General features: G+C 50.7%; 1 protein-coding gene and 4 long non-coding RNA genes across 5 annotated transcripts in view; 2 read left to right on the forward strand and 3 right to left on the reverse strand.

The window, feature by feature from the left end:
- The first annotated feature begins 5077 nt into the window (after positions 1 to 5077).
- LOC133270541 (26S proteasome non-ATPase regulatory subunit 6) lies at positions 5078 to 10814 on the forward strand. Its single transcript, XM_061455830.1, has 8 exons — positions 5078 to 5268; positions 5997 to 6202; positions 6704 to 6849; positions 7840 to 8059; positions 8145 to 8253; positions 9340 to 9508; positions 10296 to 10373; positions 10509 to 10814. Exons 1-8 carry the CDS (start codon positions 5124 to 5126, stop codon positions 10603 to 10605), a joined length of 1170 nt encoding a protein of 389 aa, XP_061311814.1. The 5' UTR covers positions 5078 to 5123; the 3' UTR covers positions 10606 to 10814.
- A 15314-nt stretch (positions 10815 to 26128) lies between these two features.
- On the reverse strand, positions 26129 to 26640 carry LOC133270726 (uncharacterized). Its single transcript, XR_009743889.1, has 3 exons — positions 26435 to 26640; positions 26269 to 26335; positions 26129 to 26173 (listed from the first exon to the last, which is right to left on the reverse strand). It is a non-coding gene; the product is annotated as an uncharacterized LOC133270726 (long non-coding RNA).
- Positions 26641 to 42141: 15501 nt separating this feature from the next.
- On the reverse strand, positions 42142 to 42635 carry LOC133270727 (uncharacterized). The gene is made up of 3 exons (XR_009743890.1): positions 42448 to 42635; positions 42282 to 42348; positions 42142 to 42186 (listed from the first exon to the last, which is right to left on the reverse strand). It is a non-coding gene; the product is annotated as an uncharacterized LOC133270727 (long non-coding RNA).
- An 11823-nt stretch (positions 42636 to 54458) lies between these two features.
- LOC133270729 (uncharacterized) overlaps positions 54459 to 69906 on the reverse strand; it is a 16828-nt gene continuing 1380 nt past the window's right edge. The window contains exon 2 of the long non-coding RNA XR_009743892.1: positions 54459 to 55240. This is a non-coding gene — a long non-coding RNA (uncharacterized LOC133270729). The remainder of the gene's footprint in view (positions 55241 to 69906) is intronic.
- On the forward strand, positions 61154 to 61647 carry LOC133270728 (uncharacterized). Its single transcript, XR_009743891.1, has 3 exons — positions 61154 to 61341; positions 61441 to 61507; positions 61603 to 61647. It is a non-coding gene; the product is annotated as an uncharacterized LOC133270728 (long non-coding RNA).

Raw genomic sequence — 69906 nt, forward strand, 5'->3', positions numbered from 1 at the left:
AGTGCATAAATCCAACTCTAAGGGCATTTTCTAACTGTCCTTACACTGGTGCTGGGGGTTGTCTAATGTTATGTTAGACATTAGTGGATCTGCACTGGCAGAGGGCTTGACCTTGTGCCTTTCACTCCTTGCTAACACAGACTGTAATTCCTGAGAGCCACACTTCCAGAGAAAAGAGCCATATCTTGCCAACAGTAATTACTTACAAACCCAGGTAACTTCTAGGACCTTATTCGGAAGAAATCAACGGCAAACACCTGTAGGTTTATACAGTGCAGCTGTGAGCATTGCTGTCAACACTTCCACTACTGAAGGATGAAGCCAGACTTGATTCAAGTGTCATCTTTTCCGAAGTTTAACAGCCCTGAAAATGAAACAAACCCATTGGCCTTGAAGATGTCTGAGGATCACAGTGAGGTAAGAAAGTGTAATTGGTGTTACTGAGGTGAAGCTGCAGCTCATGGTGTGGTGGCTGTGCAAAAAGAGCTCTTCAATTACATCATGGGCTGCTTCAGTCTGGAAATGTGAAAGCTCTGGGGAGACCTTTGAGCAGCTTCCAGTGCTTAAAGGGGCAACAAGAAACCTGGAGAGGGGCTTTGGACAAGGGCCTGTAGGGACAGGACAAGAGGAATAGCTTTAACCTGCCAGAGGGGAGACTGAGATGAGCTCTTAGGCAGAAGCTCTTCCCTGTGAGGGTGCTGAGGCGCTGGCACAGGTGCCCAGAGAAGCTGTGGCTGCCCCATCTCTGGCAGTGTCCAAGGCCAGGTTGGACAGGGCTAGGAGCAACCTGATCTAGTGGAAGGTGTCCCTGCCCACAGCAAGGGATTGGAACTGGATGAACTTTAAGGTCCCTTCCACCCCAGCCACTCTATGATTCATTGTATGATTCTATGGACATACCAACCAGCTCCCAGGACACTTCATTCCTACCATGATGAGAATTAAAGCCATTCAGCAATACCCAGGTCCAATCCCAGGCCTTGCTGTGAATCCTGATCTACCGGCAGAGGCTGCTCCCAGTGCTGGGGTCCTCCATGCCTTCGAAGCCCTAGAAAACCAGGTAGTGCCACCAGACCTCCTTGGAGAGTGAAGCAGAACACTTCTGTGACCTGCTGCTGGCAACCCTAACTATGATTCTATGTGTGCTTTTCCCTTTGAGGGCTGGGAGAGAAGAGCCCCCATACCCAGCGGCGCTCTATGAGTGGATGGAGCAGTGGCAGCAGGGTCCCTGGCTGGTGGCTCCCAAAGCTTTCGGGTAGCATTTAGCGATAGCGGGGCTTCGCTTTGCACGCTAGGGGAGAACAAATACAAGCCCATCAAAGCGAGCTCCCGGAATTGAGACTCGGCGCAGCTCTTGCTCTGAAACACTGCCACCTTGTGGCAGCTCTGCTGCGGGACACGCTGAGCCTCACCAGCCTCGCTGGAGGCACGGTCATCGGGCGGCTCGGGTACGGCCCTAAGGCAGAAGGGCTGGTCAGGAAACAAGGAGTAACCTCCCACAGGGGCACGGAAAGCCACCTAGCTCTGAGGAAAGAGGAGACATGGCAAAATGTGTTTTCCAGATATGAAGTTTCTGTGCCAAAACCACCATCAGGTAGGGGTCACTTCCCTGAATGCTATCAAAGCCACTGCTGGGGTTGGTGTGAGCAGGAATGCAGACAGGATTAGTGCTTTGTGGGTGCAGAGCCATAGAGAAGTCCTGAGTAGGTGCATAAGCAGCTGGCTCCTGCTTTCAGCTGGATAACCAGGATGCATTATGCCATTTAAACAACCTGCATCCATGCTGTTTCTCTTCCAGCAAGAGCATCATTTATCGTTACCAGGAGCCACCACCAGGGTCCTCGCAGCCCTGCTGCACCTTGCAGGGAAGGAAACAACCATTTGAAGTCCATTTTGTGGGGATATTCATAATCAATGAGTATGAATATTCATTTATTTGGACCATTTGAATGCTGTAAGGCCACGTGAGAATGATGTTCAGCACAAGGCCTTATTTCTTCATATAAATATTTGAGATATAAATGTTCTCTCTGAATCTTTCATGTTTAGCAGTGAACATCATGTCTGTGTAGGCAGCTCCCTTGCTCCCAGTTACTGCTTATATATACATAAATATGAAAATGTGGGCCAATATTTAGAGACAATAAGTGATGGATTGGGTTTATTAATGAGTGTTTCATTACAAAACAACCCCAACCTTTTAGCATGAACTGAACCCAGGAAAATGAAAACTCAGCTCCCTTTTCTTCCACAGAGCAACTTAGTTTGGGGTCAATTAAAAAGTGGCAAATTCAGAAACGGGAAAAAAACACTTCTTCTGCCAAAGTACATAATGAAACTGTGGCTTTTACTGCCACAATGAATTGCAATGAACACAGCAACGTTGACAAGATGTGGATATTTCTATATACAGTGAGAATGGCCAGAGCTGTAATAGTTATGAATGTAGAAGAATAAGCAGCACATCCCAGCTCTGGAGCACACTGCCCAAGAAATAGAGCTGGGAACAAGATTCAAGAGAAAAAGATGCAAGAGGCGTGAAAGTGTCTGTCATAAACCCCCTAATCAATAGGTCTCCGAGCAAATGTAAAGGCCAACAGGCAAGTAACATAAATGCTGCTGCAGAAGATCTCTGTGCAGTTTTCTGGAAAACATCAAAGCAATTCCTTATCATGCAATCAATGCAAAAGTGATTGCAACTCAAAAAATAAATTGAGACCAAAAAAACCCTGTTTTTAAAGAAATAAAGGAGCTGCTCAACTTAAAGCCCTGATTCTTCTGTATTTCATTCTAAAACATTAGAAGTACAAGTCAATGACTTAAGTGTATGAAGACAGACTGAGAAAATTGGGGCTGTTCAGCCTGGAGAAGAGAAGCTGTGTGGAAACCTCATAGCAGCCTTCCAGTATCTGAAGGGTGCTACAAGGATGCTGGAGAGGGACTCTTCATCAGGGTCTGTAGTGATAGGACAAGGGGTGATGGATTTAAACTTAAACAGGGGAGATTTAGATTAGATCTAAAGCAGAAGTTCTTTAATGTGAGGGTGGTGAGGCACTGGAATGGGCTGCCCAAAGAAGTGGTGAATGCCCCATCCCTGGCGGTGTTCAAGGCCAGGCTGGACAGAGCCTTGGGTGACATGGTCTAGTGTGAAATGGCCTTATCTATGGCAGGGGGCTGGAACTGGATGATCTTAAGATCCTTTCCAACCCAAACCATTCTATGATTCTACGAAGAAAAAATCAGAATCAACGTATCAGATATTGGCACTTATGAAAAATGCAGCAGACAACAGCTCCTTACAGCAGACTTTCAAATTATTCACACCCAACACAAAGAATCCAATCTTAGGAATACACTGTGCCAAAACAGTCAAGGGAATGGTTTATCCCATGACCCAGACCAAAAAAACAACCCCAAAACAGAGGCACTAACAAAAAGCCTTGTGTTTAAAACCCAGCTGCAGACATTATTTTAAACCAAAAAGTATCTGGAAGAGTCCAGTTGGGCAAGGAAATGTGGTCCAGCCATGCTGTGTGGGATGCTGCATCCCACAGGATAGCCCTGGGCACCCAAAATTCCCCTCTGCAGGAGCCTCACTCCCCCAGCACTGCCCAGGAAAACTCCTCACATGCAAATTCATGAAGACGTATCCATGCTGCATCCAGATATTCCACCTATAGCATCTGGCACAACCAGCGTGCAGGCAGCCCCTAGTGGGCAGGGCAGTGGGGCTGATGGGGTGGGGGGACACATGGGGCCACCAGACCTCACTGCCACTCACCCACCTTGGTTGGCCAGGGACATGCTCCATACCCTGGTAGCAGCAGTGTGTGATGTGTGAGGTCTGGAAACACAAACATAAAGGTATTTAATGAAAAGATGGAAAAACGTTAAGAAAAGCTGGATGAAAAGTACACAGGAATGTGGGCCAGAAGTCGGGTGTGATGGGGGGTGGGTGTGTGTCCCAACTGGATGAAATATAACCAAAACACAGGGGGTTTAAAGCCCCTTTTATTTGCTTCCTGCATTTTGAGCCACAGGCACGCTTTGGGGTGACACTCCCTGTGAGTTACATCAGATTGATTCATGGCAGCAACTCGGGGGTCCTAGGGATCGTTGTACTTTGTGTGGAGATGGAATCCCTTGTGATCATTGTGCTATGTGTCAGGGTATGATAAGTGTCCCTGTCAATACCACAGTGAGGAGGAAGAAGAAACAAGGGAATAATTCCCCTGGGTCAACCGCAATATTGTTTTCTTCATTGTTTAAATTGCATGAATGTTCTTAGAAAAGGGGGGGGCAGGTAACTTAGAGATATGTCCTGTTACAGAATGTTGTGAAATCTGTGTGCTGAACAAATAAACACATAAAGAGTGGAATTTATGGGGGCTAAGATGGCAGTCAGACTTGTGATAGACATAATACTTCTTCACCCGGAGACAAGACCCCAAAAACAGGTGGAGAAGCCTGGGAAAAGAAGACAACAGGATTGGCTGAAGCCCAAGAAGCCCGGGAAACCAAAAAGTATAAGAGACTATCCCCAGAAGTTCCCAGTGTGCGTCTCGGGCGGAGCGGAGACTCCCCGGCGCACCCAGCGCTTGCTTATTGTCTCTCGATATTAGTTATAATAAAAATCAATTAAAACAGATTTTTATAACACTCCCCACCTCTTTCTTACAACTTCGAGGACCTGTTTTTTTGTTGTTTTCCCCAGCAAAAGCCGAGGTCCCTCGTTAGGCTTCACCTGCCGACCCTGCGCGCAGAGCATCCACCAGCAAACCGGACCCAGCGTCTCCCGCACCGGGCGTTCGCAACCACTTCAACCGGTCACACTCAATCCCTGCAGCCGTCGCTGGGCATTCGCAGCCATTCCCCGTTCGCCTCTCCTGCGCGTCCTCACAGCGCGCACACTGCGCTACCTGCGCAGCCCGGCGCCCGCCACACCGCCCTGCGCCCTCCTCACCGCCCGGCCTCCGCGACACCAGGGGGCGCTGCGCGGCGGAAGCTCGCCGCCGGTTTCCGTCCGTCGCGGCTGAGTCACTGGGTACCGCCGCCGCTGCTGCCCGCCCGGGGTCCGCCTGGGCCTCAAATACCCCGGTTCCGTTCCGTCCCGCCCCGCAGCCATGCCGCTGGAGAACCTGGAGGAAGAAGGGCTGCCCAAGAACCCCGACCTGCGCATCGCCCAGCTCCGCTTCCTCCTCAGCCTCCGGCCGCGCGCGCCCGACCCCGCCGCCCGCGACGAGCTGATGGCGGCCGTGCGGCTCCATAGTGAGTGCTGGCCGGGGTGAGGGGAGCCCCATTAACCTCCTGTCTGCCCCTTCCATCCCCTGTGTGTCTGTCTGGAACAGGAGCCGGTCTGAGTGCCCGGGGTAGGCGGGGGAGAGGTGCCTGTCCCGTCTGTGACCGCTGTTGTATCGTGCTTGGGGGGTAAAAGGCACGGGTTGAGTACTGTGCGACACTGATCTCAGAGTAGAGTGCTTAAAAGGGGCCTATGAGAAAGATGGAGAAAGACCAAGGAGGGCCTATTGTGATAGGACGCGGGGTGATGGGTTTAAACTAAAAGAGGGGAGGATGTGGGGAAGGAATCCTTTACAATGAGGATGATAAAACACTGGCACAGGTTGCCCAGGGAGGTGGTGGGTGCAGCATGCCTCGTTCAGGGCCAGGTTGGATGTGGTTCTGAGCAACCTGATCTACTTGAAGGTGTCCTTGCACATTGCAGGGGGTTGGACTGGGTGAGCTTTGAGGGTCCCTTCCAACCCAAACCATTCTATGATGTTACGAAGTGCAAACGGTAGCAGTGATAGAAAAGAATCAGCAAAAAGAAGTGTGACAGTGCAGAAACACCAGCTGTTCCACATCTGGATTTAATAGGTACCTGATCATAAAGGAGTTAGCTGGCATTAAGGATCAGTCCTAACGTCCTCCAATGCTCTGCTCTAGAAACACACTTGTTGCAGCAATCAGCAGTAGAAGCCTTCCTGCTTTTCTTTCAGACATGGCTCCGTATTATGAAGCACTCTGCAAGTCTCTGGAGTGGCAGATGGACACGGAGCTGCTGAACAAAATGAAGAAAGCCAATGAGGAAGAGTTGAAACACCTGGACAACGAATTAGAAGATGCAGAAAAAATCCTGGGGGAGAGTGAGATCCGAGATGCAATGATGGCCAAAGCCGAGTACCTGTGCAGGATTGGGGACAAGGTTGGTGCATGCAGAGGCTTTATGGACTCTCATGAAAACCACTGCATTGTAATTCTTTTAGCTAGGCACGTTGAGCACTGAGTGACTTACAGTGCATTTCCTCTAGGGCACAACTCAAACATGGTGGGAACAGTGGAAATAGGGGAGGGTGTTACTGAAATTCAGGGAAAAAAAACTAAGTAGTCCTTGTAAGAAAACCATTTTCCATTTGCAGATGTTATTTTTTTCCTTGTGGTCTTACAGACTTTGCTAAGGTGTTTAAACAGTAAAACTTTAAATAAAGGCACAGAGTAGGTTTTCACAGAGATTCAAGTTATGTTAGAATCACCTCTTTTAACCCGACTTAAACTGATTCTTTAAGATTATTCAATGTTAGAGTTCTGTGGGTAACTAACAACATCAGGACTATCAGCAGAAGACAACACAGGAACTTAACAACAGACATTTTGTGAATATTCTAGGTGCTTTTAATATTCTTACAGTAGAATGCTGTCTTGTTAGGAGGGAGCTCTCACTGCCTTCCGCAAGACCTATGACAAAACTGTGGCACTGGGGCATCGTCTGGATATTGTGTTCTATCTCCTAAGGATTGGCTTGTTTTACATGGATAACGATCTCATCACACGGAACATTGAGAAGGCAAAAAGGTATCACTTCAGTCATTTTAGTGCACTAAAGCACTTTGAGATGACATGGAAAAAAATGGAAGATAAAAACCTTGCTGTCAATAAATGACTAAGGCTGGTTGCGAAACAATCACAGGGGGTGGGTGGGTGATACCTTGTAGCAGAACACTTCCTATACTTGGATTTTTTTTTATGAGAGGGAAGAGAAAAGAAAGATTAATATTTTGTGTCCTCTGTTTTCTAGCAACTGATTTGATTTGAATTTGTAGCTCACCACCTGCTCCCACTTCTCTGTTCTTAGAAGACAGTTTAGGGTGTGATGAGCCAGCTGAATGCAGCTGCTGCCAGTGCCCCCTAGCTGGCTCTGTGAAGTGCCAGCTTTACCTCTGGAAGCAGGAGCCCTGTGTCAACACTATGCAGTTGTTCCTCCTGCATTTTCGCTGCTAGCTTCTGTGTCCCTGTGTTTCCAGGTCTGGAATTTCAGCAGTTCCTTTAGCAAGCTGCTGTGGTCAGTCTCTGGCAGTTACCATGTTTCTTGGGCACCCCTTTTTGTGTTGTCTTCTCACAGCAACAAGAATTTGCCTCTGCCTGTGCCCCAGCTCGCAGCCACATCAATTTTGTGTTAGTATGGTTCTTAAAACCATATTAACTTTCAAATATTTTCTGTGCTGCTAGTTGGACAGCTGTGATTTGAGCAGCAAAGGCAGGGGAAATACATTGCCACAGCCAAGGCTGACGGCAGTATTTACCTGCACATCTCAAAAGACTGTTGGCACAACTTAGGGGGCTGTAAGCTTTTCCTTTCAGTTGAAGCTTACACCGTGCAAAAGCATCTGTCCTGTCCCAAGGGAGCCACTTCCCTACCGCTCTCACAAAGCCTCCTGGACTGTGTCAGCAAGCTGTAACAGAAAACAAGTTATTGCTTCTCTAATCACATGATGGCAGTTGGTTTACTGTACTTTACAAAATGCATTTACATAAGTAAATATTGCTTTTTTATTCTATTTTCAGTCTAATAGAAGAAGGAGGAGACTGGGACAGGAGAAACCGTCTCAAAGTGTACCAGGGCCTTTACTGTGTAGCTATTCGAGATTTCAAACAAGCAGCAGAGCTCTTCCTTGACACAGTTTCAACGTTTACATCCTATGAACTGATGGATTACAAAACGTTTGTGACATACACTGTGTATGTCAGCATGATTGCATTAGACAGGCCTGACCTCAGGGAGAAGGTAAGGGAAGCAGGTGACAACACAGTTTATCTGTTTGTCTCTGGGCTGAAAGTGATGGTATTTAAACACGTTTGTTTGCTTTCAGGTTATTAAAGGAGCAGAGATTCTGGAAGCATTACATAGTTTGCCAGCTGTACGGCAGTATCTCTTCTCTCTCTATGAATGCCGCTATTCAGCCTTTTTCCAGTCATTAGGTAAGGCTCTGTTTTGGCCTACAACACTAGTTCAGGTGCTTCAGTTCCTTGTTTCAGATTCAGACACAACTTTCATTTGTGTGTCTACAGTCTAGAACTAGAACTACTTTATGCAGGAAAGAAAAGAGATTATTTTACAGTGACCTAAAATCTGCTGCTGTTTGATTTCTCCAACAAGCAAAGAAGACTTTCATGTACAGTGAGCCTTCTGAAAGGTCACATCTGATTAGATGTAAAAGCATTTTGAAAATGACTGTGCAACACTGTCTGACCTGAAGAGCAGGATCAGATGGGAAAGCCTTGAATGTTTTTATCTTTGAAAGAAGTCTTGTAGACTTGTAGACTAAAGCCCCTGAAATCTCAACCTGTAAAAGAAATTACACAGAAGAAGGTTTTCATGGATCTTACCTTTGGCTTTTGGCTCTGGTTTGTGTGTAAAAGGGTGACACTGAAGGAGAGCTTTCCAAAAAGCTGTCATTCTTGCCAGTTCTCAGACTGTTTGTTTTCCTTTGTGACAAGATTTTGAATACAAAAGAATAAGATATTTAGGAAGAGCAAAACAGAACCCTTTTTTATGGAAGAGTGAGAGCCAAGGGCAACATTTTTCTGCTGTTGGCCTTACCACTAGCTGGGAACTAAAACTGGTAGGAGTAAAAGTTACATCAGTGCCTGGAAGTCCTTGTAATTAATTTAGGAGGTAGTACAAGAAAGTGAATCGTACTTCCTCACACAGCTTTGGGGAGCAACATTTCTTCAGTTAGTTACATACCAAGTACTGCTTGTTTCCCAGCACATAACAGCGGGGCCCAGCACTTGCCTTTAGTGAGGTGGTCTCCTCTATCCTGACAGAGGGTCTCATTAGCTTTGCCACAACATTGTCTGCATGTTATCCCTGCTTCTGCTTCTACAACTGATACAGATTATACAAACTTACTTCTCTTTGGTGTAGAGCACCTGAAGTATGTAAGAACACAATATAGTTACGTCCACACTGGTTACTTATTAACTGGTGTTCCGTGGTTTATCTAAGTAACTGATAATTTCCATTTCTTAGAGATTACTGACTCCTTTTCTTATTCTTTTCAGCTGTTGTAGAGCAAGAGATGAAAAAGGATTGGCTCTTTGCACCTCACTATCGATACTATGTACGGGAAATGAGAATTCATGCCTATAGCCAGCTCCTAGAGTCCTACCGATCACTGACATTAGGATACATGGCAGAAGCATTTGGAGTCAGTGTAGAATTCATAGATCAGTAAGTCATTTGTCTTTTTAAGTTCATAAATATCTCATTTTACACCTTTGAATTATTTATAATGATCCGATAATGAATAAAACCTTCGTTCTGCTTTGATTCTAACCCCGCCAAGTTAAGTTCCTGTGCGTGAGCTTGGCTAAAATTAAGCAAACCTTATGTTTCAGTAAAGAAAATGTTTTTAGTGCAATCTATGCCAAAACTTTACTCATAACTTTGGGGATCCACACATTTTACATACCCTACACGTCTCCTTATCTACTACTTGTTTTCAAGTACATAGACTGGATCTGATGTTTTTCATTTCAAACATACTCTGCAGTCTCAACTTGCAATTCTTTTCTAGTGTAAAACCAACAGATTTAGATCAGGATGAGAACTAAAGGGAAGTGCAAAATTGACTTTTTCTCGCTGATTGAATGGATTGAAGATACTTGCCACAGAATAAATTACAAGTAGGCACACTGCACTGCTGCTACCTTTGCACTCGAAGAGTAGCTGATGATAAACTAAGTGATAAATTTCACTCACTCAGCTATGACCCTTTGGCTTGAGAAGAAGGTACTACGATGTTTTGTGTTCAGATCACTAGAATTCTTGTATGTAATGTCCAAGCTTTAGTAAGATGAGGAGGAAGAAGATATCTTATGTAGGTATATAGGCTGTTGCCTCAGAAACACAGTGTGTTGACACGGCTGTTCTGTAACAGCAGGTTCAGCGCTGCTGGGTCTGCAAGTCCTTGCTGAAACATCTTTTAACCAACTTGCTTTTTCTTTTCTTTACCTAGGGAGCTTTCAAGATTCATTGCAGCAGGGCGATTACACTGCAAAATAGACAAAGTCAATGAGATTGTAGAAACCAACAGGTATGCTGACAGTTCCTGACAGCCCACTTGCATTCTAGACATTTGAGTCCTAGACATTTATTACAGAAATGCAAGCGGCTTTGTGTAAAATATGTTCTCACTTCTCTCTTTTTTTTTCTCCCTCACAATTCCTAGGCCTGATAGCAAGAATTGGCAGTACCAAGAAACCATCAAGAAAGGAGATTTGCTGCTAAACAGAGTTCAGAAACTTTCCAGAGTAATTAATATGTAATTTTTTTAATGCAAGGGAATGCAAACTTTAGGTGTTTAAAACATTTTGGAAGTAACCTATAAATACATTGTATAACTTGCTATACTGTAGGTTAAAAAAGACATTACTAGCCAGAGAGGTAGTGTTTTCACTTTCCATTTCATTCTGTAAAACAATATTCTGTTTTGGTGTATGGATCCTGGTTCAGTTATTAAATGTATGATACAGTTGGTGATCTCCTGTAATGATCTCCTGTTTCTTGACCTCACTGTGTATACAGTGGTCAAAGATCTGTGAGCAGGAAGAACTAGTGGTGGTTCTGTGCTTGCTTTCTGAAGACTTCTGTGTTTTAATCCAAGGTGAAAAGGATCAGCTATATAATAGTAAAGTAGCAAAAAAGTTCAGTTGAGATTGTGCACTCTTGGCAGGACAAACTCCTGTTAGGAGAGGATTGGAGAAGGAGTAAGAATACAAGTGGTTGTGGTGAAGCTGTAATATAACCACAAAACCTGTAAGGACTGTAACTTTGGGAACACCTTTACCTGAAGTAGTCTCTCCAGTAAGATTACACTTTTGCTAGCTGTTGAAAACAAAGTCAGCACATTAGCAAAGCATTACACATGTAATTCCTTCCTCTGTTAGATGTCAAATTGATGGTAGGAGCAGTAGAAGATCCCATTGCAGTTCAACACAACTGAGCCTACAGCAGCAACTGCTCCCCACCTGGCTTGGCTTGAGGTTTCTTTTCCCAAAGCAAGTCTGTGACTTAGTTCTGTTTGATGCCACTGTACTTTGGAACGCAAGACAACGAGGCTAACAGGCTTCACTGACTTAGGAGAAGTCTTGCTGCTCTTTTAGTGGTCAGGCCTTGGACTGATCAAAAGCACATTTTTCATATTCTTCCATTTTTAACCGCTACTTCAATTTCCATGTCAAATCAGAAGCAATGAGATTTCTGCTCCCTTTAAACCTTGAAATAGCTTCAATTTAGCTTTCACCAACCCATGGTCATGTTGGTTTTACCACTGGTTTATTTCCTCTCACGATTTCCATTTACTTCACTGTGATTGTGAGCAGCGCTCCAGACACAGCCGTTCATGCCTCGGTCCCGCCACCCTTCCATGGATTTGTAGTCCACGTGCCAGAGTTGTACATTCCCTCTCACAGTTTAAGCTCATGCGGTCCCGTGAACTAATGCCATTCTCCAGTTTCACTCTGCAAAGCTCACTTCAGATGAGGTGGCCTCAACGTTAACAGGCACCAGCTTCACACCCCTGCATCCAGAGCTGTATGTGCTGTGGGTACAGGACTGAGATTTAGGTTGCAACCTTTGAGCCCAACACAGCAGAAGGCAGCTGATGCCTTCAGGTTCGAAGGATACAGCCCCAACTTCCATTTTAAATGCAAAGGGCCCTGGAAATAGGGTGTGCACCCCAAGAACCTCTGACATTCGAGTCTGCGTTGCAGGCCCTGGTCTCAAACTCCTGCATCACCAAGTAACTCTTCCCGATACAAACTGGAGTATTTTCCTATGAGACAATCAGGGCCAAGACAGAAACTGTTTCTGTTCGTGTGAGTGAAACCCATGTTCAACAGGTTCTGCTCCAGCACAGCATCAGAAGGCACTTCTCATGACAAACCCCTTTTCTGTACCAGTTGAGTCACTGGGAGATGACCCCCTCCAAGCAGCTCCACTCTGAGGTTGGTGGTAGGACACCCCAAACCTGCCAAGCTCTGTGGAACCTCAAAGAGCTCAAGGTTCTATAGGATAAACACACCTTTTCCCCTCTCTTTCTCCACCATTCAAATTACACTTGTGACTGGTGCTATCCCAGCGTGGAAGCTCTGCCCCAGGGGCTTCATCGGACTGTGGATTTCACTCCAATTTCTCTTTGTGGCATTATCACTTTGGTTCCTTTCACATTATCCCAATTGCAGTTGTAACAATCCTTTCAACAGGGCATCCTATTAAATACAAATCCTTTTGTTCCTGAAAAGTTGTCTATATTTAAGTTTGCATAATAATTGTCTCTAAGTACATTGCTTTCTCAAATGTGATGTTTTGTATCAATTCAAAGCTAAAGTGTCTGCATAGAGGCTTCTTGTTGTTTTGCTATAACAATGATTTTGTAGCAAGTTCAGTTTAAACTGAGAGCATCCTTAGGTAAACAACTACAGAACTGCTGCTCAGAGTGGCTGTGGATTCCCTGATGTACTTCCTACTTGCCACCAGAACTAAATTTTAAAATGGGATCTTATATATTCAGGAGATCTGCTTCCTTTAGAGTAAATCTATTTCCTCTATTGACTAAAAAAGTTTCTATCTTATTTATAACATTTCATCTCATTATTAAAATGAAAATGAACATGAGCCGGCTTCAGTGTGTGCTCACAGCCCAGAAAGCCAACCATATCCTGGGCTGCATCAAAAGGAGCGTGACCAGCAGGTCGAAGGAAGTGATCCTGCCCCTTTACTCTGCTCTTGTGAGACCTCACTTGGAGTACTGTGTGCAGTTCTGGTGTCCTCAACATGAAAAGGACATGGAACTGTTGGAACAAGTCCAGAGAAGGGCCACGAGGATGATCAGGGGACTGGAGCACCTCCTGTATGAAGACAGGCTGAGGAAGTTGGGGCTGTTCAGCCTGGAGAAGAGAAGGCTGCGTGGAGACCTCATAGCAGCCTTCCAGTATCTGAAGGGGGGCTATAGGGATGCTGGGGAGGGACTCTTCATTAGGGACTGTAGTTATAGGACAAGGGGTAACGGGTTAAAACTTAAACAGGGGAAGTTTAGATTGGATATAAGGAAGAAGTTCTTTACTGTAAGGGTGGTGAGGCACTGGAATGGGTTGCCCAGGGAAGTTGTGAATGCTCCATCCCTGGTGGTGTTCAAAGCCAGGTTGGACAGAGCCTTGGGTGAGATGGTTTAGTGTGAGGAGTCCCTGCCCATGGCAGGGGGGTTGGAACTAGATGATCTTAAGGTCCTTTCTGACCCTAACTATTCTATGATTCTATTACAAAGAAGTTAGTCAATGACACCTTGGGATAATAGGCTTATTTTATCACATTATCACAGTTCTGTTATCAGCAACATTATGTTCCACTTTGTAGAATGTTTATAACTGACACAGAAACAACAAGTCAAATTGATCCTCAGTGTTTTGTGTTCTGATTTCTTTTGGACTGATTTCTTTTGGACTCTGAGGAAGTGTTCTGCAAGCATACTTCTTTAGCACATTTATTTTACAAGTACAGCTAAACCTTCACTGCCTACTAGGCAACACAATGATTTTCTTAAAATCCAGGGAAAACCCCCAAACATATCCACTACAAAACAACCCCTAAAACTCCCTCAAGTAATTCGTTTGCAAGTTCAGAGCCAGTGAGAAACCAAGGTTAAGTTTTACTGGGAACATACAGCAGCTGGTTGAGGATGATGACCTGAATATTGACAATCTAGTTTTTCAACAGGCTCTTCTTTTTCATCACATTCGCCCTCATCACTGGATAACCGAGATGCTGGCTCAGCTGCAGGCAAGGGACTTGTGGATGGAAGGAGACTCACTAGGGGCATTTCTACTGTTCTGGGCTAGGCAGCCTGGAGTCCTAGGCAAGGCAAGCAGGAAAGGTGTTATTGACCTAAATCTAGTTAAAAATTCCAAGCTTAAATGCTTACTACGACCAACAGAAGGAAATCTACATTAACAGATCTCTGGTATTTTCCAGAGTCTCGTACTACATCCACCGAGAGGAAGGACAGGAGGTCTGGTACCCCTGGAAAAGCAGCATTGCCCAACCATTGCTGAACTGTCAGCAGTCAGCTGACACTACTTTTACTATTTCAAACACCAAACCCTCCTTGCTAGGAGTTACAGCCCAGCATGTAATTGCTAATTGTACAGTCACCAGGCCTAGAGTAAGAATTCTGCCCTGTCCAACAGATCTGTATCACTCTTTCAAAATGCACCTGATGAAGCTACCAGGATTAATTTCACACCACGGGATCTACAGATTTTCCTTATCTTGGAAGACTGAGGTTTGGGTTTGTCAGGTAATAAAGGCTTTGATTCTGTAAGAGTAACTCCATGAGAATTTTGGTGCAGCTCCCGGGAAGTTTTAGTAGGTGAGGGATGTGGTTCCCTGAGAGGGGGCATCTGCTGACGGTGATCCGAATGTCAAAGAAGTTCCTTTTCCCTGGCTTTGCTTTCGTGCTCAGCTAATAACACTGGGATCCATCATTTCCTTTGACCCTGTACAGCCCTCTGCTGGGTTAAGGCATGTGTCTGCAAAACCATGAATAACTCATTAATTCCAGGCTATTAGATTTGTGGAAATCAGACACTCAAAGCATGTGTCTAGAGCTCTGAAACAGAGAAAATTGTCACACTCATGGTTTAGTAAATAAATGGAAGAATCACAGAAACCAAAGTAAGATTGCTGTGTGGACGATATCCCTGTTTGATAAAAGTAAAAGGCTTCTTTCAAATTTCTGTCTAAAGAGGAAGCTGCCAAAGTTCTTCTCAGGTTAAGACTAGAACCAAAAATGTTTTTCACATTGGTATTTTAACTGCCACCTACTGCACAACCAAACATACTGAGCATGTACTTTCACTTCCAAGATATTTAACACAACAATGTTTTAAATTAGACTTCTAATGAAAGACACGACAAGTATTTGTAAAAATACTTTGCTTCCTTCTGTATAATACTGTACCCCTTAAAAACTAATGCTATCAAATAGATACGAAGGAATGCGAAACAACAGAGCAGAATACAGAGTCGGACAGAATTCAAAGTCCTCTGAGTATCCTGAATGCCACATGTAGTATATGTGTTTATATGGCACGAATTCTGGGTAAAGAGAAAGACATGGACGTTATTTTTCTGAATTGTTAATTCACATACAATACTTTTTTTTTATGATATAAAAGTTTTTTATTGGCTCAATTTTCGTAGGTAAAAATTACCATCGTAACTCCGACACAAATAGCTATTCCAACAGGAGTAATGTCAGTAGGTGTAACGTATGAAATTGCTGAGAAGCATTTTTTCTTCATTTCTACTTCACTTTTTTGATTTGCCTAGTTCTCTTGTAAAATCTTGAATCTTTTCCCTCCTTTAGTAGCAAAACAATTGCCTCCCCCTGTAATTCCAAAAGGGCAATGTGTTCAAGTTCAGCTCCTCTGGGACATCAGGACCAGCTTTATTTACCTTTGTTCTGTAGATGGTTTATTTACTAGACAATTCCTCTACTGACAGTTCAGCTGCTTTGAACAGTAGCTGCTATTACACAGTTGTAGGGATCTGGATTTTTGATTCTCTGGGGCTGATACCTCTCCACATCTGACTCCCCAAGATTTTTGAGCCAGAGGACACATTTCATCTGACCAAAAGGATTTGATGGGTTGTTTAATTTAGAGTTACTAACTCTAAAACTCGTTTCTGGGTTGGCTGTAGTGGTACATCAGGCAGCACGAGCATTTACACAAATACCTCCTAAGTACCTGCTGCAGACGCTGCTGGAGGGAAAGCAGAGGAGCTTGATTTATTTAAATCCTGCATAAAAAAAATACTGATAATGCTCATGAGGAATTTTAAAATTCATCATTTATTACCCAAAAGATATCCCCAAAAAGATCAGGCTGGCCCACTGCTAGCTACACAAAAAGGAACGTAATCTGCCCCATGTCAATATCCGCGTTTAAAAGGATTATACAAAAATACAAAGCTCTGAGTTACTTGACGAAATAAGTCTTTGAATAAATCATTAACTGAACTTCAAAACCAATTCCGTCTTGGTTTTGGGGAACATGTTTTCAGAGGAGACATTTACAGTGGTAATTACAGACAGAAGAAATCTGGAGTTTTCCAATTTCTTTCATGTTCAGCAGCTTGCGGCCTCTCCACAGGACTGTCAGGAAGAGGCTATTGGCCAGAGTGGATTGCCCAGCCCAGATTTATCTGGGGACCAAAGGAGCAGGTGAAAGCAGGGGTGGCAGTGCCGGCCCAAGGTGGCATCACCTGACCTGGCAAAATGAGCCAATAGACTGCAGAAGCCACAAGCACACACCTAATGATGGCAGGGATGGGAGAAGAAGGGGGAACACAGCCATCGCCATGGGGAAAGCCCAGGTGCGCTATCAGGGGAACCATCCCCTGAACTATTTCAGGTGACTGAAAGGAAAAGGTCAGGCACAAGGGCAGGAGCTCTGGCACGTGCAGCCTGCGGCTGCCCCATCCTGCTTGTACCTTGCCCCCAGCCAGCTTCCCCACCTGCCCTTTCCCACCCATACAGAGGACGCCGCTGCCATCCCTTTGCTTGGCGAGCACCATAGGTGCTTTGTTCAGCCCATCCACCTCTGCTCAAGAGCTTAAGGGCTCCTCTGGTTGCCGTTGCCAAGGCACTTCTCTGTCCTTGACCTTCTGCAGACTGGGTACTGCAGCACCATGGGGAGCATCCTCAGGCAGAGTTAAAAGTGTTACTTTTAGCCCTCTCCCCCTCCGGCGAGGTGAGGCCGTGCAGACAGCCCTGCCCTCCTCAGCTGGGCTGCAGGGTCCGCACGGCAGGGCCGTGGCACGGGAGATGCTCCGGGGAACCGTGTTCTTGTGTGGTCCCTGGCATCGTCCGTGCCATGGTGCCTGCCCGGCCGGACACAGCAGGGCTCTGGAAGCTGCAGGCACAGAGGCGAGGGTGGGCTAAGGACAGGGGTGGCCCAGGGAGGCTGGCTGTCAGGGGCACGGGTGGCACAGGGCTGTCAGTAGAAGGCGGCTGGAACGGCGGGGCCGGTGGAACAGGGCCACGAGCTGTAGAACGCGGCGACTGCCGAGGTCCCTGGGCGCGGCTCCCGCAGCGCGTGCCGGGCCGGTGGCCGTTGCAGAAGAGACCGAGAGCGATGGCGCTGCCGGGCCGGTGGCGCTGCCCTCGGCGCTGGCCGTCGGCGCTGCCAGTGGCGCTGTTGGTGGCGGTCACCAGCCTGCTGCAGGGATCGCTGCTGGGAGCGGCGCTGGGCTTGGGGGGTGCCTGGTGGGCGCTGCGGTCCCGCCCGCCCGCCAGGCGCCTTCTGCCCCTGCGCTCTCCCCCACGGTGGCTGCCCCCCAGGCCCTGTCCCCCACTGCGGCTGCCCCCGTACAGGCCCAGAGCCAGCCTGATCGCCCGCTTCCCAACCGCCTGGGACGTGATGGCTTGGCGCCTGCGGAGGAAAATGGCCACTACCAGCGGGCCGGCCACTGTGATCGGCCGACGTGTGAGCACATCGACCCGCGGCAACTGCCTTGGGTGAGCGAGGGAGTAGGATGTGCGTGGGATAAGGACACGGGTGGCCCAGGGAAACGGGTGGGATGAGGACACGGGTGGCAGTAGGACACTCCTTGTCCGGGGCACAGGGACCCTGGGTGTCAGGGATGAAGGTGGCAGAGGGACACAGTGGGATAGAGAGACAGGTGGCACAGGGACATAGGTTGTGAGGGCCGCAGGTGGCACAAGGCACGGGTGAGATAAGGACACGGGTGGCCTAGCGATGGCCATGCTGCTGCCCTTGGCGCTGCCCTGCGTGGTGCTGCAGGGATCGCTGCTGGGAGCAGGGGTCCTGGTGTGCAGTGTGACCCTACCAGCCCGCATCGCTCCTGTCTTCGTGTGGCCCGCGCGGCAAAACGGCCTCTACAGTGGCCCAACCGCAGTCACCATCCGCGCTGAGAGAACCCGTCCCGCTGCTACTGCTTCTGGTGAGCTTGGGAGGAGGATGGGATCGGATCTTCCTGCCGCTAACAGTGCTGTGACCGTTGTGCCCCAGCAGAGATCCACCGCACCCGCTGCGCCACCGGCACCCGCTGCGCCACCGGCACCCGCTGCCACAGGACCGGAGCCCTGAGGCCATTTTCGCCCCGGTACGCCAGGACAGTCAGATGCCCAGGGGCTCCCCATGGGCCCAACGCCCAGCACCGCTCCGCAGCCCACGGCCCAGCGCAGAGCTCTTTTCCTGTCCCCACTTTGCCCTGGCCAGTCTGCAGGGGGGACACATCCAGGGGAAAGGAAAGGACAAAATCTCTTTGCTGTGCTGGCACCTTTTCAGCTGGAGGCAGCAGCACGTGTGGGAGCCCTGTGTTCCCACTTTGACACGGGTCTCCTCAGCACCTGCTGAGCTGTACTAAAACACTGCTCACATCCTGGGCTGGGTTTGCAGATGTGAGATGGGATGTAGTCGTGGCTAATGGAGCTCTGCAGCTGTGCAGGGAAAGGTTTTACCCAGGGTGGGTCAGTAGGGAAGGGTTTGCTCAGAGCCTGGAGGACGCTTGCTCCCAGAGTGAATTCAGTTTGGGGTGCTCAGACTTTGCCCTCCATGGACATTGTGGAGGGGTGTTGAGCAGCGTTGAAGCAAGAGAGGTTCCGGGCTCGGCAGCCAGCACCAGGGAGATGGGATTTACTCTGTCGTGAGCAGGAGAAAGGCAGGCTGTGCTCCCCTGAACCAAATTAGTTACTCCTGGTCTCTTTCCACATCCCAATAGGAGAGGATGTGTGTGAGGGAGACCCTGGAGTCCGGCGCTGGATCCTACCAGGAGGTGCCACATCGGACAGGAAGGTAACGTACCGCTCAGCCAGCCTGTGCCTGCTTGTCAGTGCCAGCCAGGAAGAAAGCAGTCACCTTCCCAGCTGAGCCGGTGCCCAAGGCCTGCTCTCCACCAGAGCTAGGCTATTCCAGGCCCGTGAGACATGGCTGCTGGGTCAGCCCCTTTGTTGTGTCCATCAGCATCCCCGCTGCCTCGTTCCACTGCCGTGCTGGCGGCAGCGCTGAGCGGCACCATCCCCGCCCTGCCCCAGGCCGGGTTGGAGTTTGAAGGGCTCAGACAGCTGCAGCGGTGACGTTGCCGTGTGGCACTGGCGTGTCCTGTCCCAGCCTGGCACTGACCCTAACTGGCTCTCTCCCACTCGCACAGGGAACAGGAATCGCGGCGACGGCAAGAGAGCACTCCGAGGACAGCGAACAAGGCCGTGCAGACCGAGGAAGGTGAGTGTAGGTGGGGCCCAGCTCTGTGCCGGATTGGATGGGCCACCGGTGCGGGCCTGCTCCGATGCCAGGCGGAGCTCATGCCAACACTTCCTCAGCTGAAAGAGAGAGGAAACCCCGCGTGCCCATTGCGGAGAGGGCCCCGTGGCACAGCGCGAGATGTGGCCACGTGCGGCACCTTGTGTGGTTTGTGGTTCGGGAGGGCAGCGTGCAAGGAGCATGCGTGGTGGTGGGAAGGGGCCGCTGGCCCGTGGAGCCCCAGCAGGCTCTTGTGAGAGCTTCCCCACGGATCTCTTGTGGCCAAGCTGCTGTCCCAGGGCATCGCAGCCCTGTCCTCAGCTTAAGGCCGTGTCCCTGGCTCTGCCCTCCGGGATGGGCATCCAGAGAGCAGTGAGAAGGGACAACCCCCTTGGTGCAGGCCGAACGCCTCTGCTGGGAGCTGCTCCTGACTTGTCTCCTCCTGTAGCTGTCGAGAGGCCTGAAGAAGAGCGGCAGCAGTCCCCGAGCCCACCACCTTCGCTGGGGAAAGGAAGGCCACGCAGGAGGAGCATCTGCCTGCTGGTGCCTGGCGAGATCCACCCACTGGTGCTGGTACGTCGCTGTCTCGCAGCCTCTTTTGCCCTCCTCTGGGCTAGAATGTGCTCAGTGCAGTTCCTGCAGGGCTGGGGGCAGGCTGACGTGCCTGCCTTGGGGCAGGAGGTCTCGGCCTTGGCTGGGTGGGAAGCGAGGCTCTCCCCTGCCCCAGTGCGTGGCGACCGTGCGTGACTGCTGCCGCTGATGGAGCAGGTACTGGCCTGGGCAAGGTTGCCGTGGCCTCAGCCCCAAGCCGATGCCAAACTGAATGGGGTCCAGAGCTCTGCGCTGGCTGTGGCAGAACCACGGCTTCATGGCTCTGGCGCAGGCCTGCTTCCACACCTCCTTCAGAGCGGCTCTGCCGGCTGCCCTGGGAAGGAACTAAGCTACTGCTCTCTCTTGGCAGTTCCCGGAGCTGAACCCACATTACTCCAGCACCGAGATGACCCTGGAGGAGGAGGGGGAGGCAGCGTGGCAGCTGTCTCGATGCCTCTTGGGAGCTATGGCTGGTAAGGGCAGAAGGGCACGGCAAGGGGGGGGAAAGCCACGGCCTGGGCTGGCAGGGCAGGGGGAAGCTGCTGGGCCAGTGCCGCCTGGTCCTCGGCTCTGATGCTCTTAGAGACTCGTGAAGAGCCCGGAGGGAGACCTCGTGTCCTGCAGTCCCCAGGGTGATGGGCGAGGTTGCCCAGGGCCTGAGCTGCCAGCTGTTCATGCTGGGAGGGTTTCATAAGGGGTAGTCCCATGCGGCAGAGCCCTGCCGTGCAAAGGGAAGGTGCTTCCGTCACTCGCTGCCCCAGTCCCCAGCCCTGGGGGGTGGAGGGGAATCTGAAATGCCGCTCCTTGCCCTCTCTGGATGCACTGGACGCATCGGCTCCTGCGGGTGCTGCCAGCTCCCTAAAGCCAGGCTCTTCCTGCTCTGCCGACCCCGGCTCACAGCGGGGTGTTGCTTTCCAGGGACTCCTGCGCCCTTCTCTGGCCAGCGCCCCTCAGGCCTTGGACGAGACGCCGCTTCCTCTGGTAAGGACGGAGTTGGTGCTTCAGGCTTGAGGAGCTGATGGGTCGTGTTGTTCCCTTGGACTGGGGGATGGCGGAAGGGTCAAGCTGTGCCCTAGGAGCCAGCCCGGGTGGTAGCTACTGGGCTCCAGGGATGCAAAACCTTCCATTCCCCCAGGGATAGGGATGGTGGTAGGCCCGGTGCCAGCCCAGAGTGCGGCTGCAGAGACCTGAGCAACGTTTGTGCTTCTCTAGGTTCGTCCACCCACGCAAGATGGAAGGACAGAGCCTGCAAGCAGCACAAGGCATGGATCCATCATTTCTGCAATAAGTAACGGCCAGTGCTGCTGGCCCCCAGCCGTGGGGGCTCTGGTCCAGAGCAGCCCTGAGGCGGCCCCGGAGTGACAGGGCCAGGCCCCGTTTCTGATGCTAGCAAGCAGCTGTGCTGGGTGGCAGTGCCTGGGGTGGGACAGGGGAGCTCTTCCTGCTGGAAGAGGCCCCCAGCCAGGGCTCATGAGCCTCTGGGCATCTGTGCAGCGTTTCCATCCTGGCTCTATTTTGCCACATTCCCTAAGGTGTAACCTTTTGCTCCAGCCCTGGCAGTCTCTCCCCTCCCTTCTTATGCCCTTTCCCATGTTGGGATGCTCTGGAGCCACTGAGGGAGTCCAGAGGGGATTGGGCTCCTCCCCCTCCCCAAATCCCAGTTGTTTTTTTCATTTGTGGCTCATCCCCACCCGTCTGGGATTTACCAGCTCCCAGGAGCTGCGGTGCTGTCTCCCCTGGTGCCCTTCAGTGGGAGCGGGGCAGAGGCTGCTGGAGCCAGGGGTCCCCTGAGAGCTGCTCTCCCCTGCCCGGGGGGTCCTCACCACCCCCAGGATGGCTTCGCTGCCGGGTCTTATACTCGCTGAGCCCTGTAATTGTTCGTGTTGGGGGCAGTCAAAATTACCCAAAACCCCACAAATACTGAAACGTTCTTTAACGAAACCACGCTTTGTTTTTATATGGGAGCTGTTACAGCACCTCCTGCCTTCTAAACTGCAATGTACATGGCTGTGACTAAACCTGTTCTCTTTGGGTTTTTTTCTTCCCGAAGGAGGAGGACCACAGAGATGCCAAGGGGCCTTTTGGGCCACCAGCAGCAAAACAGCGGCGTCACTGACCATTGTTGAAGACTGTTCTTGTTCTATGTTTGTTCTACAGTTGTTCTAATATTCTTGTTATACTCTTCTCGTTTTGTTCTTATACTCTACTTTTTTTATTGTAGCTTTGTGTTGTTATACTGTTTTTCCGTTGTTGTTGTAACAATAGTAAACTAGTATTTTTACCATCATTTTACTATCATTTTAGCATTTTTTTTACTCTCAATATATAATTTCCACCCCTCCTACTACATCCTCCACCCCCTCTTTTTATGTCCCCCACTTAAAATAAACAGACTATGTTCACATCTGCCTTCCCTGTGTTTGATTTCTGGGCCAGGGCACAGGTGCCGCTTTCCAGCACCCTCTGCTTGAGCCATCCCTAAGTGTCCCCTCTGCCTGAGGATGCTCCCCATGGTGCTGCAGTACCCAGTCTGCAGAAGGTCACGGACAGAGAAGTGCCTTGGCAACGGCAACCAGAGGAGCCCTCAAGCTCTTGAGCAGAGGTGGATGGGCTGAACAAAGCACCTATGGTGCTCGCCAAGCAAAGGGATGGCAGCGGCGTCCTCTGTATGGCTGGGAGAGGGCAGGTGGGGAAGCTGGCTGGGGGCAAGGTACAAGCAGGATGGGGCAGCTGCAGGCTGCATGTGCCAGAGCTCCTGCCCTTGCCTGACCTTTTCCTTTCAGTCACCTGAAATAGTTCAGGGGATGGTTCCCCTGATGGCGCACCTGGGCTGTCCCCATGGCGATGGCTGTGTCCCCCTTCTTCTCCCATCCCTGCCATCATTAGGTGTGTGCTTGTGGCTTCTGCAGTCTATTGGCTCATTTTGCCAAGTCAGGTGATGCCACCTTGGGCCGGCACTGCCACCCCTGCTTTCACCTGCTCCTTTGGTCCCCAGATAAATCTGGGCTGGGCAATCCACTCTGGCCAATAGCCTCTTCCTGACAGACCTGTGGAGAGGCCGCAAGCTGCTGAACGCTGAAGGCGAGGAGGGGAACAGTGCCAGGGATGGGGTATCCTGGCTGTCCGGGATTTGGCAGAGTCCGTGCTGCTCCTGAAGGGGCTGTAGCCCCTCTGCCTTCCCAGCGGGCTCCTCCAGGTCTCCGATGCTGCCTGCAGCATGCTGCCAGCTGCCCGTAGGTGCTGGGGATGGCTCCAGAGCAGCAGGGACCCCTGTTTTCTAAATGCTCCAACTCAGGAGCAGCCCACTGAAACAGACAAAGAAAACTGTGACCAAGGCAGACACCAACCACCCAAAAAAAGTAAAAAAATAAATGAGACAAATAGTAAAGAACTAAATAAGGCGGAGATCGCAGCTCACAGACCCACTGAAGAGTTCTGAGAGCACAAGTGAATGGCTCCTGATGTATCCACGTATGGCTCCCTGGGCCAGGGGTATGTAACAGTCTTCATCCTGTGTTACATGCTGGCTGCCCCCATCTTTGGGAACCTTGGTGACCGGTACATTAGGAAAATCTTCCTTGGAGCTGGTATTTTCTCTGGTCTGCTGTCACATGAAGCAGTTCATTCATCAGTGAATTGGTAAATTGCTTTTTTAGAGCCTTATGAAAATAATCTGCAGGAGTCAGTAGTCTTTATCTAGTCTTAATCTAATCTTAATGTCCCTTGGGTGACATGGTTTAGTGTGAGGTGTCCTTGCCCATGGCAGGGGGGTTGGAACTAGATCTTAAGGTCCTTTGCGGCCCTAACTATTCTATGATTCTATTCTAATCACATTTGGAAAAGCAATCAATGAGCACACTACTAAGGCTCAGTTTTCTCCTTGGCTTGCTCAAACACCATCCCTCACCATCAGCATCCCGAACTGCTTCCCTACTACTGCACCCGGGTAGGTCAACTCATCCTTCTATACCACTTCCAGCCCCTTCTTGTCTTTGCTGTTATGGTTTCATTTCAGCCCAAAGCCAACCAACATTTCAAGCTTGAAACACCCTTCTCAATGAGATAGCAAATCTTTCATAACCCTGTGCCCAACTTTAAAGGGGTTGATGGGTTTAAAGCCTAAGTGAAGAGAATTTACCTTCTAATACAAAGCTAAACAGCAAAATAAACAAATAAAATAGACAAATAGAAAAGTTGCTTTTGAGCCAAGCCCCATTTTGATTCTGCATCCTCGAATCCAGTAACTGCATAAGGGTCTTTTCAGATAAGGACAAATTAGACAGCTATTGAGGGGAAAAGCGAAGCACGGTTTGAATGGGCTGTCAAATGTACAAAGGAAACCAAGAGGAAACACCGTGCTTCTAGCTTTGATCAGGCTTCGGTACTTGCAATGCTGTTTGTAACGGCCATGTTCCTTCGCATGGGGAAATAACTCAGCAGGAAACTGCTGTCAAATGGAAACTGCTGAGTGACGGGGGCAGAATCACTTCCGATCTGCTCTGGGATGCACTCCGCTGTCAGAAAAAGCTACATTCCCCCTTGCCTTTATCATAAAGGGTTCAAATACTCACAGGCAGGGATGAGATTGAGGGAGACAGTCCATAATTACATTCTTCTTCTCATATGATTAAATAGGGTCAAAGGAACAACAGCAAAGCATATTCCCTGCACAGAGATCCTCCTGCAAATCTTCCTTTGCCAGGGCAGCCTGAATGTAAGTATAAGGTGAAACATGGCAGATGAATCCAACAGGATGGAGCACACTGGTACCACGCTGGTCTCTGTGTCCCAAGTCCCCTTTGCAGACGTTTATGGAAAGCACCTACTGACAGACTCGACCGAAGATGGGTTGTAAAGGATGTTGATGGAGAAGAAAAGAAATGTGTTTGCATCAGGGGAGGAGAAGGAAGAATGAGGACTCCATAGAAAAGTGAAGTGGTGGAAATGATGAGCCAGGAAAGCAGCAGCGTTTATTCTGGACAAGAGAGAAACAAGATTGCATCCACAGGAGCCAAGAAAACAGCTGGTTGTGGTTAAACCACAGAATAATGTAGGGACTGGATGTGATTCAGCTCAGAGGGAATAAAGAAAGGTTGGATCTTTCCTAGATGTGAAAGGAAAATGTGGCTCCCAAGGCTACTGCTGCAATTAGCACAGTCATTCAGAAAACCCAGCAAGAGGTTAGGGAAAGCAGCACCCTTTCAAGGCTAAACGATGCAAAACCTCACACTCTGAGAAACATTTCTCACAGTTCAGGCATCCATTGCAAGCACAATTAACTGTACCTTTGCTGTGCAAAGAAAGACAGCTAACATCCTGCAGAAAATGTGCCAAGAATGTCTCAGAGAGAGTAAGGCAAATCAGAAATACAGGGATAAATACAATTCTATGAAATCAAGTAGTAGCGCTGTAGCTGTAAGTACAGGTAATGTTTACTTAAAACCAGATATGTTAACATCGAGACACAGCACTGCAGCATACGGTAATGTCTCCAGAGCCAAAAAGTAACACTAGACTCCTGAAGCAGACTGTGCTCTTCTGCAACATTCAGTGTAAGCTTAAAAGAAAAGCAAAGCACTGCTAGCACACAGAAACTGAGGGTTGCGTTCAAGAGATGCTGTTTATTCAAGGGCTTCTTAATCCAACAGTGTAAAGGGAGAAAAGATTCCTACGACAGACAAATGAGAAGGATATTACCTATCGTCTTGCATAAATTCTTTTGTCCTTTACCATCTGCCTGCTTCTCACAGCTCTTCAAGTGCTGTGGATAACTGACATCCATGCAGTAAAGCTTGAAACCCCTCATTTTGCTAGCAGCTACACAGATGGCTCCAAGTAAAGTCCCAGAACATGTCTGGTACAGATCTCCTTAAACTCAGTTATGATTAAGGGTCTATGGGCTCCTGAGAACTCGTCAGTGTTTTTCCACAGGAAGGGGTCTGATTGTTGGACTGCCTGAAGGCACATCAAGCAGGAGGCTCTGTATGAACACAGTCATGTTGTAAATTGATGTTTAATCCACTGTGTACATGATGCTGTGTACTGGACTACTCTAAAATTAACACACAAGATTACCTCCATTCATAGATGCATTGTATAGCAAGAGACTATTATTTCTGATGTTGCAGTATGTTTGCAGGTCCTGATTATACAAAGCAAGAACAGTGGCCTCAACACTTGCTCCCTTCAGCTAAGCCCCTCCTGCCGATACAGTTTTTCCTGCCACCTTATTTTAACTCACCAAATGGTAAAGCTCCTTTTGGCAGTAACCTCATCTCACTGCCTGTGAAGAACCACTCTCTGGTGACTCTCTTCTAGTCTAGACCAGGCTGTGAGCGTATGGTTCTACACCCATCAGGTCATCTACCTCTGCACACTCACGTCACCAGGGCCAGGGCTGTCCTGTTTTTTAGGGGGCAGCTGCTTTGACAGAGTTTGACCTACCACAGGTGTCACCAAGCCAAGGAGGTCCCTAGGGAACTGGAATGTGTTGCCACAGCAACACAATGCTCTTGGATGCAGCTTTCCATTGACACCACAGAGGGAGAATTTGGGGGTGCTGGAAGCACTGAATCCTATTGGGGATGAAAAGTCTGTCTGAAGCATTGTGGCAAAGACAGATACAAATATACAGTCATAACCCTCTGTCGTGGTTTAAGCCCAGCCACACAGCCTCTCTCTCACTCCCCCCTTTCCTCCCCCAGCTCCTGGAGGGATGGGGAGGAGCATCGAAAGAACATAACTCCCACAGGTTGAGATAAGAACAGTTCAGTAACTAAGGTATAACACAAATCACTACTGCTACCACCAATAATAATAATGATAAGGGAAATAACAAGGGAAGAGAATACAACTGCTCACCACCCTCCGACCGATACCCAGCCTGACCTGAGCAGTGATCTAGCCCTTCTGGGTAACTGACCCCAGTTTATATAGTGGGCATGATGTGCTGTGGTATGGAATACCTCTTTGGTTAGTTTAGGTCAGGTGTCCTGTCTCAGCTTCCTCCTGGCTTCCCCTCCTCCCTGACAGAGCATGAGACACAGAAAGCCCTTGGTCAGCGTAAACATTACTGAGCAGCAGCTAAAAACCATAGGTGTTATCAGCGCTGTTCCCAGGCCGAAAGTCAAAACCACAGAACTGCACCAGCTGCTAAGAAGGAGAAAAATGACTGCTACTGCTGAACCCAGGACACCATCATTATAAAGCCATTGCATATTAAACTGCTGCAGCAGTTTTGCCAGCGCTCACACTAATGCACTGCTCTGAATGAAATTATTTAAGTCACATACCGTTATTGCTCATGATCATGTTTTGCTTTATAGTTAAATTATGAATAATCCAAGAAGGATATATTTTAGTGATGCTTTCACTCCCATTCTGGATGCATTGATTCAGCAGGTTCTTTCTGTACAGACTCTCTGACAGTTGGGCTAATATAACACGCTTTTAAATAACAGGACACTGAAAAGAGAAGGAGGGAAAATATTTATCTGTCCATAGAAACTGATGACAGCTCCTTTTCCAGAAACTGGGGGAAATATATCGCCCTCCTCTGACCTTCACAGAATAAGTTTAAGGCTGTTTTAGGTCTTTTTCAGCAGAAGTTTCCTATTCTTCAAGGCAAAGATCTATTATTTGCATATTAGTAGCTTCCACCAGCCAGCAAGGACATGACCTCACTATGTCATGTATCACCAAATTAAGAGAGAGCTCTTCTAGAGCTTATGAGATATTGAGGAAAGGCTGGAAAGGGCTGGATCATAAAACACTGCCAAGAAACATCCATGAACCCCTTAGAGTCACAGTCACTCATGGCTAGGTGCCATGCCCGGTGTTCAGTGGACCTGTCCTCTTCTGAAGCTGCAATACTTAGAGAAATAGTAAGGCAGCAAATTTTGTTAAGCTTTCCTAACATAACTCATTTTGAATAACAGCCTTTCAAAACCAGGTAACAATGGAAACAATCAAAATATGAACCTACAGGTAGCTTCCAGAGTAGGGAAGGACTTTTCCACATCAGCCTAGGATCAAGCACAGTGGGGCTTCTGTTAGCACTACCCAGCTTCAGGTTGACTGAGGAGCTGGAGGAAGTACTGGAAAGGTGGAGTTGCTTATGGAGCAAACTGTACAGTAACAACGTGGTTAATTCCTAACTGCCATGGTTTGAGATTTTGCAAAAGCAGAACAGCAAATCCTTGGGAAAACTTGGAATTTCTACAATATAAATAAATATGAAAACACCTTATGCTGTCATTGTAAAAATAAAACCACTTATTTAATAAATAGTTTTTAGTGATACAATGGAGTGTAATAAAGAGGTTTCTATATCATTGAAAAGACTCTTGTTTAATTAAAGAAAATTGGAACAATGCCTGACTACAAAGTACAATCTTTATAAAACCTGTACTGAATATTTATTCATTCACAACTGCTTGTATGCCCTGAGGAAAGGGATAGAGGTTGAAAGCATTTTGCAGCTATTTACAGGATTACTTGAAAAATAATAGTATTTCTGAACTGCAAAGCATTGGAAGGCTTTCTGGAGTCATTCAGAACTCAGACATCTACAGATGTCACTGACACCACAGAACGTCAGGTTATGTGCAAGGTTCCCGTGTTTTCACCACCAGTCTCACCCACTGGCTGACCTGGTATTATCAATAAGAGCTCTTAACTACGTAAGTTTAAATGTTTAGACATAAATATTGCCAGCATGGCTGTGAGGAATCTAAAGATCTTTCTGCACAGACACTGCATGTCAGAGGAGACACTTGAAACCAGCTGCAACAAAAGGTTGTGCTACTGCATTTTCTAGAACCAGATTCCTGGTTTTCTCTTTTTCTAATATAACTCTTCTGGGCCGATAGCATTGGGAACTGAAGTCACAAAAATAAACCTCAGGAGAGGCACTGTACATGAACACCCACCCAACTAGTTTCTGATACAGACATGATCTAAGTGATACTTGAAGGCAGCATTTTTCTGCCCTACAAATTAATCAGTTCTTCACTGAGACTGACAACAAGGGATCTAAACATGGCGAGGTGGCTTTATAACCCTCTGCCTTGGATGAAGATATCTACACTGCAGTCAAACATCTAATACTTTTATAAAGTTTAAGAACCTGAACTGAGTTGGAAAGAAAAGTCTCGAAGTAAGACTTGAACAAAACCAAAACAATCCAGGGACATGGAACAAAAACAAAAAATGACAGCCTCAGTAATATTGATAATCTGGGAGAGAAGAGTTGGGAAAAATTCCTTGTTCCGCTATGAATTTCCTTTGCTCAAGCAATGGGGCTTCAGGTCCCTAGCTCTAAAGCAAATGGCATCATCAAATCCTTAGAGAAAGGAAACAATAAACATTAAAACTTCAAAGCAGTGCTTCTGTAACTCCTGTGTAATTCTGTAATTACACAGTGTTTCTGTAATACTTAACATCTGTTTTTTGTTAATGTACAAGACGTTTTCGGGCTTCAGCCCTTGGTTCTTCAGGCTCTGGTTTGCATACAATATTCTTTGCAAAATCTGCCACCACAGGAATAAAACCAGGATACGAATCATTTACGTTTATTAATTACTTAGCAATACTACACTAAAAAGTAGACACATCTTACACTTCTATCTAGTCATTCCCTTCAGAAGCTGCTTCCACTCACTCTTTATACTACCAGTAATTTCTCCTGATTTGAAGACAGCCTCAGAAGACCTTCCAAATAAAATCAAAAGGCATATGAACAAAATCTGGCCTTTCTTGCTGGCATTTGCACACTTTACACACTTTCAAGACAAGAAAACAATACAGAATCTCAGCCTGCTAATAAGAAAATGTTATTCTGATGATGTCTGCAGCTACTTCTGCTTAAGACAAGTTCAGCATCAGTGAAAGAACTTTCCTGTCTTTGTCCTTATGAGCCAACAAGTAGAAAAGTCTCTACTCCACAGTTCAAAGTAGCTTTTCAGATGCCTTTCATTAATTGACAATACTTGCTTTTAATCATGTTCCCTTGTTATGTATGATTGCGTGAAGATAAAAATATACACAGCAGAAAGTAATACTCAGATAATGTTATGCCTCTTACCAACAGGAGCATTAATATCAATTTAGCTGGTATATTTACTTGAAAGAAAATGTTAGGAGAAACTATTATTTGTAAAACCCTATGAAGCTCAGAACTTCTTTCCAACATCTAAAGCAGTTGAAGAAGCTTCAAGAACTGCAGTCACCCAGGTTTCCAGACTGTAAAAAGCCAATATTCTCTGCCTCACAATGAGGTTTGTGTCAATAGAAAGTTTTCTAAGTTCATTAAGATGCTTCCTTAAGAAAGAATCACAAAGTACAGAATAAGGATGGTGTAAGTCAAAGCAATTAATCTGATCACGGAAAGCTAAATAGAAGTCAAGCTGCCTGTGTTTTCACTGACTCCATTCTGCCTCCCCCCTTGTCTCCTTCTCCGAGTTCACAGTGGACTCCTAAGAAAGAAACAACCCAGGCACACCCAGCAAGACACGAAGAACAGAACAACCCCGCACTGTAACGGGATTGCAGCAAGAACTTACCAGACTCCACAACCACAAACACCCCTATCTGACGACACTCACCTCTTCCCAGCCACAAGCAAGAACCGTGGCCCCACCCTGAAATGCCCTGGGGCGGGGGTGGGGCGAACCAGCAGCTGGGAGAAAAGAGGCAGGATGAAGACCAGCTTAGGTACCTTTCTGTGGGGATGTCTGCAGCCCTCCCGGCTGCTCAGGGCTGACTCCATAGGGGTTGCATTTACTGAGCCTGACTTCGGAGGAGAGGTTTCTGTTCGTCTGGTACCAGGAGCGCTTTCTTCCTGGAGCAAAGTGCCTGGACTACAGCAGCATGACTGCAGCCTCCGAGGGGAGGAGAGGTCACAGCTGCTTCATGTGCTCTTTGTCACACAGGAGGTGGGGTGACGGAGCACTGCTGCTTTTGCTTTTACCCCAGGAAACTTTAAATAAACCAGCCCTCAGCATGTAAAGTTTAATTGTGCTGTGGCTCTGGCAGTCCCGTTCTGCCTGTGCATCGCTCCAGGTAGTGCGCTGCAAGCAGCTGTTTGGGGTTCTCCTTCATTGCCTGTGCAGGAATAATGTCTGTGCGCTCAGGAACGCTTTCACCCCACGCAGAGCATCCTGCTGCGCTGTCACTACCATCTTCCCTGTCGGTGCACTCCCCAACTTGGTGGGACGCTAGCAGATTGGTGATGAGGGCAGAAGGTTTCCTGAAGAAGGCTTTTCCTTGAAACAGCTGCAGCCGCTCTCATGTTGTGTTTTGGGTAACACCAACAGAGGATATACAGCTGGGAGCTTGGAAGATGCTGGTTTGTGAAAGCTGTGTGGAAGAGAAGGCAGTGGGACAAGTGGTCTCCAAGGCCTCAGAAACCCAGAGCCTCTTCCCTGCTAAACTTTGCAGCTTCTTGGGAAAGTTTGCCCTGCCAGGTCAGAAATGGTCCCTGTCCAGGCACCTAAACCCAGTGAGATGAGATCCTAGAGAGAAGGCTGCTGCTGGAACTGACCTGCCATTTGTATCTTGTGAAGAGGAAACTGAGCCCAGGGCCAGGATGCCTTCTGATTTCTAAAAGCTCTTTCCAAAAGGGGCAGCGTCTAGCTTGTTATTTGGGACTGCGGAGTCCGGTTAACATTCCCAAATGCTCAGGTGACTCGGCAACACATGTCGTTTGCTGCATGCCACTTGGTCCAAGACTTCTCCATATCCTGCTCCATCATGAACTCTCTTATTTGGGCCACTGCAGAGCATCAGACTTTGCTCTCTGCCTCTCCTGCAACGAGAGCTGATGGATGCCCTGCAAGATGCTGAAGGGAGGAGCAGGGAGGAGCGATGCCCTGAAGGGGTCCATACCTCTGCCTGTGGAGTGAGCGGGCTGCTGGAAGCTGCTCCTGTTTTTCACCTTGACTGCACACTGGCTGGGGACTCTGCCTTATTTAGTTCTTTATTATTTGTCTCATTTATTTATTTTTTTTGGCGTGGTTGGTGTCTGCCTTGGTCACAGTTTTCTTTGTCTGTTTCAATGGGCTGCTCCTGAGTTGGAGCATTTAGAAAACAGGGGTCCCTGCTGCTCTGGAGCCATCCCCAGCACCTACGGGCAGCTGGCAGCATGCTGCAGGCAGCATCGGAGACCTGGAGGAGCCCGCTGGGAAGGCAGAGGGGCTACAGCCCCTTCAGGAGCAGCACGGACTCTGCCAAATCCCGGACAGCCAGGATACCCCATCCCTGGCACTGTTCCCCTCCTCACCCAGCGTTCAGCAGCTTGCGGCCTCTCCACAGGTCTGTCAGGAAGAGGCTATTGGCCAGAGTGGATTGCCCAGCCCAGATTTATCTGGGGACCAAAGGAGCAGGTGAAAGCAGGGGTGGCAGTGCCGGCCCAAGGTGACATCACCTGACTTGGCAAAATGAGCCAACAGGCTGCAGAAGCCACAAGCACACACCTAATGATGGCAGGGATGGGAGAAGAAGGGGGACACAGCCATCGCCATGGGGAAAGCCCAGGTGCACCATCAGGGGAACCATCCCCTGAACTATTTCAGGTGACTGAAAGGAAAAGGTCAGGCACAAGGGCAGGAGCTCTGGCACGTGCAGCCTGCGGCTGCCTCATCCTGCTTGTACCTTGCCCCCAGCCAGCTTCCCCACCTGCCCTCTCCCACCCATACAGAGGACGCCGCTGCCATCCCTTTGCTTGGCGAGCACCATAGGTGCTTTGTTCAGCCCATCCACCTCTGCTCAAGAGCTTAAGGGCTCCTCTGGTTGCCGTTGCCAAGGCACTTCTCTGTCCTTGACCTTCTGCAGACTGGGTACTGCAGCACCATGGGGAGCATCCTCAGGCAGAGTTAAAAGTGTTACTTTTAGCCCTCTCCCCCTCCGGCGAGGTGAGGCCATGCAGACAGCCCTGCCCTCCTCAGCTGGGCTGCAGGGTCCGCACGGCAGGGCCGTGGCACGGGAGATGCTCCGGGGAACCGTGTTCTTGTGTGGTCCCTGGCATCGTCCGTGCCATGGTGCCTGCCCGGCCGGACACAGCAGGGCTCTGGAAGCTGCAGGCACAGAGGCGAGGGTGGGCTAAGGACAGGGGTGGCCCAGGGAGGCTGGCTGTCAGGGGCACGGGTGGCACAGGGCTGTCAGTAGAAGGCGGCTGGAACGGCGGGGCCGGTGGAACAGGGCCACGAGCTGTAGAACGCGGCGACTGCCGAGGTCCCTGGGCGCGGCTCCCGCAGCGCGTGCCGGGCCGGTGGCCGTTGCAGAAGAGACCGAGAGCGATGGCGCTGCCGGGCCGGTGGCGCTGCCCTCGGCGCTGGCCGTCGGCGCTGCCAGTGGCGCTGTTGGTGGCGGTCACCAGCCTGCTGCAGGGATCGCTGCTGGGAGCGGCGCTGGGCTTGGGGGGTGCCTGGTGGGCGCTGCGGTCCCGCCCGCCCGCCAGGCGCCTTCTGCCCCTGCGCTCTCCCCCACGGTGGCTGCCCCCCAGGCCCTGTCCCCCACTGCGGCTGCCCCCGTACAGGCCCAGAGCCAGCCTGATCGCCCGCTTCCCAACCGCCTGGGACGTGATGGCTTGGCGCCTGCGGAGGAAAATGGCCACTACCAGCGGGCCGGCCACTGTGATCGGCCGACGTGTGAGCACATCGACCCGCGGCAACTGCCTTGGGTGAGCGAGGGAGTAGGATGTGCGTGGGATAAGGACACGGGTGGCCCAGGGAAACGGGTGGGATGAGGACACGGGTGGCAGTAGGACACTCCTTGTCCGGGGCACAGGGACCCTGGGTGTCAGGGATGAAGGTGGCAGAGGGACACAGTGGGATAGAGAGACAGGTGGCACAGGGACATAGGTTGTGAGGGCCGCAGGTGGCACAAGGCACGGGTGAGATAAGGACACGGGTGGCCTAGCGATGGCCATGCTGCTGCCCTTGGCGCTGCCCTGCGTGGTGCTGCAGGGATCGCTGCTGGGAGCAGGGGTCCTGGTGTGCAGTGTGACCCTACCAGCCCGCATCGCTCCTGTCTTCGTGTGGCCCGCGCGGCAAAACGGCCTCTACAGTGGCCCAACCGCAGTCACCATCCGCGCTGAGAGAACCCGTCCCGCTGCTACTGCTTCTGGTGAGCTTGGGAGGAGGATGGGATCGGATCTTCCTGCCGCTAACAGTGCTGTGACCGTTGTGCCCCAGCAGAGATCCACCGCACCCGCTGCGCCACCGGCACCCGCTGCGCCACCGGCACCCGCTGCCACAGGACCGGAGCCCTGAGGCCATTTTCGCCCCGGTACGCCAGGACAGTCAGATGCCCAGGGGCTCCCCATGGGCCCAACGCCCAGCACCGCTCCGCAGCCCACGGCCCAGCGCAGAGCTCTTTTCCTGTCCCCACTTTGCCCTGGCCAGTCTGCAGGGGGGACACATCCAGGGGAAAGGAAAGGACAAAATCTCTTTGCTGTGCTGGCACCTTTTCAGCTGGAGGCAGCAGCACGTGTGGGAGCCCTGTGTTCCCACTTTGACACGGGTCTCCTCAGCACCTGCTGAGCTGTACTAAAACACTGCTCACATCCTGGGCTGGGTTTGCAGATGTGAGATGGGATGTAGTCGTGGCTAATGGAGCTCTGCAGCTGTGCAGGGAAAGGTTTTACCCAGGGTGGGTCAGTAGGGAAGGGTTTGCTCAGAGCCTGGAGGACGCTTGCTCCCAGAGTGAATTCAGTTTGGGGTGCTCAGACTTTGCCCTCCATGGACATTGTGGAGGGGTGTTGAGCAGCGTTGAAGCAAGAGAGGTTCCGGGCTCGGCAGCCAGCACCAGGGAGATAGGATTTACTCTGTCGTGAGCAGGAGAAAGGCAGGCTGTGCTCCCCTGAACCAAATTAGTTACTCCTGGTCTCTTTCCACATCCCAATAGGAGAGGATGTGTGTGAGGGAGACCCTGGAGTCCGGCGCTGGATCCTACCAGGAGGTGCCACATCGGACAGGAAGGTAAGGTACCGCTCAGCAAGCCAGTTCCTGCTTGTCAGTGCCAGCCAGGAAGAAAGCAGTCACCTTCCCAGCTGAGCCGGTGCCCAAGGCCTGCTCTCCACCAGAGCTAGGCTATTCCAGGCCCGTGAGACATGGCTGCTGGGTCAGCCCCTTTGTTGTGTCCATCAGCATCCCCGCTGCCTCGTTCCACTGCCGTGCTGGCGGCAGCGCTGAGCGGCACCATCCCCGCCCTGCCCCAGGCCGGGTTGGAGTTTGAAGGGCTCAGACAGCTGCAGCGGTGACGTTGCCGTGTGGCACTGGCGTGTCCTGTCCCAGCCTGGCGCTGACCCTAACTGGCTCTCTCCCACTCGCACAGGGAACAGGAATCGCGGCGACGGCAAGAGAGCACTCCGAGGACAGCGAACAAGGCCGTGCAGACCGAGGAAGGTGAGTGTAGGTGGGGCCCAGCTCTGTGCCGGATTGGATGGGCCACCGGTGCGGGCCTGCTCCGATGCCAGGCGGAGCTCATGCCAACACTTCCTCAGCTGAAAGAGAGAGGAAACCCCGCGTGCCCATTGCGGAGAGGGCCCCGTGGCACAGCGCGAGATGTGGCCACGTGCGGCACCTTGTGTGGTTTGTGGTTCGGGAGGGCAGCGTGCAAGGAGCATGCGTGGTGGTGGGAAGGGGCCGCTGGCCCGTGGAGCCCCAGCAGGCTCTTGTGAGAGCTTCCCCACGGATCTCTTGTGGCCAAGCTGCTGTCCCGCGGCATCGCAGCCCTGTCCTCAGCTTAAGGTCGTGTCCCTGGCTCTGCCCTCCGGGATGGGCATCCAGAGAGCAGTGAGAAGGGACAACCCCCTTGGTGCAGGCCGAACGCCTCTGCTGGGAGCTGCTCCTGACTTGTCTCCTCCTGTAGCTGTCGAGAGGCCTGAAGAAGAGCGGCAGCAGTCCCCGAGCCCACCACCTTCGCTGGGGAAAGGAAGGCCACGCAGGAGGAGCATCTGCCTGCTGGTGCCTGGCGAGATCCACCCACTGGTGCTGGTACGTCGCTGTCTCGCAGCCTCTTTTGCCCTCCTCTGGGCTAGAATGTGCTCAGTGCAGTTCCTGCAGGGCTGGGGGCAGGCTGACGTGCCTGCCTTGGGGCAGGAGGTCTCGGCCTTGGCTGGGTGGGAAGCGAGGCTCTCCCCTGCCCCAGTGCGTGGCGACCGTGCGTGACTGCTGCCGCTGATGGAGCAGGTACTGGCCTGGGCAAGGTTGCCGTGGCCTCAGCCCCAAGCCGATGCCAAACTGAATGGGGTCCAGAGCTCTGCGCTGGCTGTGGCAGAACCACGGCTTCATGGCTCTGGCGCAGGCCTGCTTCCACACCTCCTTCAGAGCGGCTCTGCCGGCTGCCCTGGGAAGGAACTAAGCTACTGCTCTCTCTTGGCAGTTCCCGGAGCTGAACCCACATTACTCCAGCACCGAGATGACCCTGGAGGAGGAGGGGGAGGCAGCGTGGCAGCTGTCTCGATGCCTCTTGGGAGCTATGGCTGGTAAGGGCAGAAGGGCACGGCAAGGGCGGGGAAAGCCACGGCCTGGGCTGGCAGGGCAGGGGGAAGCTGCTGGGCCAGTGCCGCCTGGTCCTCGGCTCTGATGCTCTTAAGAGACTCGTGAAGAGCCCGGAGGGAGACCTCGTGTCCTGCAGTCCCCAGGGTGATGGGCGAGGTTGCCCAGGGCCTGAGCTGCCAGCTGTTCATGCTGGGAGGGTTTCATAAGGGGTAGTCCCATGCGGCAGAGCCTTGCCGTGCAAAGGGAAGGTGCTTCCGTCACTCGCTGCCCCAGTCCCCAGCCCTGGGGGGTGGAGGGGAATCTGAAATGCCGCTCCTTGCCCTCTCTGGATGCACTGGACGCATCGGCTCCTGCGGGTGCTGCCAGCTCCCTAAAGCCAGGCTCTTCCTGCTCTGCCGACCCCGGCTCACAGCGGGGTGTTGCTTTCCAGGGACTCCTGCGCCCTTCTCTGGCCAGCGCCCCTCAGGCCTTGGACGAGACGCCGCTTCCTCTGGTAAGGACGGAGTTGGTGCTTCAGGCTTGAGGAGCTGATGGGTCGTGTTGTTCCCTTGGACTGGGGGATGGCGGAAGGGTCAAGCTGTGCCCTAGGAGCCAGCCCGGGTGGTAGCTACTGGGCTCCAGGGATGCAAAACCTTCCATTCCCCCAGGGATAGGGATGGTGGTAGGCCCGGTGCCAGCCCAGAGTGCGGCTGCAGAGACCTGAGCAACGTTTGTGCTTCTCTAGGTTCGTCCACCCACGCAAGATGGAAGGACAGAGCCTGCAAGCAGCACAAGGCATGGATCCATCATTTCTGCAATAAGTAACGGCCAGTGCTGCTGGCCCCCAGCCGTGGGGGCTCTGGTCCAGAGCAGCCCTGAGGCGGCCCCGGAGTGACAGGGCCAGGCCCCGTTTCTGATGCTAGCAAGCAGCTGTGCTGGGTGGCAGTGCCTGGGGTGGGACAGGGGAGCTCTTCCTGCTGGAAGAGGCCCCCAGCCAGGGCTCATGAGCCTCTGGGCATCTGTGCAGCGTTTCCATCCTGGCTCTATTTTGCCACGTTCCCTAAGGTGTAATCTTTTGCTCCAGCCCTGGCAGTCTCTCCCCTCCCTTCTTATGCCCTTTCCCATGTTGGGATGCTCTGGAGCCACTGAGGGAGTCCAGAGGGGATTGGGCTCCTCCCCCTCCCCAAATCCCAGTTGTTTTTTTCATTTGTGGCTCATCCCCACCCGTCTGGGATTTACCAGCTCCCAGGAGCTGCGGTGCTGTCTCCCCTGGTGCCCTTCAGTGGGAGCGGGGCAGAGGCTGCTGGAGCCAGGGGTCCCCTGAGAGCTGCTCTCCCCTGCCCGGGGGGTCCTCACCACCCCCAGGACGGCTTCGCTGCCGGGTCTTATACTCGCTGAGCCCTGTAATTGTTCGTGTTGGGGGCAGTCAAAATTACCCAAAACCCCACAAATACTGAAACGTTCTTTAACGAAACCACGCTTTGTTTTTATATGGGAGCTGTTACAGCACCTCCTGCCTTCTAAACTGCAATGTACATGGCTGTGACTAAACCTGTTCTCTTTGGGTTTTTTTCTTCCCGAAGGAGGAGGACCACAGAGATGCCAAGGGGCCTTTTGGGCCACCAGCAGCAAAACAGCGGCGTCACTGACCATTGTTGAAGACTGTTCTTGTTCTATGTTTGTTCTACAGTTGTTCTAATATTCTTGTTATACTCTTCTCGTTTTGTTCTTATACTCTACTTTTTTTATTGTAGCTTTGTGTTGTTATACTGTTTTTCCGTTGTTGTTGTAACAATAGTAAACTAGTATTTTTACCATCATTTTACTATCATTTTAGCATTTTTTTACTCTCAATATATAATTTCCACCCCTCCTACTACATCCTCCACCCCCTCTTTTTATGTCCCCCACTTAAAATAAACAGACTATGTTCACATCTGCCTTCCCTGTGTTTGATTTCTGGGCCAGGGCACAGGTGCCGCTTTCCAGCACCCTCTGCTTGAGCCATCCCTAAGTGTCCCCTCTGCCTGAGGATGCTCCCCATGGTGCTGCAGTACCCAGTCTGCAGAAGGTCACGGACAGAGAAGTGCCTTGGCAACGGCAACCAGAGGAGCCCTTAAGCTCTTGAGCAGAGGTGGATGGGCTGAACAAAGCACCTATGGTGCTCGCCAAGCAAAGGGATGGCAGCGGCGTCCTCTGTATGGCTGGGAGAGGGCAGGTGGGGAAGCTGGCTGGGGGCAAGGTACAAGCAGGATGGGGCAGCCGCAGGCTGCACGTGCCAGAGCTCCTGCCCTTGCCTGACCTTTTCCTTTCAGTCACCTGAAATAGTTCAGGGGATGGTTCCCCTGATGGCGCACCTGGGCTGTCCCCATGGCGATGGCTGTGTCCCCCTTCTTCTCCCATCCCTGCCATCATTAGGTGTGTGCTTGTGGCTTCTGCAGTCTATTGGCTCATTTTGCCAAGTCAGGTGATGCCACCTTGGGCCGGCACTGCCACCCCTGCTTTCACCTGCTCCTTTGGTCCCCAGATAAATCTGGGCTGGGCAATCCACTCTGGCCAATAGCCTCTTCCTGACAGACCTGTGGAGAGGCCGCAAGCTGCTGAACGCTGAAGGCGAGGAGGGGAACAGTGCCAGGGATGGGGTATCCTGGCTGTCTGGGATTTGGCAGAGTCCGTGCTGCTCCTGAAGGGGCTGTAGCCCCTCTGCCTTCCCAGCGGGCTCCTCCAGGTCTCCGATGCTGCCTGCAGCATGCTGCCAGCTGCCCGTAGGTGCTGGGGATGGCTCCAGAGCAGCAGGGACCCCTGTTTTCTAAATGCTCCAACTCAGGAGCAGCCCATTGAAACAGACAAAGAAAACTGTGACCAAGGCAGACACCAACCACCCAAAAAAAGTAAAAAAATAAATGAGACAAATAGTAAAGAACTAAATAAGGCGGAGATCGCAGCTCACAGACCCACTGAAGAGTTCTGAGAGCACAAGTGAATGGCTCCTGATGTATCCACGTATGGCTCCCTGGGCCAGGGGTATGTAACAGTCTTCATCCTGTGTTACATGCTGGCTGCCCCCGTCTTTGGGAACCTTGGTGACCGGTACATTAGGAAAATCTTCCTTGGAGCTGGTATTTTCTCTGGTCTGCTGTCACATGAAGCAGTTCATTCATCAGTGAATTGGTAAATTGCTTTTTTAGAGCCTTATGAAAATAATCTGCAGGAGTCAGTAGTCTTTATCTAGTCTTAATCTAATCTTAATGTCCCTTGGGTGACATGGTTTAGTGTGAGGTGTCCTTGCCCATGGCAGGGGGGTTGGAACTAGATCTTAAGGTCCTTTGCGGCCCTAACTATTCTATGATTCTATTCTAATCACATTTGGAAAAGCAATCAATGAGCACACTACTAAGGCTCAGTTTTCTCCTTGGCTTGCTCAAACACCATCCCTCACCATCAGCATCCCGAACTGCTTCCCTACTACTGCACCCGGGTAGGTCAACTCATCCTTCTATACCACTTCCAGCCCCTTCTTGTCTTTGCTGTTATGGTTTCATTTCAGCCCAAAGCCAACCAACATTTCAAGCTTGAAACACCCTTCTCAATGAGATAGCAAATCTTTCATAACCCTGTGCCCAACTTTAAAGGGGTTGATGGGTTTAAAGCCTAAGTGAAGAGAATTAACCTTCTAATACAAAGCTAAACAGCAAAATAAACAAATAAAATAGACAAATAGAAAAGTTGCTTTTGAGCCAAGCCCCATTTTGATTCTGCATCCTCGAATCCAGTAACTGCATAAGGGTCTTTTCAGATAAGGACAAATTAGACAGCTATTGAGGGGAAAAGCGAAGCACGGTTTGAATGGGCTGTCAAATGTACAAAGGAAACCAAGAGGAAACACCGTGCTTCTAGCTTTGATCAGGCTTCGGTACTTGCAATGCTGTTTGTAACGGCCATGTTCCTTCGCATGGGGAAATAACTCAGCAGGAAACTGCTGTCAAATGGAAACTGCTGAGTGACGGGGGCAGAATCACTTCCGATCTGCTCTGGGATGCACTCCGCTGTCAGAAAAAGCTACATTCCCCCTTGCCTTTATCATAAAGGGTTCAAATACTCACAGGCAGGGATGAGATTGAGGGAGACAGTCCATAATTACATTCTTCTTCTCATATGATTAAATAGGGTCAAAGGAACAACAGCAAAGCATATTCCCTGCACAGAGATCCTCCTGCAAATCTTCCTTTGCCAGGGCAGCCTGAATGTAAGTATAAGGTGAAACATGGCAGATGAATCCAACAGGATGGAGCACACTGGTACCACGCTGGTCTCTGTGTCCCAAGTCCCCTTTGCAGACGTTTATGGAAAGCACCTACTGACAGACTCGACCGAAGATGGGTTGTAAAGGATGTTGATGGAGAAGAAAAGAAATGTGTTTGCATCAGGGGAGGAGAAGGAAGAATGAGGACTCCATAGAAAAGTGAAGTGGTGGAAATGATGAGCCAGGAAAGCAGCAGCGTTTATTCTGGACAAGAGAGAAACAAGATTGCATCCACAGGAGCCAAGAAAACAGCTGGTTGTGGTTAAACCACAGAATAATGCAGGGACTGGATGTGATTCAGCTCAGAGGGAATAAAGAAAGGTTGGATCTTTCCTAGATGTGAAAGGAAAATGTGGCTCCCAAGGCTACTGCTGCAATTAGCACAGTCATTCAGAAAACCCAGCAAGAGGTTAGGGAAAGCAGCACCCTTTCAAGGCTAAACGATGCAAAACCTCACACTCTGAGAAACATTTCTCACAGTTCAGGCATCCATTGCAAGCACAATTAACTGTACCTTTGCTGTGCAAAGAAAGACAGCTAACATCCTGCAGAAAATGTGCCAAGAATGTCTCAGAGAGAGTAAGGCAAATCAGAAATACAGGGATAAATACAATTCTATGAAATCAAGTAGTAGCGCTGTAGCTGTAAGTACAGGTAATGTTTACTTAAAACCAGATATGTTAACATCGAGACACAGCCCTGCAGCATACGGTAATGTCTCCAGAGCCAAAAAGTAACACTAGACTCCTGAAGCAGACTGTGCTCTTCTGCCACATTCAGTGTAAGCTTAAAAGAAAAGCAAAGCACTGCTAGCACACAGAAACTGAGGGTTGCGTTCAAGAGATGCTGTTTATTCAAGGGCTTCTTAATCCAACAGTGTAAAGGGAGAAAAGATTCCTACGACAGACAAATGAGAAGGATATTACCTATCGTCTTGCATAAATTCTTTTGTCCTTTACCATCTGCCTGCTTCTCACAGCTCTTCAAGTGCTGTGGATAACTGACATCCATGCAGTAAAGCTTGAAACCCCTCATTTTGCTAGCAGCTACACAGATGGCTCCAAGTAAAGTCCCAGAACATGTTTGGTACAGATCTCCTTAAACTCAGTTATGATTAAGGGTCTATGGGCTCCTGAGAACTCGTCAGTGTTTTTCCACAGGAAGGGGTCTGATTGTTGGACTGCCTGAAGGCACATCAAGCAGGAGGCTCTGTATGAACACAGTCATGTTGTAAATTGATGTTTAATCCACTGTGTACATGATGCTGTGTACTGGACTACTCTAAAATTAACACACAAGATTACCTCCATTCATAGATGCATTGTATAGCAAGAGACTATTATTTCTGATGTTGCAGTATGTTTGCAGGTCCTGATTATACAAAGCAAGAACAGTGGCCTCAACACTTGCTCCCTTCAGCTAAGCCCCTCCTGCCGATACAGTTTTTCCTGCCACCTTATTTTAACTCACCAAATGGTAAAGCTCCTTTTGGCAGTAACCTCATCTCACTGCCTGTGAAGAACCACTCTCTGGTGACTCTCTTCTAGTCTAGACCAGGCTGTGAGCGTATGGTTCTACACCCATCAGGTCATCTACCTCTGCACACTCACGTCACCAGGGCCAGGGCTGTCCTGTTTTTTAGGGGGCAGCTGCTTTGACAGAGTTTGACCTACCACAGATGTCACCAAGCCAAGGAGGTCCCTAGGGAACTGGAATGTGTTGCCACAGCAACACAATGCTCTTGGATGCAGCTTTCCATTGACACCACAGAGGGAGAATTTGGGGGTGCTGGAAGCACTGAATCCTATTGGGGATGAAAAGTCTGTCTGAAGCATTGTGGCAAAGACAGATACAAATATACAGTCATAACCCTCTGTCGTGGTTTAAGCCCAGCCACACAGCCTCTCTCTCACTCCCCCCTTTCCTCCCCCAGCTCCTGGAGGGATGGGGAGGAGCATCGAAAGAACATAACTCCCACAGGTTGAGATAAGAACAGTTCAGTAACTAAGGTATAACACAAATCACTACTGCTACCACCAATAATAATAATGATAAGGGAAATAACAAGGGAAGAGAATACAACTGCTCACCACCCTCCGACCGATACCCAGCCTGACCTGAGCAGTGATCTAGCCCTTCTGGGTAACTGACCCCAGTTTATATAGTGGGCATGATGTGCTGTGGTATGGAATACCTCTTTGGTTAGTTTAGGTCAGGTGTCCTGTCTCAGCTTCCTCCTGGCTTCCCCTCCTCCCTGACAGAGCATGAGACACAGAAAGCCCTTGGTCAGCGTAAACATTACTGAGCAGCAGCTAAAAACCATAGGTGTTATCAGCGCTGTTCCCAGGCCGAAAGTCAAAACCACAGAACTGCACCAGCTGCTAAGAAGGAGAAAAATGACTGCTACTGCTGAACCCAGGACACCATCATTATAAAGCCATTGCATATTAAACTGCTGCAGCAGTTTTGCCAGCGCTCACACTAATGCACTGCTCTGAATGAAATTATTTAAGTCACATACCGTTATTGCTCATGATCATGTTTTGCTTTATAGTTAAATTATGAATAATCCAAGAAGGATATATTTTAGTGATGCTTTCACTCCCATTCTGGATGCATTGATTCAGCAGGTTCTTTCTGTACAGACTCTCTGACAGTTGGGCTAATATAACACGCTTTTAAATAACAGGACACTGAAAAGAGAAGGAGGGAAAATATTTATCTGTCCATAGAAACTGATGACAGCTCCTTTTCCAGAAACTGGGGGAAATATATCGCCCTCCTCTGACCTTCACAGAATAAGTTTAAGGCTGTTTTAGGTCTTTTTCAGCAGAAGTTTCCTATTCTTCAAGGCAAAGATCTATTATTTGCATATTAGTAGCTTCCACCAGCCAGCAAGGACATGACCTCACTATGTCATGTATCACCAAATTAAGAGAGAGCTCTTCTAGAGCTTATGAGATATTGAGGAAAGGCTGGAAAGGGCTGGATCATAAAACACTGCCAAGAAACATCCATGAACCCCTTAGAGTCACAGTCACTCATGGCTAGGTGCCATGCCCGGTGTTCAGTGGACCTGTCCTCTTCTGAAGCTGCAATACTTAGAGAAATAGTAAGGCAGCAAATTTTGTTAAGCTTTCCTAACATAACTCATTTTGAATAACAGCCTTTCAAAACCAGGTAACAATGGAAACAATCAAAATATGAACCTACAGGTAGCTTCCAGAGTAGGGAAGGACTTTTCCACATCAGCCTAGGATCAAGCACAGTGGGGCTTCTGTTAGCACTACCCAGCTTCAGGTTGACTGAGGAGCTGGAGGAAGTACTGGAAAGGTGGAGTTGCTTATGGAGCAAACTGTACAGTAACAACGTGGTTAATTCCTAACTGCCATGGTTTGAGATTTTGCAAAAGCAGAACAGCAAATCCTTGGGAAAACTTGGAATTTCTACAATATAAATAAATATGAAAACACCTTATGCTGTCATTGTAAAAATAAAACCACTTATTTAATAAATAGTTTTTAGTGATACAATGGAGTGTAATAAAGAGGTTTCTATATCATTGAAAAGACTCTTGTTTAATTAAAGAAAATTGGAACAATGCCTGACTACAAAGTACAATCTTTATAAAACCTGTACTGAATATTTATTCATTCACAACTGCTTGTATGCCCTGAGGAAAGGGATAGAGGTTGAAAGCATTTTGCAGCTATTTACAGGATTACTTGAAAAATAATAGTATTTCTGAACTGCAAAGCATTGGAAGGCTTTCTGGAGTCATTCAGAACTCAGACATCTACAGATGTCACTGACACCACAGAACGTCAGGTTATGTGCAAGGTTCCCGTGTTTTCACCACCAGTCTCACCCACTGGCTGACCTGGTATTATCAATAAGAGCTCTTAACTACGTAAGTTTAAATGTTTAGAGATAAATATTGCCAGCATGGCTGTGAGGAATCTAAAGATCTTTCTGCACAGACACTGCATGTCAGAGGAGACACTTGAAACCAGCTGCAACAAAAGGTTGTGCTACTGCATTTTCTAGAACCAGATTCCTGGTTTTCTCTTTTTCTAATATAACTCTTCTGGGCCGATAGCATTGGGAACTGAAGTCACAAAAATAAACCTCAGGAGAGGCACTGTACATGAACACCCACCCAACTAGTTTCTGATACAGACATGATCTAAGTGATACTTGAAGGCAGCATTTTTCTGCCCTACAAATTAATCAGTTCTTCACTGAGACTGACAACAAGGGATCTAAACATGGCGAGGTGGCTTTATAACCCTCTGCCTTGGATGAAGACATCTACACTGCAGTCAAACATCTAATACTTTTATAAAGTTTAAGAACCTGAACTGAGTTGGAAAGAAAAGTCTCGAAGTAAGACTTGAACAAAACCAAAACAATCCAGGGACATGGAACAAAAACAAAAAATGACAGCCTCAGTAATATTGATAATCTGGGAGAGAAGAGTTGGGAAAAATTCCTTGTTCCGCTATGAATTTCCTTTGCTCAAGCAATGGGGCTTCAGGTCCCTAGCTCTAAAGCAAATGGCATCATCAAATCCTTAGAGAAAGGAAACAATAAACATTAAAACTTCAAAGCAGTGCTTCTGTAACTCCTGTGTAATTCTGTAATTACACAGTGTTTCTGTAATACTTAACATCTGTTTTTTGTTAATGCACAAGACGTTTTCGGGCTTCAGCCCTTGGTTCTTCAGGCTCTGGTTTGCATACAATATTCTTTGCAAAATCTGCCACCACAGGAATAAAACCAGGATACGAATCATTTACGTTTATTAATTACTTAGCAATACTACACTAAAAAGTAGACACATCTTACACTTCTATCTAGTCATTCCCTTCAGAAGCTGCTTCCACTCACTCTTTATACTACCAGTAATTTCTCCTGATCTGAAGACAGCCTCAGAAGATCTTCCAAATAAAATTAAAAGGCATATGAACAAAATCTGGCCTTTCTTGCTGGCATTTGCATACTTTACACACTTTCAAGACAAGAAAACAATACAGAATCTCAGCCTGCTAATAAGAAAATGTTATTCTGATGATGTCTGCAGCTACTTCTGCTTAAGACAAGTTCAGCATCAGTGAAAGAACTTTCCTGTCTTTGTCCTTATGAGCCAACAAGTAGAAAAGTCTCTACTCCACAGTTCAAAGTAGCTTTTCAGATGCCTTTCATTAATTGACAATACTTGCTTTTAATCATGTTCCCTTGTTATGTATGATTGCGTGAAGATAAAAATATACACAGCAGAAAGTAATACTCAGATAATGTTATGCCTCTTACCAACAGGAGCATTAATATCAATTTAGCTGGTATATTTACTTGAAAGAAAAATGTTAGGAGAAACTATTATTTGTAAAACCCTATGAAGCTCAGAACTTCTTTCCAACATCTAAAGCAGTTGAAGAAGCTTCAAGAACTGCAGTCACCCAGGTTTCCAGACTGTAAAAAGCCAATATTCTCTGCCTCACAATGAGGTTTGTGTCAATAGAAAGTTTTCTAAGTTCATTAAGATGCTTCCTTAAGAAAGAATCACAAAGTACAGAATAAGGATGGTGTAAGTCAAAGCAATTAATCTGATCACGGAAAGCTAAATAGAAGTCAAGCTGCCTGTGTTTTCACTGACTCCATTCTGCCTCCCCCCTTGTCTCCTTCTCCGAGTTCACAGTGGACTCCTAAGAAAGAAACAACCCAGGCACACCCAGCAAGACACGAAGAACAGAACAACCCCGCACTGTAACGGGATTGCAGCAAGAACTTACCAGACTCCACAATCACAAACACCCCTATCTGACGACACTCACCTCTTCCCAGCCACAAGCAAGAACCGTGGCCCCACCCTGAAATGCCCTGGGGCGGGGGTGGGGCGAACCAGCAGCTGGGAGAAAAGAGGCAGGATGAAGACCAGCTTAGGTACCTTTCTGTGGGGATGTCTGCAGCCCTCCCGGCTGCTCAGGGCTGACTCCATAGGGGTTGCATTTACTGAGCCTGACTTCGGAGGAGAGGTTTCTGTTCGTCTGGTACCAGGAGCGCTTTCTTCCTGGAGCAAAGTGCCTGGACTACAGCAGCATGACTGCAGCCTCCGAGGGGAGGAGAGGTCACAGCTGCTTCATGTGCTCTTTGTCACACAGGAGGTGGGGTGACGGAGCAGTGCTGCTTTTGCTTTTACCCCAGGAAACTTTAAATAAACCAGCCCTCAGCATGTAAAGTTTAATTGTGCTGTGGCTCTGGCAGTCCCGTTCTGCCTGTGCATCGCTCCAGGTAGTGCGCTGCAAGCAGCTGTTTGGGGTTCTCCTTCATTGCCTGTGCAGGAATAATGTCTGTGCGCTCAGGAACGCTTTCACTCCACGCAGAGCATCCTGCTGCGCTGTCACTACCATCTTCCCTGTCGGTGCACTCCCCAACTTGGTGGGACGCTAGCAGATTGGTGATGAGGGCAGAAGGTTTCCTGAAGAAGGCTTTTCCTTGAAACAGCTGCAGCCGCTCTCATGTTGTGTTTTGGGTAACACCAACAGAGGATATACAGCTGGGAGCTTGGAAGATGCTGGTTTGTGAAAGCTGTGTGGAAGAGAAGGCAGTGGGACAAGTGGTCTCCAAGGCCTCAGAAACCCAGAGCCTCTTCCCTGCTAAACTTTGCAGCTTCTTGGGAAAGTTTGCCCTGCCAGGTCAGAAATGGTCCCTGTCCAGGCACCTAAACCCAGTGAGATGAGATCCTAGAGAGAAGGCTGCTGCTGGAACTGACCTGCCATTTGTATCTTGTGAAGAGGAAACTGAGCCCAGGGCCAGGATGCCTTCTGATTTCTAAAAGCTCTTTCCAAAAGGGGCAGCGTCTAGCTTGTTATTTGGGACTGCGGAGTCCGGTTAACATTCCCAAATGCTCAGGTGACTCGGCAACACATGTCGTTTGCTGCATGCCACTTGGTCCAAGACTTCTCCATATCCTGCTCCATCATGAACTCTCTTATTTGGGCCACTGCAGAGCATCAGACTTTGCTCTCTGCCTCTCCTGCAACGAGAGCTGATGGATGCCCTGCAAGATGCTGAAGGGAGGAGCAGGGAGGAGCGATGCCCTGAAGGGGTCCATACCTCTGCCTGTGGAGTGAGCGGGCTGCTGGAAGCTGCTCCTGTTTTTCACCTTGACTGCACACTGGCTGGGGACTCTGCCTTATTTAGTTCTTTATTATTTGTCTCATTTATTTATTTTTTTTGGCGTGGTTGGTGTCTGCCTTGGTCACAGTTTTCTTTGTCTGTTTCAATGGGCTGCTCCTGAGTTGGAGCATTTAGAAAACAGGGGTCCCTGCTGCTCTGGAGCCATCCCCAGCACCTACGGGCAGCTGGCAGCATGCTGCAGGCAGCATCGGAGACCTGGAGGAGCCCGCTGGGAAGGCAGAGGGGCTACAGCCCCTTCAGGAGCAGCACGGACTCTGCCAAATCCCAGACAGCCAGGATACCCCATCCCTGGCACTGTTCCCCTCCTCACCTTCAGCGTTCAGCAGCTTGCGGCCTCTCCACAGGTCTGTCAGGAAGAGGCTATTGGCCAGAGTGGATTGCCCAGCCCAGATTTATCTGGGGACCAAAGGAGCAGGTGAAAGCGGGGGTGGCAGTGCCGGCCCAAGGTGGCATCACCTGACTTGGCAAAATGAGCCAACAGGCTGCAGAAGCCACAAGCACACACCTAATGATGGCAGGGATGGGAGAAGAAGGGGGACACAGCCATCGCCATGGGGACAGCCCAGGTGCGCCATCAGGGGAACCATCCCCTGAACTATTTCAGGTGACTGAAAGGAAAAGGTCAGGCAAGGGCAGGAGCTCTGGCACGTGCAGCCTGCGGCTGCCCCATCCTGCTTGTACCTTGCCCCCAGCCAGCTTCCCCACCTGCCCTCTCCCAGCCATACAGAGGACGCCGCTGCCATCCCTTTGCTTGGCGAGCACCATAGGTGCTTTGTTCAGCCCATCCACCTCTGCTCAAGAGCTTAAGGGCTCCTCTGGTTGCCCTTGCCAAGGCACTTCTCTGTCCTTGACCTTCTGCAGACTGGGTACTGCAGCACCATGGGGAGCATCCTCAGGCAGAGTTAAAAGTGTTACTTTTAGCCCTCTCCCCCTCCGGCGAGGTGAGGCCATGCAGACAGCCCTGCCCTCCTCAGCTGGGCTGCAGGGTCCGCACGGCAGGGCCGTGGCACGGGAGATGCTCCGGGGAACCGTGTTCTTGTGTGGTCCCTGGCATCGTCCGTGCCATGGTGCCTGCCCGGCCGGACACAGCAGGGCTCTGGAAGCTGCAGGCACAGAGGCGAGGGTGGGCTAAGGACAGGGGTGGCCCAGGGAGGCTGGCTGTCAGGGGCACGGGTGGCACAGGGCTGTCAGTAGAAGGCGGCTGGAACGGCGGGGCCGGTGGAACAGGGCCACGAGCTGTAGAACGCGGCGACTGCCGAGGTCCCTGGGCGCGGCTCCCGCAGCGCGTGCCGGGCCGGTGGCCGTTGCAGAAGAGACCGAGAGCGATGGCGCTGCCGGGCCGGTGGCGCTGCCCTCGGCGCTGGCCGTCGGCGCTGCCAGTGGCGCTGTTGGTGGCGGTCACCAGCCTGCTGCAGGGATCGCTGCTGGGAGCGGCGCTGGGCTTGGGGGGTGCCTGGTGGGCGCTGCGGTCCCGCCCGCCCGCCAGGCGCCTTCTGCCCCTGCGCTCTCCCCCACGGTGGCTGCCCCCCAGGCCCTGTCCCCCACTGCGGCTGCCCCCGTACAGGCCCAGAGCCAGCCTGATCGCCCGCTTCCCAACCGCCTGGGACGTGATGGCTTGGCGCCTGCGGAGGAAAATGGCCACTACCAGCGGGCCGGCCACTGTGATCGGCCGACGTGTGAGCACATCGACCCGCGGCAACTGCCTTGGGTGAGCGAGGGAGTAGGATGTGTGTGGGATAAGGACACGGGTGGCCCAGGGAAACGGGAGGGATGAGGACACGGGTGGCAGTAGGACACTCCTTGTCAGGGGCACAGGGACCCTGGGTGTCAGGGATGAAGGTGGCAGAGGGACACAGTGGGATAGAGAGACAGGTGGCACAGGGACATAGGTTGTGAGGGCCGCAGGTGGCACAGGGCACGGGTGAGATAAGGACACGGGTGGCCTAGCGATGGCCATGCTGCTGCCCTTGGCGCTGCCCTGCGTGGTGCTGCAGGGATCGCTGCTGGGAGCAGGGGTCCTGGTGTGCAGTGTGACCCTACCAGCCCGCATCGCTCCTGTCTTCGTGTGGCCCGCGCGGCAAAACGGCCTCTACAGTGGCCCAACCGCAGTCACCATCCGCGCTGAGAGAACCCGTCCCGCTGCTACTGCTTCTGGTGAGCTTGGGAGGAGGATGGGATCGGATCTTCCTGCCGCTAACAGTGCTGTGACCGTTGTGCCCCAGCAGAGATCCACCGCACCCGCTGCGCCACCGGCACCCGCTGCGCCACCGGCACCCGCTGCCACAGGACCGGAGCCCTGAGGCCATTTTCGCCCCGGTACGCCAGGACAGTCAGATGCCCAGGGGCTCCCCATGGGCCCAACGCCCAGCACCGCTCCGCAGCCCACGGCCCAGCGCAGAGCTCTTTTCCTGTCCCCACTTTGCCCTGGCCAGTCTGCAGGGGGGACACATCCAGGGGAAAGGAAAGGACAAAATCTCTTTGCTGTGCTGGCACCTTTTCAGCTGGAGGCAGCAGCACGTGTGGGAGCCCTGTGTTCCCACTTTGACACGGGTCTCCTCAGCACCTGCTGAGCTGTACTAAAACACTGCTCACATCCTGGGCTGGGTTTGCAGATGTGAGATGGGATGTAGTCGTGGCTAATGGAGCTCTGCAGCTGTGCAGGGAAAGGTTTTACCCAGGGTGGGTCAGTAGGGAAGGGTTTGCTCAGAGCCTGGAGGACGCTTGCTCCCAGAGTGAATTCAGTTTGGGGTGCTCAGACTTTGCCCTCCATGGACATTGTGGAGGGGTGTTGAGCAGCGTTGAAGCAAGAGAGGTTCCGGGCTCGGCAGCCAGCACCAGGGAGATGGGATTTACTCTGTCGTGAGCAGGAGAAAGGCAGGCTGTGCTCCCCTGAACCAAATTAGTTACTCCTGGTCTCTTTCCACATCCCAATAGGAGAGGATGTGTGTGAGGGAGACCCTGGAGTCCGGCGCTGGATCCTACCAGGAGGTGCCACATCGGACAGGAAGGTAAGGTACCGCTCAGCCAGCCAGTGCCTGCTTGTCAGTGCCAGCCAGGAAGAAAGCAGTCACCTTCCCAGCTGAGCCGGTGCCCAAGGCCTGCTCTCCACCAGAGCTAGGCTATTCCAGGCCCGTGAGACATGGCTGCTGGGTCAGCCCCTTTGTTGTGTCCATCAGCATCCCCGCTGCCTCGTTCCACTGCCGTGCTGGCGGCAGCGCTGAGCGGCACCATCCCCGCCCTGCCCCAGGCCGGGTTGGAGTTTGAAGGGCTCAGACAGCTGCAGCGGTGACGTTGCCGTGTGGCACTGGCGTGTCCTGTCCCAGCCTGGCACTGACCCTAACTGGCTCTCTCCCACTCGCACAGGGAACAGGAATCGCGGCGACGGCAAGAGAGCACTCCGAGGACAGCGAACAAGGCCGTGCAGACCGAGGAAGGTGAGTGTAGGTGGGGCCCAGCTCTGTGCCGGATTGGATGGGCCACCGGTGCGGGCCTGCTCCGATGCCAGGCGGAGCTCATGCCAACACTTCCTCAGCTGAAAGAGAGAGGAAACCCCGCGTGCCCATTGCGGAGAGGGCCCCGTGGCACAGCGCGAGATGTGGCCACGTGCGGCACCTTGTGTGGTTTGTGGTTCGGGAGGGCAGCGTGCAAGGAGCATGCGTGGTGGTGGGAAGGGGCCGCTGGCCCGTGGAGCCCCAGCAGGCTCTTGTGAGAGCTTCCCCACGGATCTCTTGTGGCCAAGCTGCTGTCCCAGGGCATCGCAGCCCTGTCCTCAGCTTAAGGCCGTGTCCCTGGCTCTGCCCTCCGGGATGGGCATCCAGAGAGCAGTGAGAAGGGACAACCCCCTTGGTGCAGGCTGAACGCCTCTGCTGGGAGCTGCTCCTGACTTGTCTCCTCCTGTAGCTGTCGAGAGGCCTGAGGAAGAGCGGCAGCAGTCCCCGAGCCCACCACCTTCGCTGGGGAAAGGAAGGCCACGCAGGAGGAGCATCTGCCTGCTGGTGCCTGGCGAGATCCACCCACTGGTGCTGGTACGTCGCTGTCTCGCAGCCTCTTTTGCCCTCCTCTGGGCTAGAATGTGCTCAGTGCAGTTCCTGCAGGGCTGGGGGCAGGCTGACGTGCCTGCCTTGGGGCAGGAGGTCTCGGCCTTGGCTGGGTGGGAAGCGAGGCTCTCCCCTGCCCCAGTGCGTGGCGACCGTGCGTGACTGCTGCCGCTGATGGAGCAGGTACTGGCCTGGGCAAGGTTGCCGTGGCCTCAGCCCCAAGCCGATGCCAAACTGAATGGGGTCCAGAGCTCTGCGCTGGCTGTGGCAGAACCACGGCTTCATGGCTCTGGCGCAGGCCTGCTTCCACACCTCCTTCAGAGCGGCTCTGCCGGCTGCCCTGGGAAGGAACTAAGCTACTGCTCTCTCTTGGCAGTTCCCGGAGCTGAACCCACATTACTCCAGCACCGAGATGACCCTGGAGGAGGAGGGGGAGGCAGCGTGGCAGCTGTCTCGATGCCTCTTGGGAGCTATGGCTGGTAAGGGCAGAAGGGCACGGCAAGGGCGGGGAAAGCCACGGCCTGGGCTGGCAGGGCAGGGGGAAGCTGCTGGGCCAGTGCCGCCTGGTCCTCGGCTCTGATGCTCTTAAGAGACTCGTGAAGAGCCCGGAGGGAGACCTCGTGTCCTGCAGTCCCCAGGGTGATGGGCGAGGTTGCCCAGGGCCTGAGCTGCCAGCTGTTCATGCTGGGAGGGTTTCATAAGGGGTAGTCCCATGCGGCAGAGCCTTGCCGTGCAAAGGGAAGGTGCTTCCGTCACTCGCTGCCCCAGTCCCCAGCCCTGGGGGGTGGAGGGGAATCTGAAATGCCGCTCCTTGCCCTCTCTGGATGCACTGGACGCATCGGCTCCTGCGGGTGCTGCCAGCTCCCTAAAGCCAAGCTCTTCCTGCTCTGCCGACCCCGGCTCACAGCGGGGTGTTGCTTTCCAGGGACTCCTGCGCCCTTCTCTGGCCAGCGCCCCTCAGGCCTTGGACGAGACGCCGCTTCCTCTGGTAAGGACGGAGTTGGTGCTTCAGGCTTGAGGAGCTGATGGGTCGTGTTGTTCCCTTGGACTGGGGGATGGCGGAAGGGTCAGGCTGTGCCCTAGGAGACAGCCCGGGTGGTAGCTACTGGGCTCCAGGGATGCAAAACCTTCCATTCCCCCAGGGATAGGGATGGTGGTAGGCCCGGTGCCAGCCCAGAGTGCGGCTGCAGAGACCTGAGCAACATTTGTGCTTCTCTAGGTTCGTCCACCCACGCAAGATGGAAGGACAGAGCCTGCAAGCAGCACAAGGCATGGATCCATCATTTCTGCAATAAGTAACGGCCAGTGCTGCTGGCCCCCAGCCGTGGGGGCTCTGGTCCAGAGCAGCCCTGAGGCGGCCCCGGAGTGACAGGGCCAGGCCCCGTTTCTGATGCTAGCAAGAAGCTGTGCTGGGTGGCAGTGCCTGGGGTGGGACAGGGGAGCTCTTCCTGCTGGTAGAGGCCCCCAGCCAGGGCTCATGAGCCTCTGGGCATCTGTGCAGCGTTTCCATCCTGGCTCTATTTTGCCACGTTCCCTAAGGTGTAACCTTTTGCTCCAGCCCTGGCAGTCTCTCCCCTCCCTTCTTATGCCCTTTCCCATGTTGGGATGCTCTGGAGCCACTGAGGGAGTCCAGAGGGGATTGGGCTCCTCCCCCTCCCCAAATCCCAGTTGTTTTTTTCATTTGTGGCTCATCCCCACCCGTCTGGGATTTACCAGCTCCCAGGAGCTGCGGTGCTGTCTCCCCTGGTGCCGTTCAGTGGGAGCGGGGCAGAGGCTGCTGGAGCCAGGGGTCCCCTGAGAGCTGCTCTCCCCTGCCCGGGGGGTCCTCACCACCCCCAGGACGGCTTCGCTGCCGGGTCTTATACTCGCTGAGCCCTGTAATTGTTCGTGTTGGGGGCAGTCAAAATTACCCAAAACCCCACAAATACTGAAACGTTCTTTAACGAAACCACGCTTTGTTTTTATATGGGAGCTGTTACAGCACCTCCTGCCTTCTAAACTGCAATGTACATGGCTGTGACTAAACCTGTTCTCTTTGGGTTTTTTTCTTCCCGAAGGAGGAGGACCACAGAGATGCCAAGGGGCCTTTTGGGCCACCAGCAGCAAAACAGCGGCGTCACTGACCATTGTTGAAGACTGTTCTTGTTCTATGTTTGTTCTACAGTTGTTCTAATATTCTTGTTATACTCTTCTCGTTTTGTTCTTATACTCTACTTTTTTTATTGTAGCTTTGTGTTGTTATACTGTTTTTCCGTTGTTGTTGTAACAATAGTAAACTAGTATTTTTACCATCATTTTACTATCATTTTAGCATTTTTTTACTCTCAATATATAATTTCCACCCCTCCTACTACATCCTCCACCCCCTCTTTTTATGTCCCCCACTTAAAATAAACAGACTATGTTCACATCTGCCTTCCCTGTGTTTGATTTCTGGGCCAGGGCACAGGTGCCGCTTTCCAGCACCCTCTGCTTGAGCCATCCCTAAGTGTCCCCTCTGCCTGAGGATGCTCCCCATGGTGCTGCAGTACCCAGTCTGCAGAAGGTCAAGGACAGAGAAGTGCCTTGGCAACGGCAACCAGAGGAGCCCTTAAGCTCTTGAGCAGAGGTGGATGGGCTGAACAAAGCACCTATGGTGCTCGCCAAGCAAAGGGATGGCAGCGGCGTCCTCTGTATGGCTGGGAGAGGGCAGGTGGGGAAGCTGGCTGGGGGCAAGGTACAAGCAGGATGGGGCAGCCGCAGGCTGCACGTGCCAGAGCTCCTGCCCTTGCCTGACCTTTTCCTTTCAGTCACCTGAAATAGTTCAGGGGATGGTTCCCCTGATGGCGCACCTGGGCTGTCCCCATGGCGATGGCTGTGTCCCCCTTCTTCTCCCATCCCTGCCATCATTAGGTGTGTGCTTGTGGCTTCTGCAGCCTGTTGGCTCATTTTGCCAAGTCAGGTGATGCCACCTTGGGCCGGCACTGCCACCACCGCTTTCACCTGCTCCTTTGGTCCCCAGATAAATCTGGGCTGGGCAATCCACTCTGGCCAATAGCCTCTTCCTGACAGACCTGTGGAGAGGCCGCAAGCTGCTGAACGCTGAAGGTGAGGAGGGGAACAGTGCCAGGGATGGGGTATCCTGGCTGTCCGGGATTTGGCAGAGTCCGTGCTGCTCCTGAAGGGGCTGTAGCCCCTCTGCCTTCCCAGCGGGCTCCTCCAGGTCTCCGATGCTGCCTGCAGCATGCTGCCAGCTGCCCGTAGGTGCTGGGGATGGCTCCAGAGCAGCAGGGACCCCTGTTTTCTAAATGCTCCAACTCAGGAGCAGCCCATTGAAACAGACAAAGAAAACTGTGACCAAGGCAGACACCAACCACGCCAAAAAAAATAAATAAATGAGACAAATAATAAAGAACTAAATAAGGCAGAGTCCCCAGCCAGTGTGCAGTCAAGGTGAAAAACAGGAGCAGCTTCCAGCAGCCCGCTCACTCCACAGGCAGAGGTATGGACCCCTTCAGGGCATCGCTCCTCCCTGCTCCTCCCTTCAGCATCTTGCAGGGCATCCATCAGCTCTCGTTGCAGGAGAGGCAGAGAGCAAAGTCTGATGCTCTGCAGTGGCCCAAATAAGAGAGTTCATGATGGAGCAGGATATGGAGAAGTCTTGGACCAAGTGGCATGCAGCAAACGACATGTGTTGCCGAGTCACCTGAGCATTTGGGAATGTTAACCGGACTCCGCAGTCCCAAATAACAAGCTAGACGCTGCCCCTTTTGGAAAGAGCTTTTAGAAATCAGAAGGCATCCTGGCCCTGGGCTCAGTTTCCTCTTCACAAGATACAAATGGCAGGTCAGTTCCAGCAGCAGCCTTCTCTCTAGGATCTCATCTCACTGGGTTTAGGTGCCTGGACAGGGACCATTTCTGACCTGGCAGGGCAAACTTTCCCAAGAAGCTGCAAAGTTTAGCAGGGAAGAGGCTCTGGGTTTCTGAGGCCTTGGAGACCACTTGTCCCACTGCCTTCTCTTCCACACAGCTTTCACAAACCAGCATCTTCCAAGCTCCCAGCTGTATATCCTCTGTTGGTGTTACCCAAAACACAACATGAGAGCGGCTGCAGCTGTTTCAAGGAAAAGCCTTCTTCAGGAAACCTTCTGCCCTCATCACCAATCTGCTAGCGTCCCACCAAGTTGGGGAGTGCACCGACAGGGAAGATGGTAGTGACAGCGCAGCAGGATGCTCTGCGTGGAGTGAAAGCGTTCCTGAGCGCACAGACATTATTCCTGCACAGGCAATGAAGGAGAACCCCAAACAGCTGCTTGCAGCGCACTACCTGGAGCGATGCACAGGCAGAACGGGACTGCCAGAGCCACAGCACAATTAAACTTTACATGCTGAGGGCTGGTTTATTTAAAGTTTCCTGGGGTAAAAGCAAAAGCAGCACTGCTCCGTCACCCCACCTCCTGTGTGACAAAGAGCACATGAAGCAGCTGTGACCTCTCCTCCCCTCGGAGGCTGCAGTCATGCTGCTGTAGTCCAGGCACTTTGCTCCAGGAAGAAAGCGCTCCTGGTACCAGACGAACAGAAACCTCTCCTCCGAAGTCAGGCTCAGTAAATGCAACCCCTATGGAGTCAGCCCTGAGCAGCCGGGAGGGCTGCAGACATCCCCACAGAAAGGTACCTAAGCTGGTCTTCATCCTGCCTCTTTTCTCCCAGCTGCTGGTTCGCCCCACCCCCGCCCCAGGGCATTTCAGGGTGGGGCCACGGTTCTTGCTTGTGGCTGGGAAGAGGTGAGTGTCGTCAGATAGGGGTGTTTGTGATTGTGGAGTCTGGTAAGTTCTTGCTGCAATCCCGTTACAGTGCGGGGTTGTTCTGTTCTTCGTGTCTTGCTGGGTGTGCCTGGGTTGTTTCTTTCTTAGGAGTCCACTGTGAACTCGGAGAAGGAGACAAGGGGGGAGGCAGAATGGAGTCAGTGAAAACACAGGCAGCTTGACTTCTATTTAGCTTTCCGTGATCAGATTAATTGCTTTGACTTACACCATCCTTATTCTGTACTTTGTGATTCTTTCTTAAGGAAGCATCTTAATGAACTTAGAAAACTTTCTATTGACACAAACCTCATTGTGAGGCAGAGAATATTGGCTTTTTACAGTCTGGAAACCTGGGTGACTGCAGTTCTTGAAGCTTCTTCAACTGCTTTAGATGTTGGAAAGAAGTTCTGAGCTTCATAGGGTTTTACAAATAATAGTTTCTCCTAACATTTTTCTTTCAAGTAAATATACCAGCTAAATTGATATTAATGCTCCTGTTGGTAAGAGGCATAACATTATCTGAGTATTACTTTCTGCTGTGTATATTTTTATCTTCACGCAATCATACATAACAAGGGAACATGATTAAAAGCAAGTATTGTCAATTAATGAAAGGCATCTGAAAAGCTACTTTGAACTGTGGAGTAGAGACTTTTCTACTTGTTGGCTCATAAGGACAAAGACAGGAAAGTTCTTTCACTGATGCTGAACTTGTCTTAAGCAGAAGTAGCTGCAGACATCATCAGAATAACATTTTCTTATTAGCAGGCTGAGATTCTGTATTGTTTTCTTGTCTTGAAAGTGTGTAAAGTATGCAAATGCCAGCAAGAAAGGCCAGATTTTGTTCATATGCCTTTTAATTTTATTTGGAAGATCTTCTGAGGCTGTCTTCAGATCAGGAGAAATTACTGGTAGTATAAAGAGTGAGTGGAAGCAGCTTCTGAAGGGAATGACTAGATAGAAGTGTAAGATGTGTCTACTTTTTAGTGTAGTATTGCTAAGTAATTAATAAACGTAAATGATTCGTATCCTGGTTTTATTCCTGTGGTGGCAGATTTTGCAAAGAATATTGTATGCAAACCAGAGCCTGAAGAACCAAGGGCTGAAGCCCGAAAACGTCTTGTGCATTAACAAAAAACAGATGTTAAGTATTACAGAAACACTGTGTAATTACAGAATTACACAGGAGTTACAGAAGCACTGCTTTGAAGTTTTAATGTTTATTGTTTCCTTTCTCTAAGGATTTGATGATGCCATTTGCTTTAGAGCTAGGGACCTGAAGCCCCATTGCTTGAGCAAAGGAAATTCATAGCGGAACAAGGAATTTTTCCCAACTCTTCTCTCCCAGATTATCAATATTACTGAGGCTGTCATTTTTTGTTTTTGTTCCATGTCCCTGGATTGTTTTGGTTTTGTTCAAGTCTTACTTCGAGACTTTTCTTTCCAACTCAGTTCAGGTTCTTAAACTTTATAAAAGTATTAGATGTTTGACTGCAGTGTAGATATCTTCATCCAAGGCAGAGGGTTATAAAGCCACCTCGCCATGTTTAGATCCCTTGTTGTCAGTCTCAGTGAAGAACTGATTAATTTGTAGGGCAGAAAAATGCTGCCTTCAAGTATCACTTAGATCATGTCTGTATCAGAAACTAGTTGGGTGGGTGTTCATGTACAGTGCCTCTCCTGAGGTTTATTTTTGTGACTTCAGTTCCCAATGCTATCGGCCCAGAAGAGTTATATTAGAAAAAGAGAAAACCAGGAATCTGGTTCTAGAAAATGCAGTAGCACAACCTTTTGTTGCAGCTGGTTTCAAGTGTCTCCTCTGACATGCAGTGTCTGTGCAGAAAGATCTTTAGATTCCTCACAGCCATGCTGGCAATATTTATCTCTAAACATTTAAACTTACGTAGTTAAGAGCTCTTATTGATAATACCAGGTCAGCCAGTGGGTGAGACTGGTGGTGAAAACACGGGAACCTTGCACATAACCTGACGTTCTGTGGTGTCAGTGACATCTGTAGATGTCTGAGTTCTGAATGACTCCAGAAAGCCTTCCAATGCTTTGCAGTTCAGAAATACTATTATTTTTCAAGTAATCCTGTAAATAGCTGCAAAATGCTTTCAACCTCTATCCCTTTCCTCAGGGCATACAAGCAGTTGTGAATGAATAAATATTCAGTACAGGTTTTATAAAGATTGTACTTTGTAGTCAGGCATTGTTCCAATTTTCTTTAATTAAACAAGAGTCTTTTCAATGATATAGAAACCTCTTTATTACACTCCATTGTATCACTAAAAACTATTTATTAAATAAGTGGTTTTATTTTTACAATGACAGCATAAGGTGTTTTCATATTTATTTATATTGTAGAAATTCCAAGTTTTCCCAAGGATTTGCTGTTCTGCTTTTGCAAAATCTCAAACCATGGCAGTTAGGAATTAACCACGTTGTTACTGTACGGTTTGCTCCATAAGCAACTCCACCTTTCCAGTACTTCCTCCAGCTCCTCAGTCAACCTGAAGCTGGGTAGTGCTAACAGAAGCCCCACTGTGCTTGATCCTAGGCTGATGTGGAAAAGTCCTTCCCTACTCTGGAAGCTACCTGTAGGTTCATATTTTGATTGTTTCCATTGTTACCTGGTTTTGAAAGGCTGTTATTCAAAATGAGTTATGTTAGGAAAGCTTAACAAAATTTGCTGCCTTACTATTTCTCTAAGTATTGCAGCTTCAGAAGAGGACAGGTCCACTGAACACCGGGCATGGCACCTAGCCATGAGTGACTGTGACTCTAAGGGGTTCATGGATGTTTCTTGGCAGTGTTTTATGATCCAGCCCTTTCCAGCCTTTCCTCAATATCTCATAAGCTCTAGAAGAGCTCTCTCTTAATTTGGTGATACATGACATAGTGAGGTCATGTCCTTGCTGGCTGGTGGAAGCTACTAATATGCAAATAATAGATCTTTGCCTTGAAGAATAGGAAACTTCTGCTGAAAAAGACCTAAAACAGCCTTAAACTTATTCTGTGAAGGTCAGAGGAGGGCGATATATTTCCCCCAGTTTCTGGAAAAGGAGCTGTCATCAGTTTCTATGGACAGATAAATATTTTCCCTCCTTCTCTTTTCAGTGTCCTGTTATTTAAAAGCGTGTTATATTAGCCCAACTGTCAGAGAGTCTGTACAGAAAGAACCTGCTGAATCAATGCATCCAGAATGGGAGTGAAAGCATCACTAAAATATATCCTTCTTGGATTATTCATAATTTAACTATAAAGCAAAACATGATCATGAGCAATAACGGTATGTGACTTAAATAATTTCATTCAGAGCAGTGCATTAGTGTGAGCGCTGGCAAAACTGCTGCAGCAGTTTAATATGCAATGGCTTTATAATGATGGTGTCCTGGGTTCAGCAGTAGCAGTCATTTTTCTCCTTCTTAGCAGCTGGTGCAGTTCTGTGGTTTTGACTTTCGGCCTGGGAACAGCGCTGATAACACCTATGGTTTTTAGCTGCTGCTCAGTAATGTTTACGCTGACCAAGGGCTTTCTGTGTCTCATGCTCTGTCAGGGAGGAGGGGAAGCCAGGAGGAAGCTGAGACAGGACACCTGACCTAAACTAACCAAAGAGGTATTCCATACCACAGCACATCATGCCCACTATATAAACTGGGGTCAGTTACCCAGAAGGGCTAGATCACTGCTCAGGTCAGGCTGGGTATCGGTCGGAGGGTGGTGAGCAGTTGTATTCTCTTCCCTTGTTATTTCCCTTATCATTATTATTATTGGTGGTAGCAGTAGTGATTTGTGTTATACCTTAGTTACTGAACTGTTCTTATCTCAACCTGTGGGAGTTATGTTCTTTCGATGCTCCTCCCCATCCCTCCAGGAGCTGGGGGAGGAAAGGGGGGAGTGAGAGAGAGGCTGTGTGGCTGGGCTTAAACCACGACAGAGGGTTATGACTGTATATTTGTATCTGTCTTTGCCACAATGCTTCAGACAGACTTTTCATCCCCAATAGGATTCAGTGCTTCCAGCACCCCCAAATTCTCCCTCTGTGGTGTCAATGGAAAGCTGCATCCAAGAGCATTGTGTTGCTGTGGCAACACATTCCAGTTCCCTAGGGACCTCCTTGGCTTGGTGACATCTGTGGTAGGTCAAACTCTGTCAAAGCAGCTGCCCCCTAAAAAACAGGACAGCCCTGGCCCTGGTGACGTGAGTGTGCAGAGGTAGATGACCTGATGGGTGTAGAACCATACGCTCACAGCCTGGTCTAGACTAGAAGAGAGTCACCAGAGAGTGGTTCTTCACAGGCAGTGAGATGAGGTTACTGCCAAAAGGAGCTTTACCATTTGGTGAGTTAAAATAAGGTGGCAGGAAAAACTGTATCGGCAGGAGGGGCTTAGCTGAAGGGAGCAAGTGTTGAGGCCACTGTTCTTGCTTTGTATAATCAGGACCTGCAAACATACTGCAACATCAGAAATAATAGTCTCTTGCTATACAATGCATCTATGAATGGAGGTAATCTTGTGTGTTAATTTTAGAGTAGTCCAGTACACAGCATCATGTACACAGTGGATTAAACATCAATTTACAACATGACTGTGTTCATACAGAGCCTCCTGCTTGATGTGCCTTCAGGCAGTCCAACAATCAGACCCCTTCCTGTGGAAAAACACTGACGAGTTCTCAGGAGCCCATAGACCCTTAATCATAACTGAGTTTAAGGAGATCTGTACCAAACATGTTCTGGGACTTTACTTGGAGCCATCTGTGTAGCTGCTAGCAAAATGAGGGGTTTCAAGCTTTACTGCATGGATGTCAGTTATCCACAGCACTTGAAGAGCTGTGAGAAGCAGGCAGATGGTAAAGGACAAAAGAATTTATGCAAGACGATAGGTAATATCCTTCTCATTTGTCTGTCGTAGGAATCTTTTCTCCCTTTACACTGTTGGATTAAGAAGCCCTTGAATAAACAGCATCTCTTGAACGCAACCCTCAGTTTCTGTGTGCTAGCAGTGCTTTGCTTTTCTTTTAAGCTTACACTGAATGTTGCAGAAGAGCACAGTCTGCTTCAGGAGTCTAGTGTTACTTTTTGGCTCTGGAGACATTACCGTATGCTGCAGTGCTGTGTCTCGATGTTAACATATCTGGTTTTAAGTAAACATTACCTGTACTTACAGCTACAGCGCTACTACTTGATTTCATAGAATTGTATTTATCCCTGTATTTCTGATTTGCCTTACTCTCTCTGAGACATTCTTGGCACATTTTCTGCAGGATGTTAGCTGTCTTTCTTTGCACAGCAAAGGTACAGTTAATTGTGCTTGCAATGGATGCCTGAACTGTGAGAAATGTTTCTCAGAGTGTGAGGTTTTGCATCGTTTAGCCTTGAAAGGGTGCTGCTTTCCCTAACCTCTTGCTGGGTTTTCTGAATGACTGTGCTAATTGCTGCAGTAGCCTTGGGAGCCACATTTTCCTTTCACATCTAGGAAAGATCCAACCTTTCTTTATTCCCTCTGAGCTGAATCACATCCAGTCCCTACATTATTCTGTGGTTTAACCACAACCAGCTGTTTTCTTGGCTCCTGTGGATGCAATCTTGTTTCTCTCTTGTCCAGAATAAACGCTGCTGCTTTCCTGGCTCATCATTTCCACCACTTCACTTTTCTATGGAGTCCTCATTCTTCCTTCTCCTCCCCTGATGCAAACACATTTCTTTTCTTCTCCATCAACATCCTTTACAACCCATCTTCGGTCGAGTCTGTCAGTAGGTGCTTTCCATAAATGTCTGCAAAGGGGACTTGGGACACAGAGACCAGCGTGGTACCAATGTGCTCCATCCTGTTGGATTCATCTGCCATGTTTCACCTTATACTTACATTCAGGCTGCCCTGGCAAAGGAAGATTTGCAGGAGGATCTCTGTGCAGGGAATATGCATTGCTGTTGTTCCTTTGATCCTATTTAATCATATGAGAAGAAGAATGTAATTATGGACTGTCTCCCTCAATCTCATCCCTGCCTGTGAGTATTTGAACCCTTTATGATAAAGGCAAGGGGGAATGTAGCTTTTTCTGACAGCGGAGTGCATCCCAGAGCAGATCGGAAGTGATTCTGCCCCCGTCACTCAGCAGTTTCCATTTGACAGCAGTTTCCTGCTGAGTTATTTCCCCATGCGAAGGAACATGGCCGTTACAAACAGCATTGCAAGTACCGAAGCCTGATCAAAGCTAGAAGCACGGTGTTTCCTCTTGGTTTCCTTTGTACATTTGACAGCCCATTCAAACCGTGCTTCGCTTTTCCCCTCAATAGCTGTCTAATTTGTCCTTATCTGAAAAGACCCTTATGCAGTTACTGGATTCGAGGATGCAGAATCAAAATGGGGCTTGGCTCAAAAGCAACTTTTCTATTTGTCTATTTTATTTGTTTATTTTGCTGTTTAGCTTTGTATTAGAAGGTAAATTCTCTTCACTTAGGCTTTAAACCCATCAACCCCTTTAAAGTTGGGCACAGGGTTATGAAAGATTTGCTATCTCATTGAGAAGGGTGTTTCAAGCTTGAAATGTTGGTTGGCTTTGGGCTGAAATGAAACCATAACAGCAAAGACAAGAAGGGGCTGGAAGTGGTATAGAAGGATGAGTTGACCTACCCGGGTGCAGTAGTAGGGAAGCAGTTCGGGATGCTGATGGTGAGGGATGGTGTTTGAGCAAGCCAAGGAGAAAACTGAGCCTTAGTAGTGTGCTCATTGATTGCTTTTCCAAATGTGATTAGAATAGAATCATAGAATAGTTAGGGCCGCAAAGGACCTTAAGATCTAGTTCCAACCCCCCTGCCATGGGCAAGGACACCTCACACTAAACCATGTCACCCAAGGGACATTAAGATTAGATTAAGACTAGATAAAGACTACTGACTCCTGCAGATTATTTTCATAAGGCTCTAAAAAAGCAATTTACCAATTCACTGATGAATGAACTGCTTCATGTGACAGCAGACCAGAGAAAATACCAGCTCCAAGGAAGATTTTCCTAATGTACCGGTCACCAAGGTTCCCAAAGACGGGGGCAGCCAGCATGTAACACAGGATGAAGACTGTTACATACCCCTGGCCCAGGGAGCCATACGTGGATACATCAGGAGCCATTCACTTGTGCTCTCAGAACTCTTCAGTGGGTCTGTGAGCTGCGATCTCCGCCTTATTTAGTTCTTTACTATTTGTCTCATTTATTTTTTTACTTTTTTTGGGTGGTTGGTGTCTGCCTTGGTCACAGTTTTCTTTGTCTGTTTCAATGGGCTGCTCCTGAGTTGGAGCATTTAGAAAACAGGGGTCCCTGCTGCTCTGGAGCCATCCCCAGCACCTACGGGCAGCTGGCAGCATGCTGCAGGCAGCATCGGAAACCTGGAGGAGCCCGCTGGGAAGGCAGAGGGGCTACAGCCCCTTCAGGAGCAGCACGGACTCTGCCAAATCCCAGACAGCCAGGATACCCCATCCCTGGCACTGTTCCCCTCCTCGCCTTCAGCGTTCAGCAGCTTGCGGCCTCTCCACAGGTCTGTCAGGAAGAGGCTATTGGCCAGAGTGGATTGCCCAGCCCAGATTTATCTGGGGACCAAAGGAGCAGGTGAAAGCAGGGGTGGCAGTGCCGGCCCAAGGTGGCATCACCTGACTTGGCAAAATGAGCCAATAGATTGCAGAAGCCACAAGCACACACCTAATGATGACAGGGATGGGAGAAGAAGGGGGACACAGCCATTGCCATGGGGACAGCCCAGGTGCGCCATCAGGGGAACCATCCCCTGAACTATTTCAGGTGACTGAAAGGAAAAGGTCAGGCAAGGGCAGGAGCTCTGGCACGTGCAGCCTGCAGCTGCCCCATCCTGCTTGTACCTTGCCCCCAGCCAGCTTCCCCACCTGCCCTCTCCCAGCCATACAGAGGACGCCGCTGCCATCCCTTTGCTTGGCGAGCACCATAGGTGCTTTGTTCAGCCCATCCACCTCTGCTCAAGAGCTTAAGGGCTCCTCTGGTTGCCGTTGCCAAGGCACTTCTCTGTCCTTGACCTTCTGCAGACTGGGTACTGCAGCACCATGGGGAGCATCCTCAGGCAGAGGGGACACTTAGGGATGGCTCAAGCAGAGGGTGCTGGAAAGCGGCACCTGTGCCCTGGCCCAGAAATCAAACACAGGGAAGGCAGATGTGAACATAGTCTGTTTATTTTAAGTGGGGGACATAAAAAGAGGGGGTGGAGGATGTAGTAGGAGGGGTGGAAATTATATATTGAGAGTAAAAAAATGCTAAAATGATAGTAAAATGATGGTAAAAATACTAGTTTACTATTGTTACAACAACAACGGAAAAACAGTATAACAACACAAAGCTACAATAAAAAAAGTAGAGTATAAGAACAAAACGAGAAGAGTATAACAAGAATATTAGAACAACTGTAGAACAAACATAGAACAAGAACAGTCTTCAACAATGGTCAGTGACGCCGCTGTTTTGCTGCTGGTGGCCCAAAAGGCCCCTTGGCATCTCTGTGGTCCTCCTCCTTCGGGAAGAAAAAAACCCAAAGAGAACAGGTTTAGTCACAGCCATGTACATTGCAGTTTAGAAGGCAGGAGGTGCTGTAACAGCTCCCATATAAAAACAAAGCGTGGTTTCGTTAAAGAACGTTTCAGTATTTGTGGGGTTTTGGGTAATTTTGACTGCCCCCAACACGAACAATTACAGGGCTCAGCGAGTATAAGACCCGGCAGCGAAGCCGTCCTGGGGGTGGTGAGGACCCCCCGGGCAGGGGAGAGCAGCTCTCAGGGGACCCCTGGCTCCAGCAGCCTCTGCCCCGCTCCCACTGAAGGGCACCAGGGGAGACAGCACCGCAGCTCCTGGGAGCTGGTAAATCCCAGACGGGTGGGGATGAGCCACAAATGAAAAAAACAACTGGGATTTGGGGAGGGGGAGGAGCCCAATCCCCTCTGGACTCCCTCAGTGGCTCCAGAGCATCCCAACATGGGAAAGGGCATAAGAAGGGAGGGGAGAGACTGCCAGGGCTGGAGCAAAAGGTTACACCTTAGGGAATGTGGCAAAATAGAGCCAGGATGGAAACGCTGCACAGATGCCCAGAGGCTCATGAGCCCTGGCTGGGGGCCTCTTCCAGCAGGAAGAGCTCCCCTGTCCCACCCCAGGCACTGCCACCCAGCACAGCTTCTTGCTAGCATCAGAAACGGGGCCTGGCCCTGTCACTCCGGGGCCGCCTCAGGGCTGCTCTGGACCAGAGCCCCCACGGCTGGGGGCCAGCAGCACTGGCCGTTACTTATTGCAGAAATGATGGATCCATGCCTTGTGCTGCTTGCAGGCTCTGTCCTTCCATCTTGCGTGGGTGGACGAACCTAGAGAAGCACAAATGTTGCTCAGGTCTCTGCAGCCACACTCTGGGCTGGCACCGGGCCTACCACCATCCCTATCCCTGGGGGAATGGAAGGTTTTGCATCCCTGGAGCCCAGTAGCTACCACCCGGGCTGTCTCCTAGGGCACAGCCTGACCCTTCCGCCATCCCCCAGTCCAAGGGAACAACACGACCCATCAGCTCCTCAAGCCTGAAGCACCAACTCCGTCCTTACCAGAGGAAGCGGCGTCTCGTCCAAGGCCTGAGGGGCGCTGGCCAGAGAAGGGCGCAGGAGTCCCTGGAAAGCAACACCCCGCTGTGAGCCGGGGTCGGCAGAGCAGGAAGAGCCTGGCTTTAGGGAGCTGGCAGCACCCGCAGGAGCCGATGCGTCCAGTGCATCCAGAGAGGGCAAGGAGCGGCATTTCAGATTCCCCTCCACCCCCCAGGGCTGGGGACTGGGGCAGCGAGTGACAGAAGCACCTTCCCTTTGCACGGCAAGGCTCTGCCGCATGGGACTACCCCTTATGAAACCCTCCCAGCATGAACAGCTGGCAGCTCAGGCCCTGGGCAACCTCGCCCATCACCCTGGGGACTGCAGGACACGAGGTCTCCCTCCGGGCTCTTCACGAGTCTCTTAAGAGCATCAGAGCCGAGGACCAGGCGGCACTGGCCCAGCAGCTTCCCCCTGCCCTGCCAGCCCAGGCCGTGGCTTTCCCCGCCCTTGCCGTGCCCTTCTGCCCTTACCAGCCATAGCTCCCAAGAGGCATCGAGACAGCTGCCACGCTGCCTCCCCCTCCTCCTCCAGGGTCATCTCGGTGCTGGAGTAATGTGGGTTCAGCTCCGGGAACTGCCAAGAGAGAGCAGTAGCTTAGTTCCTTCCCAGGGCAGCCGGCAGAGCCGCTCTGAAGGAGGTGTGGAAGCAGGCCTGCGCCAGAGCCATGAAGCCGTGGTTCTGCCACAGCCAGCGCAGAGCTCTGGACCCCATTCAGTTTGGCATCGGCTTGGGGCTGAGGCCACGGCAACCTTGCCCAGGCCAGTACCTGCTCCATCAGCGGCAGCAGTCACGCACGGTCGCCACGCACTGGGGCAGGGGAGAGCCTTGCTTCCCACCCAGCCAAGGCCGAGACCTCCTGCCCCAAGGCAGGCACGTCAGCCTGCCCCCAGCCCTGCAGGAACTGCACTGAGCACATTCTAGCCCAGAGGAGGGCAAAAGAGGCTGCGAGACAGCGACGTACCAGCACCAGTGGGTGGATCTCGCCAGGCACCAGCAGGCAGATGCTCCTCCTGCGTGGCCTTCCTTTCCCCAGCGAAGGTGGTGGGCTCGGGGACTGCTGCCGCTCTTCCTCAGGCCTCTCGACAGCTACAGGAGGAGACAAGTCAGGAGCAGCTCCCAGCAGAGGCGTTCAGCCTGCACCAAGGGGGTTGTCCCTTCTCACTGCTCTCTGGATGCCCATCCCGGAGGGCAGAGCCAGGGACACGGCCTTAAGCTGAGGACAGGGCTGCGATGCCCTGGGACAGCAGCTTGGCCACAAGAGATCCGTGGGGAAGCTCTCACAAGAGCCTGCTGGGGCTCCACGGGCCAGCGGCCCCTTCCCACCACCACGCATGCTCCTTGCACGCTGCCCTCCCGAACCACAAACCACACAAGGTGCAGCACGTGGCCACATCTCGCGCTGTGCCACGGGGCCCTCTCCGCAATGGGCACGCGGGGTTTCCTCTCTCTTTCAGCTGAGGAAGTGTTGGCATGAGCTCCGCCTGGCATCGGAGCAGGCCCGCACCGGTGGCCCATCCAATCCGGCACAGAGCTGGGCCCCACCTACACTCACCTTCCTCGGTCTGCACGGCCTTGTTCGCTGTCCTCGGAGTGCTCTCTTGCCGTCGCCGCGATTCCTGTTCCCTGTGCGAGTGGGAGAGAGCCAGTTAGGGTCAGTGCCAGGCTGGGACAGGACACGCCAGTGCCACACGGCAACGTCACCGCTGCAGCTGTCTGAGCCCTTCAAACTCCAACCCGGCCTGGGGCAGGGCGGGGATGGTGCCGCTCAGCGCTGCCGCCAGCACGGCAGTGGAACGAGGCAGCGGGGATGCTGATGGACACAACAAAGGGGCTGACCCAGCAGCCATGTCTCACGGGCCTGGAATAGCCTAGCTCTGGTGGAGAGCAGGCCTTGGGCACCGGCTCAGCTGGGAAGGTGACTGCTTTCTTCCTGGCTGGCACTGACAAGCAGGCACTGGCTGGCTGAGCGGTACCTTACCTTCCTGTCCGATGTGGCACCTCCTGGTAGGATCCAGCGCCGGACTCCAGGGTCTCCCTCACACACATCCTCTCCTATTGGGATGTGGAAAGAGACCAGGAGTAACTAATTTGGTTCAGGGGAGCACAGCCTGCCTTTCTCCTGCTCACGACAGAGTAAATCCCATCTCCCTGGTGCTGGCTGCCGAGCCCGGAACCTCTCTTGCTTCAACGCTGCTCAACACCCCTCCACAATGTCCATGGAGGGCAAAGTCTGAGCACCCCAAACTGAATTCACTCTGGGAGCAAGCGTCCTCCAGGCTCTGAGCAAACCCTTCCCTACTGACCCACCCTGGGTAAAACCTTTCCCTGCACAGCTGCAGAGCTCCATTAGCCACGACTACATCCCATCTCACATCTGCAAACCCAGCCCAGGATGTGAGCAGTGTTTTAGTACAGCTCAGCAGGTGCTGAGGAGACCCGTGTCAAAGTGGGAACACAGGGCTCCCACACGTGCTGCTGCCTCCAGCTGAAAAGGTGCCAGCACAGCAAAGAGATTTTGTCCTTTCCTTTCCCCTGGATGTGTCCCCCCTGCAGACTGGCCAGGGCAAAGTGGGGACAGGAAAAGAGCTCTGCGCTGGGCCGTGGGCTGCGGAGCGGTGCTGGGCGTTGGGCCCATGGGGAGCCCCTGGGCATCTGACTGTCCTGGCGTACCGGGGCGAAAATGGCCTCAGGGCTCCGGTCCTGTGGCAGCGGGTGCCGGTGGCGCAGCGGGTGCCGGTGGCGCAGCGGGTGCGGTGGATCTCTGCTGGGGCACAACGGTCACAGCACTGTTAGCGGCAGGAAGATCCGATCCCATCCTCCTCCCAAGCTCACCAGAAGCAGTAGCAGCGGGACGGGTTCTCTCAGCGCGGATGGTGACTGCGGTTGGGCCACTGTAGAGGCCGTTTTGCCGCGCGGGCCACACGAAGACAGGAGCGATGCGGGCTGGTAGGGTCACACTGCACACCAGGACCCCTGCTCCCAGCAGCGATCCCTGCAGCACCACGCAGGGCAGCGCCAAGGGCAGCAGCATGGCCATCGCTAGGCCACCCGTGTCCTTATCTCACCCGTGCCCTGTGCCACCTGCGGCCCTCACAACCTATGTCCCTGTGCCACCTGTCTCTCTATCCCACTGTGTCCCTCTGCCACCTTCATCCCTGACACCCAGGGTCCCTGTGCCCCTGACAAGGAGTGTCCTACTGCCACCCGTGTCCTCATCCCTCCCGTTTCCCTGGGCCACCCGTGTCCTTATCCCACACACATCCTACT

This window comes from Pezoporus flaviventris, unplaced genomic scaffold (assembly GCF_033815535.1).
Source record: "Pezoporus flaviventris isolate CSIRO_AGI_PZ_B2104156 unplaced genomic scaffold, CSIRO_AGI_Pfla_v1 ptg000021l, whole genome shotgun sequence".
Classification (NCBI taxonomy): Eukaryota; Metazoa; Chordata; class Aves; order Psittaciformes; family Psittacidae; genus Pezoporus; species Pezoporus flaviventris.

What these genes read in the sequence shown, in the direction of transcription:
- LOC133270541 (XM_061455830.1), top strand. Translation starts at nt 5,124, where the DNA reads ATGCCGCTGGAGAACCTGGAGGAAGAAGGGCTGCCCAAGAACCCCGAC. An exon ending in TGTGCAGGATTGGGGACAAG is followed by an intron (nt 6,203 to 6,703) that starts GTTGGTGCATGC and finishes CTGTCTTGTTAG; the next exon opens with GAGGGAGCTCTCACTGCCTT. An exon ending in GAGATTGTAGAAACCAACAG is followed by an intron (nt 10,374 to 10,508) that starts GTATGCTGACAG and finishes CACAATTCCTAG; the next exon opens with GCCTGATAGCAAGAATTGGC.